Source organism: Gossypium raimondii, chromosome 12, assembly GCF_025698545.1.
Source record: "Gossypium raimondii isolate GPD5lz chromosome 12, ASM2569854v1, whole genome shotgun sequence".
NCBI classification, from domain to species: domain Eukaryota; kingdom Viridiplantae; phylum Streptophyta; class Magnoliopsida; order Malvales; family Malvaceae; genus Gossypium; species Gossypium raimondii.
In genome coordinates this window covers 30,956,602-31,028,690 of record NC_068576.1, presented here as the reverse complement: position 1 = coordinate 31,028,690, position 72,089 = coordinate 30,956,602, and the positions used below count along the sequence as shown (strand labels likewise).

The following is a 72,089-nucleotide window of genomic DNA, read 5'->3' as shown; positions in this document are numbered from 1 at the left end:
TATAAAATGTGAAATTTAATTTAATAATATAAATAGTAGATATAAATAAAATTATTACTATTTATGTTTAGTGATTTTTTGGATATTTTGATTTTTATTTGGGAGTAAAGGGTGAGAAGTAAAAGTTTAGGGAAAAATAAAAGTTTTGGGAATAAAAGTTTGAGGAAAGTAAATAGGGGAGTAAAATTTTGGAGAGAAAATATTAAAAAAATTGGAGGGGGAGGGTTTGGGATAGATGGGAGGTGAGATGGGAAGGGAATAAAAGTTTTAGGGGAAAAGTGGGAGGGAGTAAAAATTTTGGGGGAAAATAAAAGGTTTTGAGGGTTTTGGGGAGTAAAATTTTGAGAAAAAATAAATGGGAGAGTAAAATTTTGGTGGGAAATGGATTTTGGGTAGATTGGGGGGTTGGGAGGGGAGGGGAGTAAAAGTTTTGGGGGGAAAGTGGGAAGGAGTAAAAGTTTTGAGGAAAAAGTAAAAAGGTTTGGGAGTTTGGGGTGAAAATGTAAAATATTATAGTTTGATATTCGAATTATTCGAATTATTCGAGTTATTCAAATTCGAAAACTCAACTCGATTCGAACTCGAAATGCGAAAAAAAAATTCGAGTTGATTCGAATAACTCGATTAACTCGAATAGCTCGATTCGTTTAACTCGAAATTCGAATTTTTTTCGATTTTTCGAGTCGAATCGAGTTTTGCTCACCCCTAGAATAAAGTGTTGGTTGAGAAAAATCAACTCAATTGAGAGGTTAATTGAGCAGGGATGGAATTATCATTTATTGAAAGCTTAGGGAAAGAATGGTAATTAACATTATGCACTAAAACAGTTTTGGACAGCAGCAGTAGTCTAACTTTGAAAAATCACCAAAAATTGTAGAGATCGAATTAGAGAATTAATAAAATATTAAATTAAATATTATTGAGTCTAGTTTCTTATAAAAGAAAAGGTGTAAGCAATGGAATTGTAAATCATGATATATAATAGATTTTGTGAGATAATGTCAGAATGAATTCGGGTTCCCCTGTTCTGACTTTGGAAAATCATTAAACATTGTACAAAAATTATTATGAGTTATAATTTATATGGTTAGAATCCTTAATGAGTCTATTTTCAGACGAAACAAATGGAAACATCATTCGAATTCTGTACAATGAGATAATTAATTTTTAGTGAAGAGAGGTCGGAACTATCAAATAGTGAAACAGGGGAACTTTAAAGAATAAACTGTACTTATTGGCTAAACCAAAAATTTTGAAAATTTTATGATAATAAGATATGTGAGTATAGTTTTGGGTAAAATTAGCGGATCTTAATTTGGAGCTCCGTAGCTCAAGATATAAATAATTTAGTGACTGTGACTCAGTGAGACAGCTTTGAATGCACAATAAATAATAATGGAATTATAGAGAATGTTACATATGAACATGAAAAGTATTAGATTAATGAAAATGAATTGACGGTAAAAAGGATATAGCCCAAACGGGTGATCCTATTCTAATATAACCCTCCCGAAGAATATGTGGAAAATAGATTTAGCTCGGACGGGTAATCCGAATTAGGGTCTGAATTTAGCCTGGACTGGTAATTCAGATCCAAGCTCATTAGAGTAATTGTTGTTGCAGGGGATTTAGCCTGGACTGGTAATCCCGACAATACTCTATGAGTTTATATTATAGGGGATTTAGTCTGGACTGGTAATCCCGCTGTAAGGATGAGGTTCGCGGGAGTGTGCTCTCTGAAATAGAAATGTACGCACATGAATATGAATTGACGGTCCCGAATTTGTACACTAAAGTGTACATCTGAAAATCCATTGAAATTCCGGGAAATTCAAAGGGATAAATATGGAATTGATGAGCTCATCAATCATTTGTCTTTGTAATGAATTTATATGATGTTTACTTAACTAATGCAAAAGTTGAGTTTGTATGTGATAGGTATATGTTTATGCGAATTGGATCTGTGCTTGTGTTATTAAATGATAGGTGTATAATATGGTAAGTATAATTCCTGTTGCATGAACTTACTAAGCACAATGTGCTTACCCCGTTCTCTTTTTCCCTATTTTGTAGTGCTCGGGAGCTCGAAGGTTGGAGATTAGTCAGAGCTTTATCACACTATCAACCCATATCTTTTGGTATTTGAAAATGACTTATTTTGAAAGAATGACATGTATAGACTAAATACCAATATTACATAGAAATGAATGTTTGTAACTTAGCTATTGGTATGGCTAGAGTAAGTATAACTTTGAGATTTTGCAAAAAATTTCTTATGACTTCGATTTAATATCAGTTTAGTCCCGATGTATTTTGGGCTTCGGAGGCCCATCCAAGGGACATCATGACATGATTCGATAAATGAATAGTAATTAAACTCGTAATAACAGAAAAATTAATTCAGTAAAATCTGGTAATGCCTCGTATCCTATTCCGGCGACGGAAACGGGTAGGGGGTATTACATCCTGCTCCTCGTACTATGTATGATTATGCTAAGCCTACTTTGATTGGGGTTGAATTGAGTATCGTCAGATCGACTATAACTGCAAACAGTTTTGAGCTAAAGCCGAACAAAATTCAGATGGTACAGCAGTATGTTCAGTTTGATGGGTTGCAAGATAAAGATTTGAATGCTCATTTGGCTAACTTTCTAGAGATTTGTGACACATTCAAGATTAATGGTGTTTATGTTGATGTCATATGCTTACGGTTGTTCTCATTCTCTTTGAGGAGTAAAGTAAAACAGTGGTTGAATTGATTTTCACGAGGTTCTATCACGACTTGGGATCAAATTACTGAGAAGTTTTTGTTGAAATATTTTTTGCTGACTAAAAAAACTAAGTTGAGGAATGATATCTCTTCTTTTTTCCAATTTGATATTGAGACTCTTTATGATAAATGGGAGAGATTTAAGGATTTGTTAAGAAGGTGTCCTCACCATGGACTACCTTTTGTGGCTCCAAGTTCAAACTTTTTACAATGGTTTAAACCCCTTGACTAGATAGATGATTGATGCAGCAGCTGGCAGAACATTGAATAATAAAACACCTGAGGCAGCTCAAGAGATTATTGAGGAGATGACACTGAATAATTATCAGTGATAAGTTATGAAAGTAAAACATGCTAAGGTAGTTGGAGTTTTTTATATTGATGCAGTTTCTATGTTGGCAAATCAGGTAAAAGCTTTTGGTAAGAAAATTGATGGTTTGAATTTTTCTAAGCAAGTGAATCCGGTGATACAATGTGATGCAGATGAAGTGGGGATGATGTAAACTTGAAATTATATAAGATTTTTCTAGTAATTTTTACCACCTTTTTACTTCAAAATAATATTAATCTTGAGTATTTGTTAATTAATTAAGTGAATTTTGCTTAAATATTAATAATGGACATGAATTTATAAAGTTTTCTAATTTGTGTTTTTTTTATATGATTTTGTGCATAAAATTAAAGTATTTCATGTTATTTATTGATATGTTAAATTTACTTATGTAGTGGGACCATAGAGTTGAGTTTATTATAATGTTGCATGGGCATGAGCTATTATTCTCATGTGCTAGACGGCAAGACCAAGCTTAATGGGTCATCAAGATGTCACCTTGACCCAATAAAAAAAGATAATACATGTTGGTCATGTCTACAAGCTAGTTGGGTCATTAACTGTTTAGTTTAAGAGAAGAAAGGCCCAATTTGGCAACCACAATTAGGCAACCAAGAAATCAATTTTGGGACAATTATTTGAATGTCTTCACACTTGGAAGAACATTGGAAATCGACACATAAGATTTGCTTAAGAAAACGTCCACCACTTTGCATAATTCTAGCATGATTTCATGCTTGAACCAAGTAACCAAACCACCTTCTCTTCCACATATCATGGAAGGCCATAGGAGGGAGAAATCCAAAGGATTGTTTCTACTATTTTCAGTAAACTCTCCCACCTACTTCAAGTATAAATACCACACCTATCTCACCTTTTCAATCATCCCTTACTGTCGACTTGAAATAGAGTTTATTCTTTCCTATTGTGTTAAATTAATTATGTTCGTAATGTGTTTTGTGATCTTGACATCAACAATGGTAGCTTAAATCTGTTTAGCTAGGTTAATTGCATTAATTCAATGAGATTTGTTTGATTCATGTTTAAAGTGTTTGTGCCTCAGTCGATCATGTTTTCAACTAAATTTAAGTATGTATTTCAATCATGCGTGATTGGATGCATTAGAATTAGTTGAACGATCCTAACCAGACGACGACTAGTGGACGCAATAATTGAAAAGTGCATGATTAATTTAGATCTTAACCTGACTAAATTGAAGGTTCATAATAACTTTAACGAGCACTATTATCTTGAACAGTTTTTAGGTTTATATAATTAAACTGTTTCAAACCTAACCCGTCCTTGTTACTTCACATAAATACTAAGAAACCCTTAGTTTAATATGATCAGTAAAATGCATGTTTCACTAAGTAAAAGATTTTAAAAAGATTCCAAAAGGACTTAATTTAGTTTCCAAACTCATGAAAGATCGAGTTGCCATGGAATGTTTTCTGAACACTGTTAAGCATAATGAAAATGAATCAAGTTGATTGATATAGTTATCCTATCCTATTCATGTTATTGATTGTTGAAGTTGTGTTTCTGTCGCTAAATTCATTCATACATTTAGATCATTTGCATACTTAAATTAAAATTGCATTTGGGATCAACTTTGCATCTAGTTAAATTAATCTAGTTTAATCATCATCACTCAAATTATTGTGTTTTTATCACCAAATTGTTAACTTATAATTTTACAACTAATCGATTAACATACACAGTCCCTGTAGACACAACAACTCATTTACTTACTTATTATTTGAACGACTGTGTACACTTGCACAAACTGAGCGTTACAAGTGATTAATTTAGAATATTCACCCTTCAAGTCTAACATGGAGCATGACTAAGTCAACTTTATGGGTAATAATTCTAAACCTTAAAATAACCCCTATAGCAATAGTTATAATCCAGGATGGAGGAATCATCCAAATTTTTCTTGGGGTGGTCAAGGAAATCAAATATCACAACACCCTCTGGGTTTTCAGCAACCTTATCAGTAAGAAAAGAAATCAAACCTTAAGGAGAAAGAAATCAAACCTTAAGGAGAAGTTAACTAAATTTATTTCAGTGTCTGACACTTGATTTCAAAACACTGAAATAGTTTTGAAAAATTAGCAAGCATCAATTTAGGGACTTGAAAATCAGATTGGGCAGCTTGCTAAATTGGTTCCAAAAAGACAGCAAGGTAGTTTACCTAGTAACGCTGAAACTAACCTAAAGAAGCAAGTCCATGCAATCACTGTTCGAAGCATGGAAGGGTTAGTCGAACATGAAAAGAAACTGAATCTAGGAACTGTTGAAAAAATGATAGGATTGAGGAAAGCAAGAAAGAACATAAGCCGGTGGTTAGAGAATACAAACCACGAATCCCATATCCAATAACGTGGAACCAATACCGTATAAAAAGAACAATATGATAAATTTCTTAAAATTTTGAAAAATTTGCATATTAACTTACCTTTTGTTAAAGCCCTTTTGCAGATGCCAAAGTATGCAAAATTTTTAAAGAAGCTGTTAACAAATAAAAGGAAGTTAGACAGCTTGTCAACTGTGGAGTTCAATGAGGATTGCTCAACTATTCTCCAAAACAAACTATCAAACGAACTTAAAGATCCAGGGAGTTTTAATATTCCTTGCCTTATTGGTAGTTTAAAAGTTGAAAATGTTTTGGCTGATTTGAGGACTAGTATAAATGTTATGCCGTATAAAATGTCCAAACAACTTGGTCTCGAGGAACCAAAACCCACTAGGATGAATATTCAATTAGCTGACAGATCAATTAGGTTTCCTAGGGGTATTATTGAAGATGTACTTGTTAAAATCGATAAATTTATATTCCTTGTTGATTTTGTTATATTGGACATGGATGAGGATATTGAGGTACCCATGATCTTAGGTCGACCCTTTCTAGCCACTGTTAGAACTGTTAGAGTTCCTAATGAGCGAGATGATACTCGTTATTTTGTTAATGTTAGTAATCAAGTGGCTTGAAATTCTTTGCAGGAATTTACTAATGAATACATGTTCGAACAGTATCTGTCTCAAGGTGATAAAAATTAAGTGATGATTAGAGAGCGAATGGTGCAACTTGATGAATTAGATGAACGAAAAATAAAGGATAATGAGAGCCCAAGAACGGTCAAAAAAATATCTAAGCAACAGCATAATGTTCATGTAAAGAGGACGAACCAATTCAAAGTTAGGGACAAAGTGCTGCTAGACAAATCAAATCCATGAATGTTCCCTTCAGACCTTCAGTCAAAATGGTAGAACCCATTTGTGGTACAAAACGTATTTCCATACAGAACCATTGAGGTAACACACCCTGATTACGATACATTCAAGGTAAATAGTCTTCATCTTAAACTTTATTTTGGTGGTAATACTGACAACGAGAGAGATGAGCTTCGACTCCAAGATCCGCCTTAACCATTAGCTTAAAAAGAGAAATTGAGCTTAGACTCTAAATAAGCGCTTCTCGAGAGGTAACCCGAGTGTTTTTATTTATTTTACTTTCATGTTATTTCAAAAAAATATTAGTACATTTTTTTATTATTTAAAATATTTTAAAAAAATTAAAAAATATATATACATATATATAGTATATCTATTTTCATTTCTATTACTAAAAAAATTTTAAAACAAAGGTCCACACGGTCTGGGGTGGTCCACACGGCCTGGAGACATGGTCGTGTAAGACACACATCCTGGACACAGGGGCATGTCCCAGGCAATATGCATATTGTAGCTAATTTTTCTAATTTTCTTTCGACACACATTGCATCAATGAGGCACACGAGCATAGGAGAAACGAACAAGCATCAGACACTTCCTGGCGACACAACCGTGTGGGACACACGGGCATGTCCTCGGCCATGTGAGTCCTGAAGCCTATTATTTTCACGCTTTCGATTGATAGGCTATGGGCCTGTACACGATTTCTAGATACAGTCGTGGCCCAACATGGGCCCTATACATGATTGTGTAATCTATTTCAAGATAGGGTTTTGATTTTTTTACTTTTGTTTCTTCTTCAACTACCCCTAGCCGTCGCTTCCCCTGTCGTCCCAACCCTAGCCACCGTCGTCCCCTCCCTCACCACCTACCAGTCACCATTTGCCCCTTCGTCAGTCCGACCACCATGCAACCATGTCGTTTCCTTTACCCTTTCTCTCTTTTCCTTCCCCTTTTTTACCTTGTTCTCATCAGCCTCCACTCGTCAGCTTTTTTTAATTTTCCCCTATCCCCCTCATTTCATCTTCTCTCGGTCTTTTTCCCCCGCTGTTGACAAAACCCATTCTCCCTCCATTTTAAACCCCAAAATAGTCTATTTTCCCCCTAAATCAAGTGCCTTCTTCCCCTTACCCTTTCCCTTTCCCTTTCCTTCTCCTTTCTCCCTCTGTTCGGCCATTGTTCCACACGCCCTCATCACAACCACGCCCTCGTCAGATCCTCGCCATTCTTGCACCTCCTTCATCCAACAACACCACTGTTTGTGACTTCCTTTGTTGTTGTTGTTGTTGTTGTTGTTGTTATTATTATTATTATTATTATTATTATTATTATTATTATTATTATTATTATTATTATTATTATTATTTTACGTTTATGTTTATGTTTATGTTTATGTTTATGTTTATGTTTATGTTTGTTATTCTTATCATTAGTATTTTACTATTTTTGTGCTATATTACTATTAGCTTTATATTTATTAGGTGTAGTTATATTCTTATTATTAATATTGTTCTTCTGTTTTTAGTTTTTTACATGTCATTAAATTATTATTAGATTTTTTGTTAGGTCTTTTGTTTTAGATTTTAGTTTGGATTCAGTGTTTGTTGTGCGGTTTATTGGACTGGAACCATTTTGTTAATTCATACATTTGTTTCATTTTATGTTGATATTTGGTAATTATATTTTATTTCAGGTACATCATGACAAACACAATAGGTAAATCTAAGGTCATTGTTCCCGGTTCATAAAAGCGGAAGACACCGGGAGCGACCTCGTCCTCCAGTCCTGAGACATTCGTGTCTACAATTATTCCTGGTGAATACACATGAGGGTCAATATCAACACTTAAAGGAGTGACCCTTGGGTTTAGGTCGTTGCATCAACTGGAAGGCCTTATAGGCGGTACACTTAGCTAATAGAGTGCGAGAACAGATTGATACTGTAACAGCCCGATTTTGGGCTTAATCGAAATAGTGGTTTCGGGGCCACAAATCTGACGAGGAAAAATTTAATATTCTTATATTTTTATGATCTACAGATTTACGAAATGATTTCGTGAAAATTTCGTTTGAAAATTTTGACATTTGGGCACTCAATTTAGTCGAAAGGATTAAATTGTAAAAAAGTGCAAAACTTGAGTTCTAGAAGCTAGAGGTGTGTAATTGCTATGAAATTTTAAATTGGAAGTCCTTAAAAGGTAATTAGACCATTGGTTAATTTTTTGGACAAAAATGGACATGAAATAGGTGAAATAGAATATTTTAAAGTTAAGGGCATTTTAGTAATTTAGTGATTAAATGAATTAAAAAGTCAAATTAAAAGCCAATTTTTTGCTCATCTTTAACCCCTTGGTCGAATTTCACATGAGGAAGACATAGCTAGGGTTTTTCAAGCTTCCAAGCTTAATTGTAAGCCCGTTTTAGCCCCGTTTTTAATGTTCTTTACATTTTTGAGATCCTCGTAGCTCGATTTAGCTATTTCTATCATTATTTTGAGCTAGGTTTTGTGTTTAAAAATTTAAACATGGATGGCTTGCATGTGTTTTGATGTTTTATGGTAGAATATGAAAGTTTAAAGTGTAATAAACAACTTTTACTAAGTGATTTTTAGTGAAATTGCATAAAAGGACTTATTTGTAAAAGTTGTAAAATATGTGTAAAAAATAAAAAAATGTGATTTAGTGAAAATTGTGGGCTGCTATAAGAGGGAATGTGAATCGCTTAGGCTTAAGTAATGAGAAAAATGAGTACTTTTCATTTTACGAGCCTAGGGGCAAAATTGTAAATATGTAAAAAGTTAGGGGCAAAAATGTAATTTTTCCATAAGGTATTTTTGGGGTTGGATTGAAAATGTGTGTATTAAATGAGTTAAATGTGTTATTATCGATCAAGAAAGACGAGGAATTGATATTGACCTGGGAAAAGGCAAGGTTGTGGACTAAAACGCAAACGTTTGATATATTGGACCGAAGTAAGTTTGTATGTAAATAATGCATCGTTTTTACTTACGCTTTCATACTTTGATATATTTTGTGAAATGTGGCTGAATATTTGATGTATTTGACAAAATATCGACAAGTGAGAAATTTCTCGGTTGAACCTTAAAAATAGAATAGGATACAAGTGACATGTCACTAGGAACCTATGTGAAAACTATGTGAAATTGTGACTAAGTGAATCCGAGTGCTGGTCTTATAAGTTCTACCAGTGACTAGGTAATCTAGCATGTGTTGCAGATACCTGACAGCTTGTGTGAGCACCACTGAGCAGTTACGAATGACCGACAGCTTGTGTGAGCAGACGCGCGAATGTGAATAGCTCGAGAACGAGCCTATGTGTGAAAAGAGATGTGAAGTATATTTTGCTATAAGTGTAGCACTATGTGCAATATTTCGATGTATCCGTTAATATTCTGATGTGTTTAACGGGAAATGACTAAGTGTAAATGATTGTGATTATGTGATGAATGAGTGCAGGTACATGTGTATATATATTCATGAGCAATGTGCTCGATATGTGATCAAATTTTGGTAAGGTTGATGTGGAGTAAGTATGACTATGAAGACTTGTAAATATTTGATAATGACTAGCTATTGGAATGGCTAGCTATGGACATGCTTGGTGTTATGTGTGTGTAAATGAAAGTTAATACAAAGAAAATGTGAAAGAGTAAAATTAGTAATAAAATAGTTTTGGACAGCAGCCGTTGTATAACTTTAAAAAATCACCAAAAATTATTAAAATCAAATTAGAGGTTGAATAAGAGATGAAATTAAAGCTTATTGAGTCTAATTTTACATTGAAGAAACGATGTAAGCAAGAGAATTTCATATTATGAGATATTTGAATTTTCATGAGACAAGATCAGAGTGATTTCAGAATCCCCTGTGCTGACTTTGGAAACTCATTAAAAATTTTATAAAAATAATTATGGTTAGAATTTATATTTTTAAAATTATTAATGAGTCTATTTTCAATAGAAACAAACAGAAACATCATCCAAATCTTGTACGAAGAGATAATTAATTTTTAGTGAAAAAGGGTTGAAACTGTCAGATAGCAGAACATGGATGACTTTAAAGAATAAACTATACTTATTGGCTAAACCATAAATTTTTAAAATTTTATGGTAAGAAGATACGTGAGTCTAGTTTCATAGAAATTTAGCAGATCTTAATTCAGAGTTCTGTAGCTCAAGATATAAATAATTTATTGACTATGACTCGCATAGACAGCTTGATATGAACATGAGTGAATAGTGAAACTATGTGCAAATATGATTGTATTATCTTGAGAACACATTATAAGGATTGATAAAAACATGTTAATAAATTGTTTATTATTTACATACCAACTTACTATGCTATATGCTTACTCCCTTTTCTTTCCCTTGTCTTATAGTGTCACCAAGCTAGCTCGGGGTACGGAGATCGTCGGAGATCCATCCACACTATCAACACTCTTTTGGTATTTTGAAAGAAATATTATGAATTATGGCATGTATAGAGGACTTGGTTATTTTGTTATGTGTCATAATTGATTTGACCTAAAATGTTGGCCTATGTTATTTGATAGTTCATTTTGTATAAGGCCATTGATGTTGGCTATTATTGGTTAAGTTGTACGTTTATGATAATGCCAAGTTGTGTGTTGATAAATTTGGTATAAGTGTGTAAATGTTTGGATGGAAAAAGGCTTGGTAAATAGCCTAAATTTCATCCACACGGCTGGCCACATGGCCATGTGCTCAGGGCGTGTGCCCCTATTTTTCAAGAAAATTTTCAAAGTTTTCAAAAGTTCTCGGTTTGGTCTCGAACCACTTTCAAAGTATGTATTGGGTCTCGTAAGCCCATATTAGGGACTTTATGATGAAATATGAAAAGTTTTAATTTGGATAAAATTTCATGACTTGGTTTTGTATGATTGGTTATGTTTAAGTCTGGTAATGCCTCGTACCCTGTCCTGGCGTCTAACACGGGTAAAGGGTGTTACAGATACAGCTCCATGGGACGAATTTTTCACCATCGACAAGCCTACCTATTCAAAACTCACATTGGATTTATGTTCGACTTTCTCTCTATAGCATGCTCTGTCATAATGGATGAGCCACGCACTGTTTCCTTAAGACTCAGTGGTATGACACATTATCTAAGCATCTCGGGTTTCAAAACTTTCCTTTGACTCTATTTTGATGAGTTCATGAGTACCCAAGAGTTTTCGACATTATCTCAACACATCCATCACTCAAACCTTCTCTGTTGGGTTGATATTGCTGCGACTACGACACAAGGCGACTTTTTTACCTCAAGCCCTACGCTATATTCATGCCATTCTGCCGCAAACACTAACAGGTCAGAGGGAGAGTACGAGGGTTATTGGCACGTATAACGCTTATTTCCTTTGGAGTATCGCAATGTGACACCCTATCAATGTCACATATTTTGTGGCCCTCTCTTGTCGCCACCAGTCCGAACGAAGTAGAAAGGGTCCTATCCGTTTGGGCCCTTACGTGACTCGACTAGCAAGACATTTTGGACTGCTTGATACTCTAAAGTAGACTTCCTCATTCACACTGGTTGGACAAATGACCCCACAAGGATTATCTATTATGAGTCATATGAGAATGATTGAGCACCTACACAGAGTGGGTCACTGTCGATACACGTTATCTTATTCGGATCCTCAAGATGAGCACAAGCTTCCGAATGATGATCCTCCTCTACATGAAGACCCAGCTCACCCCCCTCCTCCTCCGAGCCACCCTACTGCTATGCATTCCGCTCTACTCAACAATATTTTCGAGCAGTTTGACTGCTTTGAGCAGCTACACTTTGATCAGATTGACCTTTTTGAGCGGCAACAGTTAGAGCAGATCAATCATATTGAGGCATATTTGCAATGGATATGCCAGTATTTACATATATCTCCACCCGATCATGCGCCTCACGATCCTGACACCTCACATGACGCCAATCACTAACCTGATTTAGTTTTCTGTTTTATTTATTTTTATTTTTAGTTGTACTTTTATTTTTATTGTTGTTTTTATTTTATTTGTGACACTTTTTTGTTTTATTTTATTTTTATTCTAAACTTTCTCTTTTCTTGTTTTATCGGTTGTTTTCTTTTACTTTTATTATCTCTTTATCTTTTTTTTTTGTCTATTTTCTTATTAGTTTGCTCAGAAAAATTTACTTCATTTAGAATTATTCATGATTCCGGTTTTTCCTATTCTGGCGAATTCATCCATATTCAGGGCAATTTTAGTTCTCTCTCTCCCTTATGATACTATGATTATTCTGTTTATATCTATTTGTACATTAGGACAATGTACATCTTAAGTCTGGGGAGGTTGTTTATATTTTTATGCGATAAAATACCTGAATTATTGTTTGTGTTTGAGTAATTTTCTCACACCTATTATTGAAGTTTTTTTTTTAATTTAGAGTTTGTATTAATTCTGTTTTGGGATTTATTTGTGGATTTTTGTGAATTGTGTTATTTACACAAGACAGGAGAGAGTCAAGCATGATAAGTTGTTTTGCATAAATTATTATTTTAGGCTATCTCATTAAATTGAAATATTATCTTGAAATTTTAAATTTGCAAGTTTGACATTAAAATCATATTTTTTTTGTGAGCTTTTGAGCCTATAGAGCATATATTTTATTTCGTGCTTATTTTATGTCTGGTTGTGAGTATGTCGACTTGATTTATTATTCTAGAACTTACTTCGTTATACATGTTGAGACCACATTATTAATTTGATATACTGAGATGATAGAGACACTTAGGATTTAACCTATTTAACCTTTAAATAGCTTACTGTTGTATTATTCCTTATTAAACCTCGTTGATTCTACTACATTTTTTTCTTTTAACTCGTCAACATTAACTCATAATTCATATCTATGTTGTAAATTATTCTTTTATTGACTCCTTTTGTCGAGCTTTGATTTAGTTAGTTGCTGACTATATTTCATCATTTGTATTCTTGAATTTCTTTTGCAAAAAAAAAGTGAAAAAATGAAATAAAAAAATTTGATTGAGCTTAAATAGTTAGTTTCATATTGTGTTGAAAAGCTCATTTTCATTTTTTATTATTCTTGTTAATGTAAATTCCGTTAATTCAACATTTGATTTTTTCTAGTTTGGTAACTTATCAACTCGACTCACGATTATAACTAACTTTTCTGACATTTTCCATACCCTTAATCTAAGCCTATTATAACCTTGTAAAGACCACTTGATTAGTGTGTCAGCTCATTCTATAGTGGTGGAAATTTGATTTTCAAGCAAGCTTATGGTAAGGACATTTCTCGTTTGACTATTCAGTGCATATTACTTGAACCTTAAACACTTTGAGTGCTTTGAGTGAATCTTTAGTGAGGATGTTATTCCTTGTTGAGTTTGAATTTCAGTAATTATTGAGATAGTGGAGATGCCTAATATTTTTTTTAAAGCTTAAAATTCTCTGTTTGGATTACTTGTGCTATTTAGTGTTATTTTAGTGTGAATTTTCATTGCATGATTATTTGTAAATTATCCTAAGGCATTATCGGTGGAAATAATAAATTGAGAAAAATTAACTTGAAGTGGGTTGAGAATTTTGCTTGAGGACAAGCAAATGTTTAGTGTGGGGATATTTGATAGGTGCTAAAAGTAACATGTTTTAGTCTCATTCTTAATGCGTTTTCGGGTGATTATTCAATGTTAATGATGAATTTTATGCTCCTAATCCATTAAATTCATGTTTTTATACTTTGGAGAGCATTTAAGAGTAAAAGAAGTGAAAAATAAAAAATTGGAGCAAGTTACAAAAGTCACACGGGCTGGACCATTCCACATGGCCATGTGGCAGGCTGTGTCGATTTCGCGATTTGCACGCTAAACCTGCAAAAAAACGCAATTTTTAGGTTTTTCAGGCATTCTAAGACGTATATATGGCAAAAATATGAAGGTAGGAGGGAGTCGTCATAGAATACTCAAGAAAACAACTCAAAAAACACCATTGAAGTCGATTCTGAAGCAAATTTCCATCAAGATTGAAGATTCCCTTGTGATTTATTTGGATATTATTATGAGTTTCTTTGTTTCTTCTGGTTATACTGTATTTTGGATGTTTTTATTTGCTAGCATGAACTAATTTTCTAAATACCTAGGGAGATGAACCCTGTGATGAATTCTGTCATTTGATTTCTATTTTGCAAAATCTTGTTCTCAGTTATGTGTCCTTAATTCTTGGTTTAATATTTTTATTTTGCGAAATCTTGTTCTCAGTTATGTGTCTTTAATTCTTGGTTTAATATTTTTAGATTATTGATCCATGTTTGATGTGCTTAAATAAGAGGAGGAATAGACCCTGTTTAAGAGTAGATCTAACGTGACTGAGTGGAGTTGCATGCAATCCTAAAAATAAGATGACATAAATTTACCGGATTAGAGTCAAATCTAATAGGGGAATCCATAGATCGAGTTAATGCGATAACAGGAGTTTTAATGAGAAAGAAATTTCAATTAATCAACTTAGAGTCAATTGCTCTTATTTTTGAAGAGAGCTATTAGCATAATTTAGGTATTTCTATGAATCAAGATACTAAGTGAAGAAATTGCGTAATTTAGATTAATAATGATAAATGAAATCTAGGTGAATTTTTTCCTGAGTTTTGTTTCGTTTCTTGGTTGTTTACTCGATTATTTTCCTAATTTGTTCTGTCGTGTTTTTAGTTAATTAATTTAGTTAATTTTAGTTATCAATCAATCACTCCAATTAATCGGTTAAATAATAGAAAGACGGTAATTACTAGTACTTTTAGTCTTCATGAGAACAATACATTTACTCACCATAGCTATACTATTAATTGATAAGTGCACTTGCCTTAGTCAGATTTTTAGTCTGTTTCATAGATATCATCCACTTTACAGTTTATATTCAAGATTCGTAATTACCTCCCTCAACAATATCATCTCCAATATTAATTATTTACTATGATTGTAATTATTCCAATTATATTAATTGTAACTTTAACTTAAAGAAAATAAAAAATACGAAGAGGAAAATCCACAAAGGAATAAGCCTAGACATTGTCGTTCAAAAAGTAAAAAAAAAAGCCTACGCTTTGGATTGCTTGAACCACCCAACCAAGCATCATTGCTACTTTACACAAATCATTTCCGCCCAACCTTTTTTTTATTTAATGGTGTATTTAAATTTTTAAAATGCATCAAAAAAATCTTTTAATTTTTTTCAAAAAAAGTAATTAAGACTTTTTTTTTTGTCTTTGCACACAATTAAGTACTTAAGCTTTCAAAATACATAAAAAAACCTTTAAACTTTTTCAAGAAAAGCAATTATGTCCCTGTCTTTTTTGCACTCAGTCGAGTACTTAAACGGTCAAAATACATCAAAATGACCATTTGATCATCAACTGTCACAGTTGATTGTTAAACTTAACTATCCCTAATTTATTTAGTTAAAGTCACCTCATGTCACAATCACAGCGTGACTTGTGGCAAAAAATTATAAAAAAATAAAATCAATAAAATCAATAAATTTAATAAAATTTAATAAAAATATTTAAATTTTATTAAAAATTATACAAAATTGTAAAAATCGTAAAAAATTGTAAAATGTTATAAAATCATAAAAAAATTATAAAATGCATCAAAAAGGCCATTTACCATTAACTTTAACTATTAACCATTAAAGTTAACGACCCCCAAATTTTTTCAGTTGAAGCCATCACATGTTGCAACACAACATGACATGTGCTGGAAAATGATAAAAATATAAAAATCAATAAAATTTATAAAAATTTATAAAATACTTTTTTGTACGATAATTTTATGAATTTTATATTTTTACATTTTTATAATTTTCTTACGACTTTATAAAATTTTATAATTTTTCTATATTTCTATATATTTTATAATTTTTTTCTAATTTTAATAAATTTTAAATATATTTATTAAAATTTAGTAATTTTTAACTTTTATTGATTTTTATTTTTATCATTTTTGTCACTTGTCACGACATGGTTGACACGTGGTGGATTTAACTAGAAAAATTAGAGATGTTAACTTTAACGATCAATAGTTAAAAGTTAATGATCAAAAGACATTTTTATACATTTTGTAGTTCAAGTATCCAATTGAGTGTAAAAAAAAGAACTTAATTATTTTTTGAAAAATTTAAAACATTTCAATAGATTTTGAAACTTTAACTGCTCAATTAAGTAAAAAGAAAGTAATTTAATTATTTTTAAAAATATTGAGAACTTTTTACTTTATAAAAGATGAGTTCTTAATTTAAACAACTGCCTATTAAATAACCTTTTCTTTTTAAATAATAAATGAAAAGTATGATTCGGATATCGTCTACTACCCTACTGCCTATATCATCTAATTTGTCTATTTCTTTCTTTTTTTCTTTTCTTTTTTGCTAAATTATTGCTTCACATTATCAACATGTATTCTTCTTATCACTCAAATTTATTTATACGTGGTATAAATATTAAAATTATACATAAACTTTGATTAAATGTGTCATATTATATATCAACTTTGATTTTGTATAATTTTATATTTAGAATTTTAATTTGATTCAATTTTCACAAACTATTAACCATCAATTTTAGCCAAAAGGTTGAGAAAGGTAAAACTACTACCACAATTATTAATATAACATTATTCCGTGTTTACATATTTCATACAAAAATAATTATATTTATCTAACATAAATATAAATTGATATATATATTTTTCTAAATGTGTACAATTGAGTCAAAATCAAAGTTTATATGCAGATTTGAGATTTATGTCAATCAACTTATATTTAAGCACTTTACTAAGTTGGTATTACACTTATTATAAAATTACAAAAATATTTCTTCTTTTAAATTATAATTAATATTATTATGATGACCCTCTTTTCTTTTCATACTTTTATATCATTTTTAAATAAAAGAATTATAAATTATAGATCCAAGAATCAAACATGTATTCAATATTATTTTAAAAATAAATTTATTACCACTCTACTTATATTCATAATTAGGTAAATTTTAAATGAAAATACTTTTCAACCACATTGTATATGTGAAAAATCTAGTACTTTTTTAATAAGTTGATGTCGTCCAACTGGTGCCAAGTTAGTCGTAAAGTTACTAAAACTCCTTATTTACAAAGAAATAGATATTATTTTGAGGGTAACTTTGTCTTTTAATATAAAATCTAAAAGAAAATACTTGCATATGATGTGATTTGAACCTAAAATTTTATAATATTTAATATCTCAACTTTACCATCTTAACTAAAATCACAACTTATTGTAATATGATCTTTTAGTCCAATTTTATAATTTTAATATTTTTATTTCCAAATATTATTTTGTAGATATTATTTTCAAATATTGTTAATCATACAAAATTTGTAACATGCTGTGTATTCAAATTGAAGCTAAATTATCTCAATAATAATTCTTTAAAAAATATTATTAACCAAATGTTTAGGAGGACTAATATATCAGAAAATTCCTATTTTTTAAAATAATTATGGAAATTGGCTATTTTTGTTGAAATTTATGAAAATGGATTGATTATACAAAAATTCGCCTAATTGGTGCCATTTTCAAGGGAAAATTAGAAAAGCGCATCCAGCTCAACGCTTTTTGCCCTTGACCAGTAAAATGCATCCAGGTCAACACGCTAAAGAAAAACACGTCCAAGTCAGCACGTTTCCTCCCCCCCTCAACGGTCACTTCCAACGGCTATTTCAAATAGTCGTTGCCCCCCCCCATACACACATACCTTCTCACTCATATTTCTCATAATTCTCTCTTAAATCTCTCAAATTTCTCAATCAACTCTAAAAAATCTCTCAAATTTTCTCTTAAATTTTTTTCCTAAATTATATTTTATCTAAATTCCATTTATTATTGTTTTCTATTAATATTTTCAAGAAATAATTTTTTATTAAAATTTGTTCGTGTTCAATATAATTTAGCAATAACTGGGTCTCTAATTCGTCTTGATAATAAGCACATATCCGTCAACCAATTGCAAATGGTAAGAATAAATTTTAATATTGTTTAATTTTTTTATTTCATTTTTATATTTTAACTTAATATTTTTTATAATTTTTACGTAAATAGGCAAAAGATCGAATTTTACAATGTCATATTCGTAATTTACTCAATCCTCTATCACTATTGATCAAAACATACTTGAGGGAAGCCAATTTTTGGCACGTGGCCCTTGTAGGCCGGGGGTGTAAGTTGAACCCGAAATTCATAGGAGTATTGGTGGAGAGGTGGAGACCCAAGACGCACACATTCATCTTTCATACGGCGAGTGTACTATCACTCTAGAGGACATGCATTTACAGTTGGGGTTACCATTGGATGGGTCGGTAGTCACTGTGCCTGTTCAGTCTGGTGATTGGGGAGTTGTATGTTTAGATCTTTTGGGTGCGGTTCCGGAGACGATTTACATAGGTCGGATCGAAATGGCTTGGATGCGAAAAAAATTCACTGAGTTGGTTGATGATTCGACTGAAGTCCAAAGAGAACGACCACTCGGGTGTACATCCTTCAGATCATCGGAGGTATCCTGATACCGGATAAGTCACGAAATCTTGCCCATCTAAGGTGGCTGCAACTCACCAATTTTAGAGGAGCGAGCAAACTTAGCTGCGTGTTGGTGACATTGTACTGAGAGATGTGTTGGGTGACTCAACCAGTGAAAATCAAAATTGATGGTTGCCTTTTACTACTACAATCATGGGCTCGGTTCTGATTTCTATTTTTACGTCCTTGACCAAACTACCGGTATACATTCCCACTTGTAACAAGGTAAAATTCAGTAGATATCCTCATGATTAAATTGATTTAAGTTTAGATTATTATGCTAATAAGTTATTTAAATAGGTGGAACCATGCGCTGAATCACGTGGGATTACCAATCGAGCGTTTGTTGGGAAATATGTCCATATTGTAGTAAACATGTAACTGTTTTCTATTTATTTGAAAGATGATTAAATAAATAACATTAATTTCACATTTCACTATTATTTCTTTTGTATGCAAATATTAATTCATTGATTGTCTAAAGTTCACACTGAAGATAAGTGGCATTGTAAGAATGTTTACATTGCAAGAAAGACTACTTACTTTAGTAGATAATCTAAATAAGTCTGTAATCTCATAAAATAATCAAAGTGAGCATTTGATTCAAATACTGTGAAGGATTATTACGTTGTCTACAATTCCAATTGGGGAGATGACTAATCTTGGCTATCGAAGCAGTTGACTCCACAATTAGAGACATAGATGTATTCATTGGTAGAATGATACATTGGACTAGACCTAAGATGAATTAATTCTAAATCTGTTTGTGAATTAATTCACTTGTGACATTCATGGTGTGATTTATATAAATCCTAAGTTAGTCACTAACCATGCATATGCAACTCATGTGCTTTGATATAAGCGGAGGCTTATGCTCTAAAGATGATCGAGCCCATAGTCGGTATCTTGGGTACATGATGCATGGCTTTACTAACAACAGTGGAATTCACAACTTAATTAAAGAGTTAATGATATCCTTTCATTTCATTGGCATTGTGTGGATTGATAAATATAGAACGTGGCCATGGGTTGCTTGTTCTCGAATGAGCAATTTATCACAATCATTTGTTGACAGTGATCATATTAATCATTAAAAAGACACAATGGTGATAATGAGATAAAATAGGATTGTATTGAGTGAACAGATTTAACTCAAAGGAATCAAGAATATCATATGAGGGTAACACACACATGACGAGGTCATTGGACAAAGCAGTTGGATGAATTACTTTTGTAAAGAGTATACAATAAGGAGTTTTCAATCATGGTACTTCTTGTGGACTGACTCCATGATTAAGTAATTTCAAATTATTGAAACGATGCTTCTGGACATAATTGTAATCACTAGAGCCTAATTATATATGTCCAATTGGTCCCTCTGTCAGCTCAACAAAAGTTTGATCAGACTGCATTTGAATCAGAAAAAATTCTACGACTTTGGGAACAATTTAATTGAGTCGATTTATTCAATGTAAAATTAAATTAGGTGGTCGTAAGAATTATTCAACTAGAGAATTTAATTAAAGAATTTTCTTAAAAAATTAATTTGGAAAATCTAAGTGATTTTTGGAAAAATTAATTTTGATAAAGTAAAATTAAATTATTCAAAACAATTAAAATTAATATTATATTCTTGGAAGTTAATTTTCAAGTCAGACAATTGGCCCGATGGGTAATTGGACCTAAAAATTGGACTTGAGATCATAAATTAGGCCCGGGAGCTGAAAATTGAGACCAAGACCCAAAACCTAGTCGAACCAGGCCTAGTATGTGAAACCGTACAAATGGTCCAACTGGTGGCTAGACCGGACTGATCGGGTCATCATTGACCCGGACCGAATCGACAGCAATCGAACCGGCTTGGGGTGTCGTCAAGGTGTCGCACCTACAACACCGAACACGACGATGCCGGTGGCTGCGATGGCAACGTCCCGGTGGCCGACGGCGGTTGGTCTTCGGTGGTTGAGTAATGGAAGAGTTATACTCCTACTGGGACTCTACTGGAAAATTTGATTTCAGATTAGAAATTACAAAAATAATATTATTTTAATAGTTTAATATTAAATTTAATTTAATACTTATATTAATAGTATTTAATTAATTTAATATTAAAGTGATTATCTTAATATTAAATTTAATTTAATGTTTATCTACAAGATAAATATTCTATTATTTTAATAAGATTTAATATTAAAATTAATCTAATATTGATAAATATTATATTAATTTAATATTTAAGTGATTAAGTTTAATCATAGTTGAACTCTCTAAACTCACCCTATATAAACAAAGCCTTGGGTCATTATTTACACACACATGAATTCAAGAGAAAGTTGTAGAAAGAAAATTCTTAGAAGAGATTATTTTAGAAAATTTTTAGAGATATTTTTTTGATTTACAATTTGACTCAAAAGTTTAGAGAAATTACAAAATTGCCCTACTGGTAATTTTTGTGAAAAATTTTCTTATTCGAATCTAGCCTACACTCAGCAAACGTGAGCTTAAGGATAGCGGAGAAGACTACTCAGTCGAAGCGGTCATCCTAGACGAATCAAAAAGGTATATTTTTTATTAAGTGTTTATTACTTTATATATCACCACCAAGATCTTGTTTTGGAAATTTTTAAAACTCTAGTTTTCCCTAAATTTATTTTCCGTTGTATTTTTCAAACAAGTGGTATCAGAGCCAGGTTTTGTTCTATCTATAAGTATAAACAGATAATGAAAATAAATTTCTCTTCTTCTTGACTGATTTGATTACGTAGAAAGTAGCATTCTTTAGATCTTATGCATGTTGTGAGTTATATATGGGAATGGATGCGATATTATATATTTGTCATATAAATGTTTTTTACCGAGATTGTGGTTCTTAGGAAATAGATTGTGGACTATCATCTCCATGTAGACCTATTTTTTTAAAAAAATCATAGAATTCTTGTGAGCTAGAAATAGAAATAGGACGTAAATGTAATTTTTTTCAAAAAGACTCCATGACGATAAAAAGATGTAATGGCATTTGAAGACCCAAGGAATGTCTTGTGGTGAAAAATTATGTAATTTTATTTTTCTATTTATTTTCTAAAAATAGAACCATGGAAGCCTTGGTTGACAATTTTATTTTAATTACCTATTCCATTATATATCTGCTTTATAATTGTGTTGTTTATCATATTTATATTATGTAATGTTATAATTGTGATATATATGAGATGATCCACAGTTGATCGATTAAAAATAAGAAGTGTGGTAATGAGAAAGTGCATGTCTAGGATTGGCTTTGGCTAGGAAAAGCTTGGTTTTTAAGCAATCAAATTTGACTCACCTCCCTTTCTTGGGACCCTACCTGGTGCATGGTTCGCATTCACTTCTTCGATTTTTTCCTTAAAAAAAACTGTGGAGAATCAAAATTGTTTGTTTTAAGATTGATTGATTATTATGAATGGATATTATTGCCATCGCATGCCATGCATATATTGGAAGTATGTCGTTTAGATTAGGTAAAAATGCCACTATGACTATTGTATGAACATTCTTGAAATTTGAGATAAAAAAAACCTTGCATGTTTTTAAAATATTGAGTGGGAAAAGTCCTTGAACAAGACCTATGGTTTCCATTAATAGTCCCTAAGTGATAACATGATAAATTTTTAAGCCGGTTCTTACCCTGACTGCACCCTAAGGTAAATACTGTCATGTGGGTTCACTAGATGGAATTTCCTTTTAAGGACAACTAGTCATGCATGACTTTCAGAGAGATTGTCCCAAGATGATTCAAAAATGAAAGCATGTTCATGATGAGTGTTAAGTCAACGGTTACACACTTAAGATCATCTCTTATTAAATAGTTTCCCAAGAAATGATATTTAAGTTAGAGATGATGGTCAAACGTTAAACGTTTGTTAGTTCATATGGAGTCTTGAGAATTAAGATTCACGAACTAATTGGATGTAATTCATGTTCTTACTAGTTAATCATGGGACCCCAAGGCGACATGGTTGATGGGTGTGAGAATGATCGTAGCAACGAAAAAAAAATTTCAAGGTTTAATACAATACGCATGCATCATACTGCATTATTGATATGTTGCTGAAATAAAAAAATATTTGCTTAATACAAAAATAGTAATTAATGAAATCTTTATTTTTTCAGTTCAAATATGTCTCCTACTCTTCTTATTAGTGTTATTTTTTAGAATAAATTAAATGGGGGATAACTTTCAAAAATGGAAACGGAACTTGCTGATAGTTCTTAGCTGTGAGAAACACAAATTCGTTCTTGACGAAATGTGCCCTTCTAAAGCTTAGCCCAAAGCGAGAAATCACTGAAGAGATTTTGACTCGATTACTCGATGCTATATGTTAGCAAGCATGGGTACCGTGTTGCAAAAGCAACACGAGAATTTTTGTACTGCCAAAGAGATCATGAAAATTTTAAAGGATTTGCTCGGAGGCCAAGTTGCATTGGCTCGGCAATCCGCTATTACAAATTTGATGAATTCTCAATAGAAAACTGGAACTCTAGTCAAAGAACATATGCTTAAACTTATGAGATTCTTTGCAGAAGTGGAGGAAAATGGGGCTAAACTAGATGTGAACACTCAAATTGAAATAGTGTTCAAATCCTTAACCAAGAAGTTTGCTGGTTTTGGGCTACTTACAACTTGGGGAACAATGCACTTACCTTTGAATCAACTCATGAAGGAATTACAATCCTATAAGTTGATGTTGAATGGTGGTAAGTCGGTTCAAGAGAAACCAGAGGCAAACTTAGCTGTGTACCCCTCGTCCTTTAAGGGGAAACATAAAACTAAGGGAAAGAAGAAACCAACTAAGTCTTCGGTTCCACTTCGTGTGGATAGGAAGAAGGCTAAGAAGTCAAAAGATCCTAAGAAGATCAAATATTTCTTCTGAAACAGGAAGGAGCATTTAAAATCATACTGGAAAGAGTATTTGGATTACCTAACCAAAAAGGGCAAATGTATGAAACTCTTTGTGGTTGAAGCTTGCTTAGTGGAAGAATCAATCGATAATTAGGTTATTAATTCTGGAGCTACTAACCATGCGTGTGTTTCTTTACAGGGGTTCAGTGAAATGAGAAGTCTGCGTGACAAGAGCCTTTCGTTGCGAACTGGAGATGGGAGCTATGTTTTAGCCAAAGCAGTGGGAAAAGTTATTTTACACTTTGATAATTTTAGGAAGATTGTTTTAAAGAACGTGTTTTATGTACCTCATTTTAAGAGGAAATTAATTTATGTAGCATGTTTATTTTATAATGGTTATGCCGTGACATTCAATAAAGGGATTGTTATTTCCAAAAATCGTTCTTTAATCTGTAATAGATGGATGGAAAATAATATCTACTTTATCAAACGAAATAACTACTCGATGCTTCAAACTGAAATAGTGAATAAAAAGTTTAAAACTTCTCACTCTAATGAGGTGTGCCTATGGCATTTAAGACTTGGTCATATTAACTAAGAAAGAATCATTAGACTCGAGAAAGATGATCCTTTAAGTATGCTTAAAGAAGTTAGTCTTCCACAATGTGAATTTTGCTTGGAAGGTAAAATGACTAAGAGGTCTTTTAATGCAAAAGGTAAAAGGGTCAATCAACCTTTAGAACTTGTGCACACTAATGTATGTAGTCCCATGAGCATCAGTTCTCGAGGAAGTTATGATTATTACATGAATTTTATTGAGGACTATACTCGATATGGATATGTGTATCTAATGTACTGCAAAAACAAAACATTTGATAAATTTTGAGAGTTTTGTGCGAAAGTGGAAAAACAATTAGGTTTATCCATAAAGAATCTTCGGTCTGACCGAGATGGGGAATATTTGTTCGATGAGTTCTTAAGATACCTCATAGAGAATGAGATTTTATCCTAATTAATTGTGCCAGACACTCCACAGCAGAATAGCGTAGCTAAGAGAAGGAATAGAACATTGCTTGACATGGTTCGTTCAATGTTAAACTATTCACAACTTCCTACTTCCTTTTGGGATATGCAATAAAAATGGCCTACTATATTCTGAATAATGTGTCAACCAAGTCTTCTTGTAAGACACCTTATGAACTGTGGCATGAAAAGAAACTCGTTCTAAATCACTTTAGAATATGGGGTTGTCCAACACACGTTCTAGATAAGGATGCAAAGAATTTGGATGCAGAGACAAAATTATACATGTTTACAGGACATCCAAAAGGAACTAAAGGAGGATTATTCTACAAACCAAAAGATAATACAATTAAAGTTTCTACTCATGCTAATTTCCTCGAGGAAAGCTACATGAATAACTTTAAGCCTCGAAGTAAAATGGTACTTGAGAAATTTTTGGGAGTGCTAGAACAATCACCAAGTTCAATTCTCGAGAAAGTTGTAGAAAAACCTGCAAACGATCAATAGCATAAAGGAATCTGTCGTAGTGAGAGAGTTTCTAAGAAACCAAACTTCTTCATCTATGATGGTAGTATTTATAATATGGAAGCCAATCATGAGGATGATGATCCACTCACTTATGAGGAGGTTATGTAGGACGTTGATTCCAAGCTCTGGAAACAGGCCATGAATGCCGAGATGGATTCTATGAAATCCAATATGGTGTGGGAACTTATAAACTTACTGATTGAGATTAAACCCATAAGGTGTAAGTGAATCTACAAGAAGAAGAGAAATGCGGAAGGGAAAATGGAAACACACAAAGCTAGACTTGTAGGGAATGGTTACACATAGAAAGAAGGCATCGATTATGATGAGACTTTTTCTTCTGTAGCCATGTTCAAGTTTACCCGCATACTCTTATCCATTACCGTTGCTCTCAATTATGAGATCTGCCAAATGGAGGTCAAGACAACATTATTGAATGACTATCTTGATGAGACCATTTACATGGCTCAACCCACTAGCTATGTTGTCAAAGGAGAGGAGCAGAAAGTTTGCAAACTGCTAAGATCTATTTATGGACTTAAGCAGGCGCTTATGGAATAAAATATTTGATCAAACAATCAAGATTTTTGGATTTGAGCAAAACGCTGATGAACATTGTGTTTATAAGTGTATAAAGGAAAAAAAGGTGGTCTTCCTCGTTTTGTATGTTGATGATATTCTACTTATCATAACAGTACACCAAAACAGGCTTTTAGCAGCACTTTTAGCGGCGCTTGAACAAAAAATGCTGATAAAAATCGAGCATTAGCGGTGCTTTATGGAAATCGCCACTAAAGATCGAGCATTAGCGGCATTTTTTGAAAAACTCCGCAAAAAACCAAAGCTCAACGGCGTCGTTTTCTTACCTTTATGAGCTTTAGCAGCGTTTTCAAAAAAGGGCCACCAATGCTCGGGGCTTTAGCGGCATTTTTGAAAATGCACCGCTAATGCTCGAGGTTTTAGCTGCGTTTTTGAAAAAGCAACACTAATGCTCGGTGTTTTAGCGGTGTTTTTTAAAAAGCGCCGCTAATTCTCGGGGTGTTAGCAGCGTTTTTGAAAAAGCGTCACTAATGTTAGGGCTTTAGCGGCGTTTTTGAAAAAGTGCTGCTAATGCTCGGGGTTTTAGCGGCGTTTTTTAAAAGCGCCGCTAATGCTCGAGGTTTTAGTGGCGTTTCTGAAAAAGCGCCTCTAATGCTGGGGCTTTAGCTGCGTTTTTGGAAAAGCACTGCTAATGCTGGGGGCTTTAGCGGCGTTTTTGGAAAAGCACCGCTAATGCTGGGGGCTTTAGCGGCGTTTTTGAAAAAGCGCCGCTAAATTTTTTTTATCTTAATTGGTTTATTTATATTAATTAAATAAAATTCAATTTATTTCTAATTGAATATTAAAAATCTTCAAAAAAAATAATGACACGTAGAAATAATTTGAAATAAAACACATGGAAAAATTAAAATACTATTATTTAAAATAATTTTAATTTTTTGGGTACATGATTCTTGATTGTTTTTAATTTATATATTAAAAATTTCTTATATAATCTTAAAAGAGATAGTATTAATTTTAAAATATTGAATTAATTATCACCATAGTTTAGGATTTTTGGTTTAGGGTATATGATTTATTTAAGATTTAAGACCGGTTTAGGAGTTACTATTTTAAGGTTTAGGGAGTATGGATTTAGGGATTATGGTTTAGGTATTATGGTTTAAGGGTTGGGATTTAAGGTTTAGGGGTTAGGTGTTAGGGGTTTAGGGGTTATACATTAGGGGTTAAGAGTTAGGAATTTAGGGTTTAGGGATTGAAGGGTCAGTTAGGGTTTTGGGTTTAGATTAATTATTTTTTTAATTTATATTTTAAATATGTTCTTATATAATTGTAAAAGAGATAATAATAAATTTGTTTAGGGTTTTTATTTTAGGGTATATTATTAATTTAAGATTTAAAACCGGTTTAGGAGTTCATATTTTAAGGTTTAGGGAGTATAGATTTAGAGATTATAGATTAGGGATTATGGCTTAAGGGTTGGGATTTAAGGTTTAAGGGTTAGGGGTTAGACGTTAGGGGTTAAGAGTTAGAGATTTAAGGTTTAGGAATTCAAGGGCCGGGTTAGGATTTTGGGTTTAGATTAATTATTTTTTTAATTTATATTTTAAATATGTTCTTATATAATTGTAAAAGAGATATATAGTAATAAATTAAATATATTGAAATTATGAGTATAGTTTAAATTATTTAAGAGATATATAATAGATAGACTTTAAATGTATTGAATGATTAATTTAGGGTTTAAGGTTAAGGTTTACTTGAGATTTAATTGTTAAATGATGAAATTTTATACAATCAATTAATGTTTTATATTTAAAATATTTAATCTAAACCATTTGATATATTTAAATATTAGATTTTAAAAATATTGATAAATAAATAAATAAAAATAATGATTGATATGGATAGGTAACTATCTATTTTGGATAGGACCAAATTCTAACAAATAAAAATGAAATAAAAAAACTAAAATCATTCCACATCGAACATCTAACAAAATAATTATATTTTAGTTAGGAAGAAATATCTCCAATAAAATGGAGATTAGATTGGAAAAGAATAATATAAAATCATGATTAACGTCTCAATTTTAATAAAATTTGATATGTGAGAGATTGATTGCTTACATTATATAATTCTAACTTAATAACTAATTATAGCCATTTAATCATTTGTTTTCTTATTAAAATATAAGGTATTTATTTTGTTTACATTGAGAGTACTTGGTTTTTTTTATAAAAATTCAATTTATTAAAAATAGTAAAATAAATGTTTTATAAAATCACTTAACTAATAATTTTTAGCAGACAAAATAAAGAATTTTTAGCAGAGCAAAAAGGCATCGTTTTGTTTAAAATGAAATGATTTTTTACGGCTCTTTTATGAAAAACGCCGCAAAAGGTAATCAATAGCGGCATTTTTATTAAAAAAAAGCCGCAAAAATCATTTTACTTTAAAAAACATGGCGTCGTTTTATCCCCAAAATTTCCCCCCTAAAACCCCTAATTTCCCCCCTAAAATCGGTATACTCAAAACACCCTTTAGGTTTTTTAGATTTATTTGTTTGATTCATTAATGTTTGATTGCAGATTAGTAGGGATTCAATGTGGATTTCTGTTAATGTTTTTGATTCCGTTCTATTTGTCAATTTCCATTGTAGGATTTATGTTACTTGTGCTATTTCAGACATCTTTTAAACTGATTTTGTATGAAATTCTCTCTCTCGCTTCATGATTGCTAGGATTTTCATTCTTGGAATTTTTGTAAGTGTTTCTGTATTAGGTTTTAAGAAGCCGAACTAATAGCCTTGCTTAGCAGCAAGCACTATATACCAACGCCAACTGAAGATGGAGACGAAGAACCAGAACCCTTTTCAACTTGATGTGGGAAATCTCCTCGCTTTTAACCCTTTTCACAACTTTCCTTCCCTCCCCACTTCTAGGTTTGCCCCTTTTGTTCCTTCATAATAATTATTGTTTTTGTAGTAGTTTGCCTCAGTTTGATTTTTTAGATGATCTATTATATGGATATTTTTCTTCTTTCTCTTTGGGGTATTTTTTTTATTAGAATCATGAGAAATTTCTTAGGGGCAAAGGTGATTTGGAGCTTTAAAATAAATTGAATAGCCATGCACTATGATACTTATTTCCTTCAAACTTGGTTAAGATAGTTTTTTTTCTTCAAAGCATGAACTGCAGATTTTTGTTTTGCTTATTTGATCTGTAAAAGATGTGGAATTTTGTTCCTTTTTGGTTTTACCCATTCTTTGAATATATGTAGAAATTGACATTGCTATTTTCTAAAGTAAAGATTTTTTGCTCCTTTTTTTGGCCAATATCTTAATCATATTCGACACATACTATTAGTCTTATTCCAACCTGCAATTCCCATTCTTTGATGGCATTTTAGCAGTTTAAATGTTAGCCTATGATTTTACATATCATGCTTATGAGTGTCGATGGTTGCTGGAATTAAACTTCGATCTCTTTTCTATAAGCATCATTTTCATCCAAACTTTCTAGTTCTTCATGAGAAGATGAGAAGCTTGATGAACACGGGGACGCTTATGAAACAAAGGATAATAGTGATATGTACTTGCACAAAGATGGGAAAGATCGTGAAATAAATGTAAAGATCTTAATTTATTTCCTTTTTTCGTTGTTACGATTCTGTCTTCTTTTCTAGTGGATTGTTCGGGAGTCCTGAAAAATCATTTGGGCAGATCTTATCTTGAGGCAATTGCTGTGTTTGCAACATAGACACCCTGATTTTGTGCATTTGAGATTCCTTGAATAGGTTTTATGCACCCTTGAAGGCATAAGAATAGGTGGTAAAAGAAAATGTTTAGACTTGGAATCTTTTTATAGATAGATAATGATGTCTTGTAGATAGGGGTGAGCATTCGATCGAATCGAAAATTTTTGAGTTAATCGAGTTTTCGAATCTCATTTTATCATCCTAACTTTATTGAAGTTTTTTCGAATCGAGTCGAGTGAGATGGAATTCGAATCGAATCGAATCGAATATATTTGTTCGAGTTAAATTTTAAAAAATAATTTTGGGTCCTTGTAACCATTGTCACCCATCGTAATAAAATTTGTCCACCTTAATCTAATTTTTTATATACTGGTTAGCTTCTTTGCTTGCTTAGTTGTTTCAATTATCTTGATTCTTGTCACTATGTATTTTAGAATTAAAAAATATATTAAATGTAAAAATATGATTTTTAATAAAAGTTATTTTAAAAATAAAATGTGAAATTGATACCAATATAAAATTTTAACACGAATATTTTATGGCATAATTAATAATTCAATTTTAATATAAATATTCAATATGACTAAACAATTCAATAATATAAATAATATAAAATGTGAAATTTAATTTAATAATATAAATAGTAGATATAAATAAAATTATTACTATTTATGTTTAGTGATTTTTTGGATATTTTGATTTTTTTATTTGGGAATAAATGGTGAGAAGTAAAAGTTTAGGGAAAAATAAAAGTTTTGGGGAATAAAAGTTTGAGGAAAGTAAATAGGGGAGTAAAATTTTGGAGAGAAAATATTAAAAAAATTGGAGGGAGGGTTTGGGATAGATGGGAGGTGAGATGGGAAGGAATAAAAGTTTTAGGGAAAAGTGGGAGGAGTAAAAATTTTGGGGAAAATAAAAGGTTTTGAGGGTTTTGGGAGTAAAATTTTGAGAAAAATAAATGGGAGAAAAATTTTGGTGGAAATGCATTTTTGGTAAATTGGGGTTGGGAGGAGGGTAAAAGTTTTGGGGAAAGTAAGAAGGAGTAAAAGTTCGAGGAAAAGTAAAAGGTTTGGGAGTTTGGGGTAAAATGTAAAATATTATAATTTGATATTGAATTATTGAATTATTCGAGTTATTCAATTGAAAACTCAACTCGATTCGAACTCGAAATTGAAAAAAATTGAGTTGATTGAATAACTCGATTAACTCGAATAACTCGATTCGTTTAACTCGAAATTCGAATTTTTTTTAATTTTTTCGAGTCGAATCGAATTTTACTCGCCCTTACTTGTAGATTTGCTAAATAAAGAATTAATCCTTATTTTGGAGTTTGGGCTTCTTGCTTCTTAGTTTCGTTCTCTTTTCTACTGTTATAATGGTGGTTTTAATATTCTTATGCGTCAATTTTTTTATACAATTGTAATAGACAGAGCTATATTTTTAGAATTTCTTTCTGGCCAAACTATTGCTCTCTTTCTGTAAGTGAAAAATTGGAAAAGGTTATATAATTTAAAGATTAGTTATCCATGTGAGTCTGTATAAAAAATTTATACATGTAAGTCAAACTTTAAGAGATTATGAAATCAGTAAAATATTTGGTGAAGAAAGGAAAATCGTAACAAATGTAACAAAATCATAGTTGATCCCAAGATGTTAAACTTTTATAAGTAGGCATCAACTCTTCGCTGAGTTTCTCTTGAGTTGCATACTTAAACTCTCCCTTACAGCAGTTTTGGATAACTCTTACTTTCTCCCTACTCCATGGCCTTTGGTAAAGCTTTGTAAAAGAAAATTATTTAATGGGTGCTCGAAGTCAAAGAAAATTATTTAAGGTAGCTGAGATCCAACCAACTCTAGCCTTAAAAAACAGAAAGAAAAAAGAACAGAAGAGATTTTTTGACCCTGTTCTGGTTAGCTGTTATGATAATGTCAATTACCATTTATTAAAGTTCCTTTTCCATTTGTGCATTTTAACTTTTTGACCATATGATTGTAGATTCGCATGGAAACTAGATCTAGGGTTAAGGATTCTATTCCTGCTTGGATCAAGTTCTCTGTTCAAGCACCTGGTGAAATCCCATACAGTGGAATATACTATGATCCACCAGAAGAGGTATATTTAGTGTGGTTTGCTTGGAAATATTAAATGACTTAATTCTTTTCAAACTATGAGCTGCTGAAATAATTGGAGCCTGGGTAAAATCAGGAGTACTAACTAATGTTTGTAATACTTTAAAAATGAATGCAGGGGCGTGAAGATGCACCAGCATGCATGAAAAAACGAGTTTAAAGAGAAATAATTTCTTATACTTCTTTGAATAATTATGCAAGGAGGTTGTTTTTTATGAACGTAGTGTTGGTGTTAAGAATCAACTCCCTTAAAAAATTCTATAACTAACCGATTTTGGTTGGTTCACTTTCGTATGTGAAATCAGTTTTTAAGTTATGCTATTGCATGTGCATGTTTAATCACTGCCAGATTCAAGCAGTTATATGTATCTAATTTCAAATTTTTGTTACTCTCTTGTGTGACTAACGGAATTTATATTGTGACAGGAAAAGTACGTATTCAAACACCCCCATACAAAAAGACCAAAATCACTTAGAATTTATGAATCACATGCTGGAATGATTAGCATGGTATGCATCTCTCTTTTCCCTTGCATGAATTGTAAATCCAGTCTTCTGTCAGATTGCTTAACAGTTCTAATTTATTGTTACCTGCTATCATGCCATATTTTTTGTACTGTTTCTTCCAAAATTTTGAAGTTTACAAAACATGGCTGCAAAACATGCAGTTGTAAGTCAAGTTTTTTTGTGTGATTTTATGCATTTTTTTGTTTATTTGCTCTAACTTATTTGTTTTTTTTCTTTGCAGGATGCTGCTACAGGCAGTGTTAGTAGGAATCTAGATAATCCATTGTTAGTTGTGCCTCTTAAACCCTCTGTTGCGGAGTTTCCAGTCGCCAAGAAGGAGCAAAGTGATCGATTGAGTAATTTGGCTGGAGCTGGTTACCAAGCTTTTGAAGATGCTATTTTAAATAAACTGACAAAGGTATGACCTTGCTGCCATATATCGTACAGCCGATTCTGTGAGCTAAATTTTGTCTAGTAATTAGATTTAGAATATTTAACTTGATGTGCCATTTCTTCCTGGTCCAGAATCTCAAACTTTGGCCTTTTTTCCCCATTGTTGAGTAGGTCGGGAGTCATGAATGAAGTTTGAGATACACATTAGCCGTTAAATCTGGTTGATTTTTGCTACTGTAAAGTATTTATGGAATGGAAAGAAAGCTATGCATTATTATCTGTTAGATTTTAATCTAGTTGTTCCACATTTTTAAGATGTTATTAGAATTGCTTCTGCCAAGCATTAGTGTTCTTAGAACTCTGTTATATCTTGTTAAATGCATCTTTTCCTACTTTTGTAATTTGAATTTTCACCATGTGTTTTTATATTTGATCACTTTTCCTCGACATTTATTATTGACCAGACTGTCGAAAAACAACAAAAATGATGACAAAAAGGTCTTAGGAGCAGATTGCAAATGCATCAGTGGCATTTTATCCACAGATGTTTTGCCAACATGTCCTAAATTTACTAGTTCGGGATTGAATTTTAGCTTTCTGAAGTATACCTTTTAAGAAGAGAGATGAACCATTCGGGTTAAAGACATAAGTTCTTATGTATGTAAATTCTATATTCGTTTATTAATGCTCAATACTTCAAACTATTTGATCTGTAATTTTCATAAGTAGAAAATTCTTCTTACAATCTATGCAATAACATTTGTTTTCTTATTGTAAGAATATTTTTAACATTGTAACTTTTAACATTATTGTAAGAATATTTTGAATTATACTTCAGTTATCAATTTATATCATATATCTTTCGTTGAATTTGAAATATCATTTAGATTTGTTGTTTTTGGTTGGATTTCATGCTACAGGAAGGGTTTTATACGGATGAAAATTGAATGTTACAAATCTAAAAAAGTTAGTGGCGTTTTTTCATAAACGCCGCTAAAGAAACGGTACTTTTAGCGTCGTTTGTGATAAAAGCGCCGCTAAAGGTATTGTTTTTTAGCGACGTTTATGAAAAAAGCGTCGCTAAAGGTCATGCTCTTTAGCGGCGTTTGGGGTAAAGCGCTGCTAAAGGTCATGTTCTTTAGCGGCATTTGTGGGTAAAGCGTCGCTAAAGGCCATGTTCTTTAGCAGCATTTTTTATAAAAGCGCCACTAAAGGTCATGTTCTATAGCGGCGTTTTTCAAATAAACGCCGCTAAATTTTGCGGCGTTATTTATAGAGGCTTTTTTGCAAGCGCCGCAAATAGTTTTAGCGGCGCTTAAAAAAAGCCCGCTAAAAGCCTGTTTTGCTATAGTGTGAGAATTGTTGAACTAGAGAATTTGATTAAAGAATTTTCTTAAAAAAATAATTTGAAAATTCTAGGTAATTTTTGGAAAAATTAATTTTGACTAAATAAAACTAAATTAATCAAATCAATTAAAATTAATATGATATGTTTGGAAGTTAATTTTCAAGTCAGACAATTAGCCCAATGGGTAATTGAACTTGAAAATTGGACCTGAGATCGTAAATTGGGCTCAGGAGCTCAAAACCAAGACCAAGACCTAAAAATTGGTTGAACCGAGCCCGGTATGTGAAACCGGGCCGACGGTCCAATCGGTGGCTAAACTGGACCAGTCGAGTCATCATTGACTCAGACCGAACTAGCAGCAATCGAACCGGCTCTGAGTGCTGTAAGTGTGTCTCACCTGCATCACCGGACACGGCGATGCCAGTGGCTGCGACGGTGGTGTCCTAATGGTCGGCGGCGATTGATCATTGTTGATTGAGCAGTGGAAGAGTTACACTCATATTGGGACTCTACCAGAGAATTTGATTTAGAACTAGTAGCAATCGAACCGGCTCAGGGTGCTGTAAGGGTGTCGCACCTGCATCACCGGACACGGCGATGCTAGTGGCTGGGACGGTGGTGTCCCAGTGGCCGGTGACAATTGGTCATTGTTGATTGAGTAGTGAAAGAGTTATACTCCTATTGGGACTCTACCAGAGAATTTGATTTAGAATTAACTATTCCAAAAATAATATTATTTTAATGGTTTAATATTAAATTAAATTTCATACTTATATTAATAGTATTTTATTAATTTAATATTAAAGTGATTCTCTTAATATTAAATTTAATTTAATGTTTATCTTGTCGATAAACATTCTATTATTTAATAAGATTTAATATTAATTTTAATCTAATATTTATCAAGATAAATGAATATTAGATTAAATTTAATATTAAAGTGATTAAGTTTAATCATAGTTGAACTTTCTAAACTCTCCTTATATAAACAGAGCCTTGGGTCATTATTTACACACACTTGAATTTAAGATAAAGTTGTAGAAAGAAAATTCTTTGAAAAGATTATTCCAAAATATTTCTAAAGATGTTTTTTTTATTTACAACTTGGCCCAAAAGTTTAGAGAAATTGTAAAATTACCCCACTGGTAATTTTTGTGAAAAATCTTCTGATTTGAAGCGAGTCCACACTCGGCAAACATGAGCTTGAGGATAGCAGAGAAGACTACTCGGTCGAAGCGCTCATCCTAGACGAATCGAAAAGGTACAATTTTGATTAAGTGTTTATTATTTTAGATATCACAACCAATATTTTTTTTTGGAAAAATTTTAAAACTCTAGTTTGTCCCTAAATTTATTTTCTGTTGCATTTTCCAAACTCATTTTTCTAGTAGTTTCAAGATATACAACTTCTATTAAACCAACAATTGGAAGCGGAGGTATGTATTTATTTAATTTTGAACTATATACAAATAACGTAGTCGATTTCGTATTTAGTAATATGTATAACTAATATTTTTATCAAGTTAATATAGTTTGAATGGACACCATACAAAGATCCGACAATTAGAGCAATAATCCCCAAGGAATTCTTTATGAATCCCAACGTTTGACACGTTAAGGTCCCATTGGTAGTGTACGCTACCGTCAAGATGCACGAGACTGATAGAGTGTTGTGACAGTTCAGATTCTAACAGTCGATTCCAATGGCACCTCAAGAGCTTGATGATCTGCATCGTATCGACTTACGGCGACCGGATAAGATTGGCCAGTATTCCACTCACAATTTATCAACATGTGGAATAATTTGTACGATTTTTTACCTACTCGCGAACCTATTATTGTTCCAGAGTTAGCATGCAATCCGGAGTACTTGTCATGGTTTAGGATCCATGGCAACCATATTTGTACTAGGAAGAGGCGAGGCCTCGGTATCCCCATACGAGTAGGCCATGACGAGGCTCTTTAAACCCAAAGGGTGGCAAGGCAAGCCCATCATCAGCGCCCATGCAAGAACTAGCCCTGACGACCTCAGCACCGATGCCCACACATCCCCCTATTCAGTATGTACGATATTATCCTGGTGTGTATCCTAACCCTTATATTTTCACACAAGCATAATATATTGCACCATATTTTTCTACTTTTAGCCCTATGTTAGGTTAGACTATTGGTCATCCATCCCCGATGTTTTACACATCAAGGTCATCTTATTTCCCGATGACGCCGATGCCTATGACGATGTATAGGCCATTTATGCATGAGGCATCGACGGAGAGTCCACTCGTTATCCCATCGACTTATGGGACTCAGCATAGTTATGCTCATTCACAGTTTGTGACGCAAACACCTCGGAGATCTTTTTTCTATAAAGGTAGGTCATTTTTCCAACCACCTATTTAGAGATCGGAGGATGCACGATGGCAACTGAGAATGCACGGATCGCAATCAACCGAATGCGAAGAAGTAGAGCAACCGAGACCACAACCCCGCCCAGAAGCTGAACCAAGAAGAAATCCAAAGCGTAACCATTGACTACCTTGATGTGGCATAGATTCTGACCAACATATGCATTGATTAATTTTATATTGTATCATTTAAGAAAAATGAAGTTATTTTAAATATTTTTATACACAGTCCAATTTTTATACTATTCATCTTTAATCAAAATGAAAATTTACTTTGATGCTTTTCACATACCATAGCAATAAGATTCGATTTGATAAGAAATATGTCATGTCTTTGTTGAAAATAATTGAGAACCCAACTCGACCGTTTAAAAATTTCGAAGCGATGCGACTTGGTTACTTAACGAGTAGGAACAACCACGACTTGATTACTTAACACGTGTTTACATATTATAATGGAATTGATAAATGTTTTCTAGTTTGCTTATTCATTTCGATGTAGACATAATAGCATTGCATGTCTCGGGTTCTTACACCACCCGCATAACCTCAATCGATTTGACCTGTCCCGAATATCCATGTTGTCACGTATTCGACTCGACGTGGGTCGACGTGGGATCCAAACAGAGATTAATACAAGTTGTAATTGCATGACCACATGGAAAACAAAGTGCATCAAATCTCCCACTGTCGCAAGTCTTATTTCTCAGGTGTACACGGTATTGTCCCCCGGCAATACCTTGGTCCAGTCTATCAAACTCCATTACCCGAAACCATAAGTCATTGCGCGAGTGACAAGCTGCATCCGTGCAGTTGGCTCGTGCCTTACCCTTTTTAATATGTTCTAGTATTGTTAGGCATTATACATGGCCTCCCTGTAATTGCCCAGCATAACTTGTCACTCGCTTTGGGAATAGTTCCACCAAATGAAAGTATGTCTCTTTGACAACCTAGGTTATCGGAAAATAATATATTCCTTTTAAAATGAAATTGATGTATTCCGTCAGGTTTGAGGTCATATGGCCATATCGTAAACCCCTGTCGTAGGATTGTGTCCACTGATCAAAGGGTATATTAGAGAGGTACCATGCCTCTGTTGAGTTAGTTGACCGTAAGATTTCCAACATCTTATGAAAACGGTCCTTAATGATCTCATACCCTGTCAATAGAAGTTGATAATGATGATTACATACCAAATAAGATAAAAAAAACAAGTGGAATATTACAAACCAAATAATATTGGTGGTGATTACATACTCATGTTGGCCACTTGTGATCGCTTAGTGGTAGAGAGATATTTCTGGTAGTAGTTGGACGCAGCGTGCCTTAGATAGTACTGATAGTGTATACAGTCCCAGAGGCTTCCCTGTTATTCAATTGCCTATAGTATTTCAGTTTCCTGATCTAAGATGACACATATATCAGGTTTGGGGCAGACATCTCAGAAAGAAATCTCATTCATTTGCTGTCTCTTCCGGTGTTATTACAATCGCAATTGGAAGGATCTTCTGATTACTATCTTATGCCATAGCCAATAATAGTCGATGGGTATATTTACCATACATAAAGGAATCGTCTATTTGTACCAACGGCTTGCATTATTGGAATGCCTCAAAGCATTACTTGAAGGTTCAAAACAGATGATGGAACACTCGGTATTTACGGAGCAAGCGATCGTTGTGGTATGCGGGCTCCGTTTCAAGATCGCAACCCAAGACGTACCTCTTCAGCACCTGACACCACTACCATACCTTGCTGTATGACACGTCCCACCCACTGTGCATCTTCTTCAAGGCCTTCTGTTTTGCTATCCGTGCCTTGCAGTACGAAGGAGTGTAGTTGAAGTGGTTATTAATATTTGCAATTAAAACAAACATAGTAGTCCTCGAATCCGCTTTAACCATCAATAGTATTATGCCCGCGATCATATCTAAATCCAACTTTAGATGATCCTGTGAAACACTTGTAACCTTACAAATACATTAAATTAAGTGGAATTGTACTTAAAACCCTAATTAATAAAACCTTAATAACCCAGTGATACTATACCAGAGGCAACACACGTATGCAGACCGGTAAACTTTTTTATCGTCCATAACCTTATCTTTTTCTTAACAAAAACTATGATTTTCCATGCCCATCTACCGTCTCTAATTGCACATTTAGATTTAACCACGTGGAAGTTAACCCCGTTCTTGATGATGTATCACTTCAATGTAGTGAGAAAACCATCTTTATTGGAAAAATCCCAGCCCACTTTGAAATCACCTAAATCCAATGAAAGACTTGAATGGCTAGGCCTCCTATGTGGTAATTCTGCAAACTCCAACCCATCCTCTACCGATATATCAAAATTATGCATGTGGGTTAGAGGCGAGTACGCCGTGAATCGTGGATCTTCTTCTTCTTCATCTTCACCTTCACCCCATTTATCGTCTTTCAGTTCAATTGAAACAGGCTTTGGTTTAGAAAATAATGCAACTTATGAATCGTCGACACTAGGCTTCCGGGGTGGGCTCACATCGAATTTATTACCATCTTCATTCTCAGACCCACCAACATCTGCCATGTTGGAGGTCCCCTCTCCGGTGGATGTCGTAGGAAGTACATCATCCCTTCTCGTGTACATGTTGGAATGTCCAAAATCACATGTCGATTGCCAACCACTGGAAGTTGCTGCAATTCTCCAGTAAGTATTCCCAGTGTTGAACATCGACCCACCGAGGTTCATGTCCCATCCACTAACTGAGTGTCGTGCAGGGGTTGTGTATTCCGTTCTACCACTAAAACTCGAGAATTCAGTGTTTTTCCTCTCATGATTGAAATGTGAGACCGAGATGGATGAATGTCTTCCTATTGATAATTCTAGGATATCATAATGGGAACTTTCTAACAAAGTGGTTGGACTATTGACATTTTCAACCGTTTTCGCCTCTCGAATAGAAAGAGATGTTGAAGTTGCAAGTCCTTCATCTGGCCTTGAAAATTCTACATATAACTCAAGAAATGGTGATCCACTGTCGGTGTACGTCTGCACCATCAACTCCAAGTCCCGAGCACCTTTGATATCGAATGCGTCATATCTCACGAGATCGACCGAAGCACAAAATTGATACTTAATAGACAATACTCTTACTGTCGTAGATCCGACGATTTTTTTGCCTAATTCTTTTCTGAAGTTCTGGAAACTCTATGCTCAGGTTAAAGTAAGTCGCGTTGTGTTCTCCAATAAAAAAAACCACACCGTTCTTGGTGTCACAGACCTCACCGTCATAATAAATGATAGCACTAATTCGTCTACTCATTTTTAACCAAATTATTTGTCGAGAGAAATTTGAAACAAAAACATTATGCAAAAATATAATGCTTCAAATAAATATTAACACGAAAAATCAATGCTTATGCTTACTACGAAATTCTATTTTTTTGAACTTCTTTAAATTCTATTGCTCCAACTTACGCCACCAGAGGTTGAAATATGAGTCATTTATAGCCTAAGGGATAACATCCCACTCGTTTCTGTAAAAATGGCCCAGATAGTGGGGGTTGAAATTTGTAAAGAAAAAAAACTCCAAGCAGAACGCACTATCAACAACAATACTGAAAAGGGCGTCCAGCTGAAAGCGTTTTCAGTACTTATGTTGATAGTGCATCCTGCTTGGAGCGTTTTTTCTCTACAAACCTCAACCCCCACTATCCGGGGCACTTTTCAGAAACATCTTAGATATTTCGAGATTTCCGGGATATTTTTTCAGAACTCATCTCGTTAAATTTTTTTCCAAAACTTCTAAACTCTAATTTATGAACACTAAAAATCCTAAACTCTAAACAAACCCAAAACCCTAATAATAATCATTTTTCCTAAAACACTAATTAATAAACACTTAAAAAATTAAATAAAACACTAAAACCTTAATTTAATAAACAATAACCCTAATTTAATAAACACTAAACCCTAATTAAACAATTGAAACCCTAAAAAACACGGGGGAAATGCATTGACCAAGACGCAGAGGCAAATGTAAGGGGATGGCAAGGGCCCTGACCCCCCTAAAATGTAAAATTGCTATTTAGGCCTTTAAATTTTTTTAAAATTTTAAATTAATAAAGGTAAAATTACACTTTGGCCCCCTTAAAATTATAAAAATTCAATTTAATCCTTTAAAAATTATAAAGATATAGACCATAAAAAAATAAAATTTGATTCGCCCTCTAAAAAATTGTTCTAGCTTCGCCCCTATTAGGACGCGTTTTACTGGTCAAGGGAAAAAAAGCGCTAAACTAGATGCACTTTTCTAATTATCCCCTAAAAACAGCACCAACTGAGTGTGTTTTTGTATAATCGACTCATTTCCATAAATTTAAACAAAAATGACTCATTTCCGTAATTTTTTTTAAAAAATTGGGGATTTTCTAGTAAATCACCCGTTTATGAGGTATTAATTTATTTAAGTACATGAAAGGACGTTGCTTTTCCAACTGAAATTTTGTCCAATCAAAGACCAACTTTTGGTACTACTTGTATGCTTTTTAATTTGATATAGACAACATTCTGATTCCAAATCGTGTTCAAGTAAAAATGTTATCAACTTTCCCCGATATGACATAAAAAAATGTGCTTCATGCTAGGTTAATTTAAATATTTGGTGAAAATAAAATACAGAAGGTTTAATAGATTATTTTAAATTTTTTAGGTGAATTATTAAAATAGTAATTTTTATTTATCTTATGTTACATTTTAATCACTTATATTTAAAATGCTATGTTTTAATCACTTACGTCAACGTGTTGTAACATTTTAGTCACTGAGCCGTTAATTGTTATTAACCGTGTAATGGTAGGCTGATATGGTATGTTAAATCATCATTTCAAACAAAAATTTTAGGTTAAATTATACAATTGGTCCTCATATTTTTTTTTGTTTTGTGCAATCTAATTTTTTTCTTTTATGTTCTTTTAACTTTTTTTTTTACATTCTCTTCTGCTTCTCCCTCTCTTTGAATGATCTTCCCAATTTAAATTGTTCAAAGAATTAAAGTATAAGGACTAGTTTTAATAAATGAAAAACATAGAAAAACTACGCTAAAAGAAATTGAGAAGAGAGAAAGACAGAGGGAGAAGGAGAAGAGAATGGAAAAAAAAAAAGAAAGTTCAAATAGCATAAAAGAAAAAAATAAATAGCTTGAAACAAAAAAAATATGGGGATCGATTGTATAATTTAACCTCAAATTTTCATTTCAAATGATGATTTAATGTGTCACGTCAGCTTACCGTTACACCGTTAACAACAACTAATGCTCAGTGACTAAAATGTTGTAACACGATAATATAAGTGACTAAAACGTAATATTTCAAACATAAGTGACTAAAATATAACCTAAGATAAATAAAAGTATACTTAATTTTTTTTATTAATATTAATATTTTACCCTACTTTGCACGAAAGTATGTATCTTTACATCAAAACTGGATAATGTAGTATATTATATCATTTAGATTCAGCAAAATTAGCATAATTTTAATAGGAAAGTTAAGATTTAAGTTGATTTTAGATTATTTAAAAAATAAATCGTTTTTATTGATAAAATACTCACGGAATACAATACCTGACACGCTTTAGGAAAAGCACTTTTTATAAAATGTATTTTATGTTAAATGATGTGTCATTTGCTTGTTAACTAAATGTGTGATATTTTATTTATGTATCTTTGGTTAAAATATTTTCTCGAGCATTTTTTATTTTTAATTCATGTTGTTTTATTTTTATTTTTAATTCATGTTTTTAATTACTCATTTTTATTTATATAGAAAATGATAGTTATATAATTATGTGATGAAAATATATATTTTAGTATATATCATTATGTTAAATAAAAATATATTTTATTCTTTAAAAACATCATCTAATTATTTTGATATATTTTTCTTTGTATATTTTTACTTTTAATTCACATTTTAATTAATAATTTTATTTATATAGATAAAATAATAAATATGTAATTATATGATGAAATATATATATTTCAATATATATATCATTATATTTGTTGAAAAATATGAAACTAGTAATTTGGTGCTAGAGGGAGAAGTGCCCACTCCCTTGCCCACAAAATTTATATAGAGACAATTTTCATATTTAAGGTGTCGGCAATTTGTTGAACTAATTATTTGAGCTATGTTGATTATATCACTTGGGAAATCATATATTGATGATTGAATTAAATTAGATTATCTTTATCTGTCGATTGAGTCTTAGCTCAATTGGTATGGGCATTGTTGCCAATGCAAGAGGACTTGGGTTTGAGTGTGCTAAAACAACTTCAAATCCTAACTCCATATTAGAATGAAAAAAAGAATCATTATACCCTAACCGTCCATAAAAGAAACAAAACAGAGTCAATTGTTCATATTTAAAATTGACATAAGAGCAAATTCTGGACAAAAAATAGAAGCTTCTTCTTTCTCCTCAGAGGTCGTCTCACATCCAATTGAACCCTTACTCGCAAATAATTTCGTACTCCCTTCCTCATATTTGAACCATCATACTCTTCGGGAGTACTTCATGAATTTGTACCCAAAAATTAGCAAAGATTAGTGGCACCTTCAATGGATCCTTTTCATCCCTCAAATGGTGCAACATTAACAGATGATTATTAAAAGCCCACGGGGACCCCTTAAGTACCCTCTCCAGATCCATTTTGTAGTAAAATCTAAACAAAAATCTTTTCTCCCCTAGATCCAAGATCTGAACCCCTTTTATCGGATGCAATAAATTTGCCATTGTACTCCTTATTGCTAGAAAGTGTATAACGCTTGTTGTTAAAAAACACCCCGCTAAACAAAATTCAACTTCCTCTATACCCGAATCAAGTTCCTTTTGAATATGCATAATTTCCTCTTCCTCATCATCCAAAGACAACACAGCCAAATCTCTTTCCATTGAAATATATCTACCACTAAACTAGTGAATTGGCGAAGATAATAAAATCAGAACCCCTTGTAACAGCCTGTTTTCAATGAAATCGGAACAGTGGTTTTGGGACCACAAATTCAAGTCAGAAAGAAAAATTATTTTAATATTATTGCATGGTTTGCATTATGATAGAAATAATGTATGAAAATTTCGTTAAGAAAATTTTACCGATTACATGTTTGATTAGGAGGAAAGGACCAAATTACATAAAATGTAAAAGTTGAGTGCTAGTAGCTATAGGTAGCAAATAGCTATGAAATTCAAAACTTGAGGTCCTTATATGACAATTAGACTATTAAATGGAGTTAGTGATAAGTATGATGATTCATCCATGGAAAATTAAATAAAGAAATGGACTAAATTGAAATAAAAAGATGAAAAGATGATAATTAATTAAATAACAAAATATCATCTTTCCCCAAATTATTTTCATGGAAACCCTAGCTAAGAGAAAAGAATTCAAGCAAGCTTACTTGGCTTAATTAGGTAAGTAATCTTGTCCCATTTTTAGTAATTTTATATTTTCGAGATCGTATTAACCTAATCTAGCTATTTTGGGGATTAATTTGCAAAGTTATCAAAGTATTAAAGTTTTGCAATGGATGAATATGCATGAATTATAAATTTTATGGTAGAATTGGAAAGGTTGTTGATAGATAAACAAATTTTGTAAAATTCATGGAAATATTCTAATTTTGTGAAATACATGGATATTATTGTTATATGAAAAATTTGGCTAGGCTTGGAATAAGGATTAAATTGCATGAATTTCATTTTCCGAGCCTAGGGGAAAATCATAATTGATCAAAAGTATAAGGGAAAAATAGTAATTTTGCCTAAGATGTGAACTAGATTAAATTGAATGTGAATTGTATTAAATTGAGTTAAATTTACTCGTATAGATCCGGATAGATCTAGTACGGAATTGGTTCTAAGAAAACAAAAAGTATCGAATTAGTACCCTACAAACACGAACATTATCAAGGTAAGTTCGTGTAACTAAATTGTATATTTATATAATTGTATTTAATGTAGTGTATGTGAATTGTATAATTGCTATTTATATGAAATTGATTACATATCCGACAAAGCCCGATAAATATTAAGTCTCGTTTGAATAGATGAAATTTCGATGGATACAGGGTTTTCGTATTGGTCGTGGTCCTATATATGTTGCGGACACACCACAGCTTGAAAGAGCATCTTGTTATTAGCCCTTTCGAGCTTCCCGTTATACAGTTCCTGCGGGCTTCCCGCTAATAGCTCTTCGGAGCATTTCGATCGGTTGTGATCCTGCATGTGTTGTGGACACACCGCAACTCTTATGAGCGTCCCATTTTATGGCTCTTCGTGAGCTTCCCGATTAAAGGCTCTTTATGAGCTTCCCGATATGGCTCGCTTGAACTTCCCGATTAATGGCTTTTCAGAGCTACCCGTTATTGGCTCGTATGAGCTTCCTGATTATGGCTCTTATGAGCTCCCCGTTATACAACCTGGATAAACTTTTTGTTACATGGCTCATATAAGCTTCTCGTTATATGGCTCGAGAGAGAGCTTCCCGTTTATGTGCTCGTATGAACAATCCCGAATATGAATTGACGAAGTATAGACTTGTACACTTTATGTGTACTACCGGGTATCCATTGATATTTTAAATGATTCAACGGGTAAACTCTAATACGAGAAAATAAATGAATTTAAAGTGAATTGTTAGTTGTATATACATGAAATACATGGAAATTTGGTATTGATGAGCACATCCTTATGCTTATTATTCATATGAAATACATGACTAACGTGATTAGTGATAGGCTTTTAGCCAAATTATTTGGATGCCATTTATATGTTTATTTTAAAAAAAATGAATCGTAAGTTAATTTCTCGTTATACGAACTTACTAAGCATTATATGCTTACTTTGTTTTATTTTCTCTAGTTTATAGTATTTGGAAGCTCGTAAAGGTTAGAAGCTGGTCGGAGCATCACCACACTATCACTCAGCTCATTTTGGTATAACTAGAAAACTAATTTAAGTTATAATTGCATGTATAGGTTATTTAGCCAATGTTGGCATGATAATGTTTTGGTTATAACTAGCCATTGGAATGACTAGTGTTAAACATATCTTATTGTAATTATATAAGGACTTATCATGTTTGATGTGCATTAAAATGGTTGAATGGTGGAAGTTACATAAGTATGTTAAGGGTTGCATGAATTGGTGAAATATACTCATATATTTATATGGCCAATTAGGTAAGATTGAATACTTGGAAATATGGGATGTTATGACATGTATTGAGCTTGAAATTGGCTTGAATTGAAGGTCTTATTGTGACTTGTAATGGTGCAAAATTGGTTGGTTAGGTTGACGCCAAGTTGGGTGTGAAATGTGGCCTTGGAAATGACCTATTTTTGTCCACACGGGTAGAGACACGGGCATGTGTCTCAGCCGTGTGTGACACACGATCATACACATGGGAGTGTGGTTTGGCCGTGTGTCCCCTGCATCTTTAAAATTAAGAAACAGAATGCCCGGGTATTTCCACACGGGTAGAGACACAGATGTATGTCTTAGCCGTGTGTCACGGGCGTGTGTTTTGGCTGTGTGACCCTTGCCCCTAATTAATGTAAATTAAGTTGTTCACACGGCCTAGCACACGGGCGTGTGGCTTGGCCGTGTGACCCAAGTCAATAAGCAACCTAAATTGGACACGGGTTGGGACACGACCGTGTGCCCCTATTTCGAATGCCCACATGGCCTAAGACACAAGCGTGCACGACCTGACCACACGGGTGTGTGTCCCCTACACCTAGGAAAATTTTTGAAATTTTGCGAAAAATTCTCTGAGTTCCCGGTTTAGTCCCGACCTATTTTAAATGCATACTTTGGGCCTCGAGGGCCCATTTAAGAAACAATATGATTGATTTCAGATATGAATAGTAAATAATATGAATTAATTGTATTTGATCTGTAAACTCCGATAATGCTTCGTAACCCTGTTCCGGTGACGGATATGGATTAAGCCTGTTACAACCCTTGATACAAATAGCGCAGTCAAGATCCTTCAAGAGAACCATAAAACTAACATAAATCTAAAAACAAGAACCTGCCAGCAGCGGCAGACAGAAACATGTTAAAAAACAGACTTATTGTATGTTATTTTTAAACATACATTTGTTTCTATATTTGTTTCTATATTCACATACAAAGTTTGATGTTAAAATACCCTAAACTTGAGTCTAAAGTAAGTATATCGAAGCTTCCTGCACATCCATCTTATATATTTTAGTAATGGGCAAACATGTTCATTATTCTTCCAAGAAGATTCAAATTCTTTTTTATTTTAAATTTCCAATACTGCCCTTAGAGAATCTCAGTATATCAAATATTAATAAGCTCACATATTCTTTTTGTTACCCGTCCCTACCCCCGAATTTCTCAATGGAATAGCCGTTACCATCCCACCACCAAAAGCATAAAATCGAAACAAAAAACTTTAAAATACCTTTCCACGCTCCTTGTGAGGCGGTTACACGCACGCGTCAACTCCTTCGCCTGAATTTCCCGCCCACGCTCTCACCAAGCGCTTAAACCTAACTTCCCACTAAAGACAAAAACAAATTCCGCCGGGAAATATGACGTGAGTTATCAAGACAAGGAAGGGAAGAAGGATGTGCGTAGGTTAAGAGGGAGTGGTGCGTAGGATAAGAAGCCACCTGGTGCGCACATTAGCGATAGTGGAAAGATGGGCAATTCTTTTTAATAATTAATAAATTTGTTTTTTTAATATAATGTAAAAATTGTTAATGGTGTTGCTGTCGACTCAGTGTAGTGTGTAAGATCACGATAACACACAGACAAATGCAAAATGATAATTAGAAAAAGAAATTTATACGAAAGAATACAAAATATTATTAGTAGAAAAAAAGAATATTTTAAAAAGAAAATATAAAAGATTGGTGGAACAGTTTGAATGGGGTGTATTAAGGTGTGGTGCTCTCAGTAGGATTGATGTTGGGAGTGATGAGACTGAGGGCGATTTAGATACAAGAAGGAGCCATTGCTTGTTGAATTTCAACTTTTTTTTTTTGTGCTGTTTTTGGACCTATAATTTTAGCGGGAAACTCTTTCTAACGACCCTTCAAACGAGAAGGTTGGTTTTCCCTTTTTCTTCTTCTTCTCTCTTTTTTGAAAAATTTTGGTGGGTGTTTGGTTTCCGGGAGAGTTGGGGGAGAAAAATAACACAAAAATATAACATTCAAAAACTGGTTAAGTTGTTTAAACAAAGGGTGTTTTCAAGTATTGTGTTTTTCCTTTGAATTAAACATTTTTTCGGTTTAATTGGAGTTTTCTCTGTTATTTTTGTTTTTATGTAAGATGTAAATTAAGAGAAGTATTGAAATTTTTTGGGGTTAAGGAAATGGGTTTTTATTCATTTACTTTTTTGGCTAATTTCTTTGGTTTTGGGTTTAGCGTTTAATTGTTAGCCATGCATCTTTTATTTCTCTTTTCTCTATCTTGGATGATTTTTTTTTGGTGGAACTTTTGTTCAGAGGTGAAAAAATAGATGGGATAAATATTGATTATTAATCATGTTTCCTTTCAGATTTGATTTTCGGAGTTTGCTTCTTTTTTCTTCTTTTTTCCATCTGTTGCTATTGAATGACTCAAATAGAAGCTCTCAATTCTTCCTTATCCGTATTCATATGCTTATGCATAATTTTATTTAAATGTTTTGGGTTTTCTTTGAATTCTCCTTTGTTTTATTCAACCTGTTGCGATTTTGCTAGGATCTACAATTGTTTCACTGCTATGCAATCTACTTTTGAAGCAGAAGAAACTATTTTTTCTGCAAGTTTTGTTATTTGTTTTGTGCATATTAAGAAAGGTCCTATGGAAGAAAATCTTTCTAGTTTTGATGGTAATGAAGAATTTTAGGACTAGGAACAGGAGTAGCAATAGGTCCACCATGAACATAAGAGACAAGTGAACAGTGAGCTCCAATAATGAAAACAGTTGACAGCTTAAGACTGAGCTGGGTAGAGGAGAATCATAATTGGTTTTCAATCTTTTCTCACACTTGGATACAAATAATCTGTGTTTTCTGAGAAGAAAGCACTAAATTCAAGTTGATTTTGCGTAATTGATTGCTCTTTAGTGGAATCATAAACAGGCCGGGGAAGCACAAAAAGATGTCATTGTCCATCCTTTACCAACTATTCTCTATTATCTATGACCTTGCACAGCAATCAGTGCTGTTGCCGATCCTACTATGCAGCATAGATTTATCTTCCTTAACTGTTAGGCTTCTATATGTCCAAATAAAAGGGTCTAATTGCCGATGCACAGTATTAAGTATCTTCAAAGGTTATTATGACTGAATTAGACTGGGGAGGGAGTGGGAACTTTAACTTGATGATAGAACATGTAATGCAAAGGGGGAAACGGAAAGAAAGATTATAGGAGCTTGCAGCAGTGTCCTGATTGTTGAAGCTGTGATACTTGCTTAGGAGCTTTTAAATGATTCTTTTGAATTGAAGTTGAAGCTGAAAATCAAAGTTTAGATTGGGGCGATATTTTTCTTTCTATTTGTTGGTAGCATTTACTTCTTTTTCATTCATTCTTACAGATAGGAACCACATTTTAGTTGTTTACACTTGCGTTCATGCCATGTTTGTTTGAGTGCCATGATGGGAGTTAGGGTTTCAGTGTTATTTTCTTTATACGATGTTGAATTCTTTAAATAAACTTCAATGGTGCCATTGAAGAGGTCACTAAGACTGGTTACACTCTCGTTGATGGTTCCATTATGGGGACCATTTTTAACAAGATTTGCTTACAATTTTAATCTTGAAAATCTACCATTTCTCTTCCAATTTTTTGTGCATGGATGAGTTCTATATTTTAGTCGAAGCTTTTTATTTCCCTAATTCTAGTAGGACTAATGCAATAGTTACTTTTGATTTAAATCACGAATTTTTTTTTCCTTCTAATTTTTCTTTCATGAAATTCTTTTATTTGCTTTCTCAAAGAGATAATTGATTCTAGTGAGCTTGTTGTCAGTATGATATTTAGGAAATAAAATATGTTTTTGAACATGCTTTTTCTTCTTTAGTTAAACCTCTTGATTTATCAAAGGGTGATTCTCAATTGAAAATGCCATTTATTTGATTGGGGTTGTCCTAAAATATGCAGCATCTTTGTGATTAGCTTTTATAATTATATTCTTTGTTGCCTGTTCGTTTTGTGCTTCTCCCCAAGCTTATACATACCTATGTCTTGTTTCTATCCAGACTTTAAGCTCTCAATGCCTATAATATCAATCTAACTTGTACAAAAGCTGCCACCATTATCAATTCCAGAAGCATGGACTTTCCATCCACCCAGTTTGTGCCTTCAAGAATGATGGGTACCTATGAGCCTATCCACCAGATTGGCATGTGGGGGGAAAATTTCAAGAGTATTGGCAATCCCAGTATATCTGCATCAGTGATTGTTGAAGTGGATAATAAGCTAGAAAACGAGGTGCAAATTTTTGAGGCATTATTATTTGCTTGGTAGTAAATCGCGTTTTATCTTATTTTGGAGACAAGTAACCATTTTTACTTGAAATTTTCAGTCTGAGACTGCTTCACATGAAATGCCAGCACCTTCTTGCAAGCATGACCAAGAAGCAAGCAAACCTTTTGATAAGGTACCAGTGAATTGCATGTGATGCTAATTGTTTGTTTCTTTTTGGATGTTAATGGATATAAAGTTTACAATATGCTCCAAGTCCCTGTACTCATTGTATATTTGGAATTTAGTCCCTCTACTTTTATTTTCACTTTTCAGATTTCAAAATTTAGGTTCAACAGTTAACACCGTAAAAATTCTTCTGTTAAATTTACTCGTATGACATGTTGAATTTAATAGAAGAATTCTAAGGATGTTAACAATTGAACTTGTATTCTTAAATCTGAAAAGTAGAGACAAATTTCTTTAAATAAAAGAAAGAGGATGAAATTCCAAATGCATGAAGAGTACACAGATCTGAAGCATATTTTAACCAGATATAAATATTGTTCTGTATCATGCTGAGCAATATCAGATAGACTGTATCTATTGGTTTGTTGAAAAAGTTTCCTACAAAATTTTAAAAGATGGTATTACTTTCAGTTCTAAATTTCTAGGCTCAATTCTTTTTGATCATTTCTGCCACCCTTGCACTTTTTTATCTTGTAAACAAAGAAGCTCTTATTTTGCTGCTTTGAATTGTATTTTGTTCATTCTCGCTCCTATTTCCCGTTGTTTAGAAGACTTGTAGTTCTGAAATGTGGTCATTGCATTGCGTAAAAGCTTTTATTTTTATTTTTCTTCTTTTTTAAGATGAGTCTAGGAGATGCAATTATGGTATTTTCTGCCAAATATTTCGTGCATGTCAATGGCAGATGTTTTCTGATTTTATAATGTTAGCAAGGAGACCTTTTTCTTTTTTCAACTAGCTAATGAGGCCTTCTCTTTTGTTAATTTCTTGTCTTGTCAATGATGATCCAGTCCTTGAATTAACTTGCACAGTATCTCAACAAATCTAATTTAATGGAAAAATATATGTTCCCCAAACCTGTTTCATTCAGTAGCTGCTAAATTCATAGAATATGTCGTATTAATTGTTGTTTGTATATGATCTGTTTACCTTAAATAGGGGTCTAATCTGCTTTGTGCATAATACCTTTAATATCTATAGATACAAAGACGTCTTGCACAAAATCGTGAGGCTGCTCGTAAAAGCCGTTTGCGGAAAAAGGTAAGTGGATGTTGGTTTGCACTGAAACAGATGGGCTGAAGGCAACATTCGAACTTCTGTAATAACTTGATTTGGAATTGCCTTTCAGGCATATGTTCAACAGTTGGAAAGTAGTCGTTTAAAGTTGATTCAATTGGAGAAAGAGCTTGAACAAGCAAGAGAACAGGTTTGAAGAAGATTAATATTGTTGCTATTTTTGTTTTTTTTGTCATTTTAGAATTGTTTAAAGCTACTTAAGCAATAAAACTTTTGCAGCAGGGTCTTTATATTGGTGGAGGGTTAGAAGCTGGTCATCTTGGATTTTCCGGAGTAGTAAACCCAGGTTTGTTTGTCAAAATACTGGCAGTTATCTCTATTCTTTTGTATCTTTTGCTCCAAATATTCCTTTGTCTTGTTGAAATTCTATAAGATGCTTTAGTTGTTTCGATATCTGATGTTTCAAAACTACTATTTATACATATTGATAAACGGTGAATTACATTTCATCCACCACTAAATTTTGGTTTTGAACATTATTGAAAGAGTCGATTAAATACATTGTCAAGTTAACAATTAAGTTGTAAGATGTTAATCATGTTTGTTATGTAGCATACCTTGGGAACAAATGTTAGTTGTTCTCGAATCAGAGGATTTGGCCTCTGCAACCTTGAGAGAGTCTTGGGCCCTTCAAACCTCATCTAATCCCATGTTGGGTTCATAGGACCATTTGTTAATGGAAGTAGTGGATCAGGTCTTATCTCTATGCTAAGTGGCGATTCTTCACATAATATTCTCTCAAGTGCTTCCATGTCTTCCCGGAAAATCTTGTGAGAGAACGATGGTACCTTAAGCAGAATAGAAACTTTTTGAAAGCTAAAGTATGGCATTGCTCAAAAGTAAAGCAAACCTTATACACAAACTAAAAGCATCACTTACTCGAGGAAGTAGTGAAGATGGGGTAAAATGGGATAGGACAAAACCTAAGTCTATGAGCCAAATGACCTGCAATACATACCAATTAGGCTAGTTGTTAAAAAGGAAAGTAGATTAATTTAAGATATGCTAGTTGTAAGATTATTGTAATTTTAGAATAATTAATTTGTATAGATTAAGAAATGATTAAATTACTCCTAGATTGTTGGGTTGCTATTACCTATATATAGGTGTTGTATCACAATTGTAAATATATAAGAATAATATTCTTTTCTTATTTCCCATATAGTTTCTATTTGGTATCAGAGCTGGAAATTTTTTCCTAACTTCTATAGAAACCCTAAAAATTTTTTCAGTAGTTCTTAGCCATGTCTGAAACTTCATCAAACTCTACTTTCTCATCTGCCCAACCAAAATCTACTGGAAATCATGATTCCAACTCTGAGTTGCATTCTATTCAAATCACCAATATCAATTTAAATAGTGATAATTTTTTGTGTTGGTCTCAATCTGTCTGAATGTATATTCTGGGGCGAGGAAAGATTGGCTACCTGACAGGAGATAAGGAAGCACTAGCAAAGGAGAACCCCTGTTATGCTCTTTGGGACCCTGAAATTCCATAATTAAGACATGGCTTGTAAATTTAATGGAGATCGATATCGGTTCCAACTATATGTGCTATTCTACAACCAAAGAACTCTGGGATAATGTTAATTAGATGTATTTTAATTTTGGAAATCAGTCCCAAATTTATGAGTTAACTATAAAACTTGGAGAGATTCGTCAAGGAGAGGACAAGATCACCAAGTATTTCAATTAATTGAAAAGACTATGGAAAGATTTGGATTTGTTTAATAATTATGAATGGAAGTCTCTAGAAGATTGCAAAAACTATAAAAAGATGGCAGAAGATCATCACATTTAGAAATTTCTTGCTGGATTAAATGTTGAATTTGATAAAGTAAGGGGGAGAATTATAGGTTGATAGCCTCTACCTCCCATAGGTGAAGTATTTGCAGAAGTTAGAAGAGAAGAAAGTCGCTGAAACATGATGCTTGGAAAAAGGGAGACTACTGTACCACTTGAGAATTCAGCCCTAATGACTTCTGATGCCAATAAAGCCCAGCTGAGGCAGCAAGGACAAAAGTCTTAAGTGGTGTGATTTTTTGCTTCAGCCCTAATGACTTATGATGCCAATAAAGCCCAGCTGAGGCAGCAAGGACAAAAGTCTTAAGTGGTGTGATTTCTGCAAAAAAATCATGCCATACTCGAGAAACCTGTTGGAAAATTCATGGCAAACCGGAAAATTGGAAGAGTAACAGATCCAGCGATAAACCTAATAATGTTTTTTCCTCTACAAGTGAAGCTGAGATAGGTTCGTTTAATAAAGAGCAACTAGATCAAGTTCTAAAACTGCTAAAATCAAATTCCTCATCCAGTATTCCTAGTGGTTCTCTCGCTCAAACAGGTAGCAACTCTAATGCTCTATCTTGTAGCCAAATTCTTTACCATGGATCATTGATTCAGGAGCTTCTGATCACATGACCTCTCTGTCACACTTGTTTGATACCTATTCACCCTATTCTATGAAAGAAAAAGTTAGAGTTGCAGATGGTAATTTTTTGTCTATTGCAGGAAAAGGAAAAATAAAATTTCAAAAAGTATACATCTTGAATCTGTTTTGTTTGTTCCTAATTTTTCCTGCAATCTATTATCAAATAGCAAATTAACTAAAAATTCTAATTGCTATGTTGTTTTCTTTGATTCTCACGGTGAGGTTCGGGATCGGAACTCGGGGAGGATGATTGGCAGTGTTAGGATGATCGACGACCTATATTATTTTGATGATTATTGTTCTGCGAATAAAACAGCTCAAGGCTTGAGTGGTATTAGTTCAAGTTCTGTTCGTGACCAAATTATGCTTTGGCATCATAGATTAGGACATCCTAGTTTTTCTTATCTAAAATACTTGTTTCCATATCTGTTTAAAAACTTGAATTTTTCTTCTTTTCAATGTGAGAGTTGTGTTTTATCTAAAAGTCATCTTGCAACTTATCTTACAAAACCATATCATGCATCAAAACTGTTTTACCTAATTCATAGTGATGTGTGGGGACCTTCCAAGGTTACCACCATGTTTGGAAAAAAATGATTTATAACTTTTATTGATGATCATACTTGTCTATGTTTGGTCTACTTGATATGAAAAATCAGAACTAAAGAATGTGTTTCAAGAATTTTATAAAATGGTTGAAAACCAATTTCAGTCTAAAATCAGCATTCTTTGTTCTGATAATGGAACTGAATATTTCAATGTTTATTTGGGAATTTTTTTAAAAGATAAATGCATTTTACATCAGTCACTTGTTGTGATACTCCTCAACAGAATGAAATTGCAGAAAGAAAAAATAAACATTTACTTGAAGTGGCTCGTGCCATTATGTTTTCTATGCTCGTTCCAAAATATTTGTGGGGAGAAGCTATTTTGACTACACCATATCTTATCAATAGGCCGCATACTCGTGTTCTAAAATATGTCACGCCTGTAGATCATTTTAAAAGGTTTTTTCCTGAGTGTAGAATCTATTCAAATCTATCATTAAAAATTTTTGGGTGCACTTTTTTTGTTCACATACCTAACAGGTTTTGCTCTAAACTTGATCCGAGAGTAGAAAAATGTGTTTTCATTGGGTATGCTCCGAACAAGAAAGGTTATAAGTGTTACAATCCAGTAGCTAAATTTTTTTTTGTAAGCATGGATGTCACATTTTTTGAAAACCAGCTTTAATTTCCTACAAAATTTTTTTAGCAAGAAAGAGAGGTGAAAATTTTTTGAAAAAGTTCTACACTCTTGCCAAATCCTGTTTTTAATGATTTATCATCATCTCTAGAAAAAGTAACTCAAGATGTTAGCCATAAGGAACATCCTAATCAATTACATGAGTCACGAACAGGGGGAGAAATACTAAAAAAGGATAAAATCACTCTTGAACTTGAGCTCTTGGTTTATTCACGGAAAAAGACTTAGAAAAAGGGTAATGAGTTGCCGATCAATCTACCACGAAACCATTCAAAATCCTTGGGGGAAAGTTCTACACCTGATTCTGGTAATCTCGATCCTATTTTGACTTCTCAACCTTTTTCTGTTTCTGTCTCTAATTCTGATTCATCTCTTTCCAACAAACCTTTTGATCTTGACATCTCTATAGCCCTTAGAAAGGGAACTCGAACTTGTACCCAACATCCTATTAGTAATTATTTATCCTGCAATAGGCTTTCAACTCGTCATAGAGCATTTGTTAGTAAATTGTCTAACGTGCTTGTTCCGAGAACTATTAAGGAGGTTTTAAATGATCCGAATTGGAAGTTAACAGTTATGGAGGAAATGAATGCTTTGAAGTAGAACGGTACTTGGGAGATAGTAAATTTACCCAAAAATAAACAAATTGTGGGATGTAAATGGATATTCAACATGAAATTCAATGCTGATGGAAATATAGAAAGGTATAAGGCAAGACTCGTCGCTAAAGGGTTCACTCAAACCTTTGGCATTGATCATCAAGAAACTTTTGCTCCCGTTGCAAAACTCAATTCAATTTGAGTTTTATAGTCCTTGGCTGTGAATCAAAATTGGCCCTTACACCAGTTGGATATTAAGAATGCTTTTTTAAATGGGGGTTTAGAAGAAGAAGTCTAAATGAGTTTACCTCTGGGTTCTGATAAAGGGTTAGGAGAAAATAAAGTCTGTAGGTTAAGAAAATCTTTATATGGGCTCAAATAGTCACTTAGAGCTTGGTTTGAACGGTTTGGAAGGACGGTAAAAGCTCTTGGTTATTGTCAAATTTAAGCAGATCATATCATGTTTTACAAGTATTCAAATATAGGAAAAATAGCTATTTTGATTGTGTATGTGGATGACATAATCTTGACAGGTGATGATCATATTGAACAGAAGTTAAAGAAAGGATTGGCTGAACAATTTGAGATAAAAGACCTAGGAGCACTCAAATATTTCCTTGGGATGGAGTTCTCTCGATCTAAAGAAGGTATTTTTGTTTCTCAATGCAAATATACTCTGGACTTGCTTAAAGAGATAGGTTTGCTTGGATGTAAAGCAGCTGAAACCCCATTTGAACCCAACCTGAAATTGGAGCATGTTGAAGGTGAAAATGTGGTGAATGTTGATAAGTTTCAAAGACTCGTTGGGAGGTTACTTTACTTATCCCATACATGTCCAGATATTACATTTGCTGTAAGTAAAGTAAGTCAGTTCATACACTCACCAGGACAAGATCATTTTGAAGCTATATACAAAATTCTAAGATATCTAAATGGGACTCTTGGTAAGGGGTTATTGTTTAAAAGACATGAACATTTGTTGGTAGAAGTCTACACTGATGCAGATTGGGTTGGAAACACTATTGATCGAAAGTCTACATCAGGTTATTGTACTTTCATTGGAGGAAATTTAATCACTTGGAGAAGTAAAAAGCAAAATGTGGTAGCTAGCAGTAGTGCCAAAGCTGAATTTAGAGCAGTTGCCCATGGTATTTGTGAAGTTTTGTGGATTAAAACCCCTGCAACCTTAGTGAAACCTGTAGGATGACACTTCAAAAGAAACATGACCTGGCCATTTCTTGGCTTTGGAGAAAAAGGTATTCAAACTTTCTCTCAAATTGCAGCTAACTTGATTTCCTCACAAGTAAAAGGATCTCAACAGTTAAACATCTTCCATTGGACATTACAAGTTTTCCTAGAGAAGTTACATGTTGTTAATGAAAGACCTTAACTTCTTTTAAGAATTGAGTTTCTACTTAGCTGAAGATCATACATCGTATTGTATGAATAAGCTATCAAAAGCTTCACTCTTTTGATTGAAACTGAGCTAAATTCTTTATTTATATGCTGTAGAAACACATTAGTCTTCGATATTAACAGTGTTATTGTTAGACCACCTTGAAAATTTTTTTGTAGTATATGAAGGTTCATTGACAACTCTCTCATGTACTGAATGCAATCTTTCAATGATATGTTCTTCGATGCCCTTTTCTTCTGGTTTCAAGTTAATGTTCATTCTTTAATGTTTTCAATGATTAGCCTGTCTAAGGATTCTGCAGGGATTGCTGCGTTTGAGATGGAGTACAAACATTGGATGCAAGTACAAAACAGACAATTAGGTGAACTGAGAACTGCTTTGAATGCCCAGATAAGTGATATTGAGCTTCGCATAGTTGTAGAAAATGGCATGAGCCACTATTTTGAACTTTTCCGCATGAAATCAACCGTTGCCAAGGCAGATGTTTTCTATGTGATGTCTGGTACGTGGAAAACATCAGCAGAGAGATTTTTCTCATGGATTGGTGGATTTCGGCCTTCAGAACTTCTTAAGGTGATGCATAATATAGTTTAATTAACTGTAGATCATAGCATTCCTGTTTAAGGGGAGGAGAACCTATATTAGAGGACCTAACTGCAAATTATTCCTGCAGGGTGGCATTGATGAAAACTTAGATGAATGACTATCTATATGGATGTATGTGCAAATAATTCCTATGGATGTGTGCTTGCATTTTGTCTGAATTTTGGGTGTTTTTCTCTTTCAGTTTATAGGTTTTGCCTTTCTCTGTTCTTAATCCTTTGCAATTGCTCTCTTCTAGGGTTTTCCAGGATTTCTGCATCAAAAACTAAATATTTAGTATCTTGGATCACTGAATTTGACCAGTAGTTACCCTTATGTTGGTTCTGCTTGGTCTTTTCACCCACATGATTACAGAACAATTGAGGTCATTGGTTAATCAATTCTGCTTTAAACAATGTTAAACTTGGATGTCAGTGTTGGATACAAGAATGTGTCCAACATGAGTATGTTCAGTTCTTTTTAAAAGTTTTTCATGTATTTAGAGGATCATATCCTTTATCCATCTAAGCATCACATATGGGTACTTAAATAAAGAGTCGAAGCAACATAAGCTGTAATAAACTAACTCTGTAATCCCATATTACTTGATGGACATAATTTTCTTGTATTTTTCATTGGAATTCTGGTCCAAGCTCTATCACTAAATATGGAATCTTTTTATTTATTTTTTTATTTTTGTGATCATATGTTGATTACAGGTGCTCGTGGCTCAGCTAGACCCCTTGACAGACCAGCAAATTTTTGAAGTTTGTAACCTGAAACAATCATGTCAGCAAGCTGAAGATGCCCTTTCGCAAGGCATGGAGAAACTCCAGGAGACTGTATCTGCGACTTTAGCAGCTGGTCAACTGGGCCAAGGTACATACTTTCCTCAGGTGGCTATGGCAATGGAGAAGTTAGAAGCTCTAGTCTGCTTTGTGAACCAGGTAATGATTGCATCATCCATGGTCTCATGGGCTTAATACAAACTATTTTAGTTTTTCCTCGCATTTGCTCTTATCTTAGTTATTTTACCTGTGACTGCCACTTGTATTTCACATACATTAAAGATATGAGTAGGGGAAGTCTGAATTTAAGATCCTCCAAATATGAAAAGAATTAAATACACATATTTGATACGTACACGTGTTTTGAATCTCATAATGAATGTAAGTCCATGGTCTACATCATCGTTGTTTCTTTTGTATTGTGAAATGATGTTTAAATATAGGCTGCACCAACTATGATGGGTAATATTGGTTAAATTGTATCCTTGGAATTTTCTCCGTATGTTTTTCATGAAACCTAGGGTTTCCTAGACCTTAAGGTGCAAACTGCCAGTCTTGGTCAATGAATTTTTTGTTGTGAACTATGTTGCCAGATACAGATATGAGTCCAACATGGTTATATTAAACTTTTTGGAAGTTTTTCATATGCTTGGAGGATCGTACCCCATATTCATGTTTACTAGAATCCTGTTTAGGAGAATTTTTTGAATTCGAATCCACATGACAAAATCTTGTTAATGTTTTGGATATGAAAAAGAGGAAATCTGGGTGATGTTTTGAAGCTTCAACTAATGTCTAATATTTTTCTATGTGCAGGCTGACCACCTACGGCAAGAAACTCTACAACAGATGTCTCACATCCTAACAACTCGACAGGCAGCTAGAGGCTTGCTTGCTTTGGGAGAATACATCCAACGTCTTCAAGATTTGAGTACACTATGGGCTACCCATCCTCGTGAACCTGCCTAGCCTTACAGTAGAAGATATTGGATGATCACTGCAAGAACTGTTCGTCCTGCAAACAGACATGCCTTTTGGTAAATGCCATTATAAAGATAAGTAGCATCGATTTATGCAGTCCACATTTTTTTGAAGCAGCTTATCAGAAAACTGAGGTCTGAGATGTTGAACATATGAATAGTTAATTTTACTTGGGGAAGGTTGAGATCAAATCGATTTTCAATGCTTTATTGTACATTATGTATAATCTTAAAAGTGTGTATATACATAGGTTCTACATTTGAGTCATATATAGCAGTTGAAACTTCTATGCAAAATTTATTGTTCTTTCTGTATCATGGACATGGCCAATGCTAATTGTCAAAAGTTGCACATGCATTGGATCATTCATTGGATGTTAATAAAGTTTCACTTAATATTAATTCAATGCTTCTTAACATACTTACAATCTGAAAAGCACAAAATATGTTGTTTTCATTGTAGTGGCTGCGATCTATATTGCTCTGCCCATTCAGTTTTTATAAGTTTTGTTGTATCTAACACATATTTAGACTTGGGTATGCAACTATGATCCTCCAACATGGAAAAAATAAATTGAAATACCAGTATCAAACACAGACTTGTATAAAAAACTTATAACCGAGAAAGATAGGTTGATATTTCTGATGGACAAATTTAAAATTGTTGATACAAAAGAGATTCATCCTAAAAATAAGAATGCAGAGGTTCAGACCCCATACGCAATGTTTTAAACTACAAAGGACTACTTTAATATACCTAAAAGCCTAGATGGCCAAAAAGAAGGAGAATTCTTAATGCTCAGGAATCGAGTAAATTGGCTATTCAATGCAATTCAAAATGGTAAGGTTGTTTGAACCGGGTCGATTGGATCGAGAACTGTTCAAGGTATTGATTTAGAGAAGGGCATTAAATCGATTGATCCAGGAATTGGTGTAGGTTGGTTGAACCAAGCTATGGAACCAGATTTTTATTTTTATGATTTTTAATGATTTATTCAATTGAACCAAACGGGTTGATTGTGGTACCCCACACCTGGCCCAAACGATGGACTCGGAAACCGGTACTGGTTGGTTGAACCAAAATTTTAATATTTTTTTATAATTTTTAATGATTTATTTAATCAAACCAGACAGACCAGTTGTGGCACCCCACACCCAGCCCAAATAGTGGACTCGAATGCAGAACATCACATTCTGTTGCCGGAGCAACTTAGATTCCAATCTTACATTTCTTTACAATATGAAAATAATTTTTTTTAATTTATAAATCCATCAAAAATAGACAAGTTACGAGAGCTTTAAAAATATTTTTGAAACATCTCCTGGTTCAAGTCGTGCCTACTAAAGTTATCATGAATCTTTGGAAAAGTTATGAAAACTTGTGTTGAAACAATCAGTGGAGTCATGATGTTGAAACAATCAGTGGATTCATGACGTTGAAACATGAGAAGTCACGACGTCATTGACTGTTTGGCAACATCATGACATAAAGAGAACAATGTCATGGCATTAAAAAACAAAGTCATGACGTCGATGTTTGGTGGTCACGATGACACTTGCTGTGTACCCTTAAAACATGCCATTTGGTTCAATAAGTCATACAAAATGGCTCCTAGCATATGCCTAGAAATTATTGCACTGCATGAAGCATCAATGTTAATTTGCTTACCCTTCTTTAATTTCTTATGCCTAGACATGAATTTTTTTTATGTATTTGGCATATTTTAGGATTTTATTGATTAATTCTAGGAGTGGATAATTAACATTAAAGGATTTAAATAAGTTTTAAAAACTTACAAATTTTACTTCATCCCTTTTTTACTTGTCCTACAACCTCGATGAGAATGGTATCTACTTCATGACAGGATCAAAATTTTTTCGCGATTAATGGCACAACTACTGATTCGGCTACCTTTTCAATTAGCTCATCAGGCTTATTTTCGTAAATGGGATCATCCACATTATCTTTTAAATTATAGTTTTTTTGATGGGTTCACTCGAGTTTATAAGGGTTTTACCTAAATGGAGTCTAATTGCATTCACATGTTCTTTCCCATCCCTTTGAGGACTGTCTTCCGTATTACTTGGGATGTTTTTTCCTACTTGTCTTCATATTCCATTCATCAAGCTTGCTATCTGACGTACTTGTTCCTTCAATTTAGCAATGTCAGCACGAGTTTGGGCACACTCAGACCTTATTGATTGCATTTCCCTGTTTATTCTATCTAGGCTTTAATCACATAAAGTGTGGTCACTCATCATTGATCATTCCTTAGCTCCTAGCATGTGCGGGGTTGATAAGGTTGATTTGATCGATTTTGCACTAGATTTCCACCTCATTGATTACCTCCCCACTTCAAATTGGAATGGTCCTTCTAATTGGGATTATAGGTATTCAAATAAGGGTTTCCATCCCTATTACCCAAATAATTTACATCTTTCAGTTGGCTCTCATAGTATTTCCCATAACTTCGGGCCAAGTCATTCATGGGTGGTTTGACGGTGCTACTGTTCTAATATTTACTAGTATCTATCCTCCTCGTGAACCACTTTAATTGTTGATGATTTTGGGTCGTATAAGAATCTCTCATTTGGCCACATATACGAGTTCATGGTCATGTCATCAATTAGCTGATAGGCTCGCTCGTATTTTTTTTCATGAACACTCATCAAGATATGCCATCTAAACCAGACTTCAAATTCCCATCCAAACTGTCATAAAAAATTTGCATCTGAAGCCATTCTTGCATCCCATGATGGGGGCACATCCTCAGCAATGATTTATAGCATTCCCATGCCTCACATAGGTTTTCGCCTTCAACTTGTTGGACGTTGGCAATATCACATCTTAATTGGATGGTTCTACTTTTGGGGAAGAATTTGTGTAAGAAGCTCCCTAAAAGTTTGTCCCATGTAGTGATACAACCTGGAGCTTGTGATTCAAGCCAATCATATGCGTTTCATATAATGAAAAGGGGAAAAATCGAAGACAATAGCATCAATTGGTGACCCCATTATATTTAAAGGTGTGGCAGATGTAACACCCCTTACCCGAGACCGTTGCCGAAGTTGAGCATGGGGCGTTACTTGACTTAACTTTGGTAAAATTACAATTTTTCCCTTAAACTTTTACATATTTACACTTTTTCCCCAAAACTCAGAAATTAAACTTCATCCCCTATTCTTATGTTTTATAACATGATGAACATTTTTCCCTTCTATGGTAACATCAAATTCCCATTCTAACACTTATGAACATTAGGTATTTTTACCGATTATGTCATTTTACTCGTTTTCACTTAAAATCGCTTAGCAAAAATCGTTTAACATAATTTAAAACTTCATATTCTACCATAAAACATCAAAATAAACACATTTTACCTATGGGTATTTTTCCAAATATGAACCTTAGGTTAAATTATTGCTAGAATAAGCTAAATCAAGTTACCAGGACTCCAAAAACGTAAATAACATTAAAAACGGGGCTTGGAATCACTTACTATAGAGCTTGCAAGCCTGAAAACCCTAACTATGGCTTCCCCTCTTGCTAATTTCAGCCAAATGAAGAATATGAGCACAATTTGCCATCTTTTTCCCTTTTAATTCATTTTAATTACCAAATTACCAAAATACCCCTAATTTAAAAATTTCCTATTTCACTTATCTCATGTCCATTTTTGTCCATAACTTAATCAATGGTCTAATTACCATATAAAGACCTTCAATTTGAAATTTCATAACAATTGGACACCTCTAACATGTAGAACTCAACTTTTGCACTTTTTTACAATTTAGTCCTTTTGACTAAATTGAGCTCCCAAAGGTCGAAAATTTTGAAGAAATTTTCATGAAATCATTCCGTGAAATTGTAGGCCATAAAAATATAGTAAAAATAAATTTTTTGTCATCAGATTTGTGGTCCCGAAACCACTGTTTCGACTAGGCCCAAAATCGGTTACATTTCTCCCCCTTTTAGGGATTTTCATCCCTGAAAATCTTACCTGTGAAGAGATTTGGGTACTGTTTCCGCATAGCCTCTTCGGGCTCCCATGTAGCCTCATCAACCCCATGCCTATTCCATAACACTTTCACAAGTGCAACACTCTTGTTCCTTAGTTGCTTGATCTCTCTATCTAGAATTTTTACCGGTTCTTCAACATAAGTCATGTCTAGTTGAATCTCAACCTCTGTCGGTGAGATCACATATGATGGATCGGAACGGTAACGACGTAGCATAGACACATGGAATACATTATGAATCTTCTCTAACTCAGTTGGCAAAGCTAACCGATATGCTAAGGCCCAATTCTTTCAGTCACCTCGAACGGTCCAATGAAACGTGAACTTAGTTTGCCTTTCTTGCCAAATCTAAAAATTTTCTTCCACGGGGATACTTTCAAAAATACTTTGTCACCAACTTGATACTCGATCTCTTTTCTTTTTAAATTTGCATAAGACTTCTGTCTGTCTGAAGCTGCTTTTAAACAATCTCTGATAACTTTTACTTTCTCTTCCGTTTCTTCGACTAACTCAACCCTGTAAATATGATTTTCCTTAAGCTCTGTCTAATACAAAGGTGTACGACACTTACGTCCATACAAAGCTTTATAAGGAGCCATCTTCAAACTCGACTGATAACTATTATTATAGGCAAACTCTACCAACGGCAAATATTTCTCCCAACTTCCTTGAAATTCTAAAACACAACATCTGAGCATATCTTCAAGTAGCTGAATAACTCTCTATGACTAACCATCGGTTTGAGGATGGAAAGTTGTACTGAAGTTTAACTTTGTACCCAAAGCTTCTTAATTTCCTCCAAAATCGTGAATTAAATCTCGGATCTCTGTCTGAGATAATCGATAACAGTACCCCATGTAGTCTGACTATCTCTGAAACATACAATTCAGCCAACTTGTCAAGTGAATAATCCATACGAATCAGGATCAAATGAGCTGACTTCGTTAACTTATTAATCACAACCCATACTGCATCTTTCTTTTTCAGTGTCAACGGCAACCCTGCTACAAAATCCATGGTAACTCGGTCCCATTTCCACTCAGGAACTAACACAGGCTGCAATAAACCTGAAGGTACCTGATGTTCGGCCTTTACCTATTGACAGATCAAGCATCTAGAAACAAGTTCTGAAATATCTCTTTTCATTCCTGCCCACCAGTACATTTTCTTTAAATCGTTATACATCTTTGTACTACCTGGATGAATAGACAGAGAACTACTATGTGCTTCTTGTAAGATCTTCCGAATAAGCTCATCATTCTTTGGTACACATACTCTGTCTCTGAACATCAAATAGCCATCAGAACCGATCTGAAAATCAGACTCTACACTCGACTCGCATTGAGCTCTTTTAGCTTGCAACTCACTGTTATTTTTCTGAGCTTCATAGATTTCTTCGAGAAACATCGGTTTAGCCATCAACTCAGCTAAAATGGAACCATCATCAGATAAAACCAAACTGGTATTCAAAGCTCTCAATGCAAATAAAGATTTTCTACTCAAGGCATCAGCAACAACATTTGCCTTACCCGGGTGGCAATCGATCACAAACTCAAAATCTTTAATCAACCCTAGCCATCTTCTTTGCCTCTAGTTCTAATCTTTCTGAGTCATCAAGTACTTCAAGCTTTTATGGTCAGTAAATATTCAGCATTTCTCACCGTACAAGTAATGTCTCCAGATCTTCAACGCAAATACAATGGCAACCAGCTCTAAGTCGTGCGTCGGATAGTTCTTCTCATGTGGCTTTAACTGTCTGGAAGCATATGTGATGACTTTATCTTCTTGAATAAGTACACAACCCAATCCGTTCAAGGATGCATCATTGTAAATCAAAAATTCTTTACTCGGTTCTGGTTGTACTAAAATAGGAGCTTCAGTCAACAATGCCTTTAACTTGTCAAAACTCTGCTGACACTTTTTAGTCCATTCAAACTTGACATCTTTCTGCAACAACCTTGTCAATGGGAAAGCTATCATGGAAAATCCCTTTACAAATCGTTTGTAATAACCAGCTAATCCAAGAAAGCTTCTAACCTTTGATACATTTCTAGGAGGCTTCTAATTAACAATTGTTGAAATTTTACTCGGATCAACTTTAATACCATCACCTGGGACAATGTGTCCAAGGAATCCAACTTTCCGAAGCCAGAACTCACTTTTACTAAACTTGGCATAAAGCTTATTATCTCTCAAAATCTGTAAAACAGTTCTCAAATGCTTGGCATGTTCAATCTCATCATGAGAATAAATTAGAATATCATCAATGAACACAACTACAAAATTTTCCAAGTAAGGTCTGAAAATTTGGTTCATTAAGTCCATGAAAATAGTAGGAGCATTAGTCAAGCCAAATGGCATCACAAGAAACTCATAGTGACCATACCTAGTCCGGAAAGCAGTCTTCGGAACATCTGATTCTTTAACCCTCAACTGATAATAACCAGATCTCAAATCTATCTTGGAAAAACACAGTAGCTCCCTTCAATTGGTCAAACAGATCATCAATTCTAGGCAGTGGATATTTGTTCTTTATAGTTACTTTGTTAAGCTGCCGATAATCTATGCATAATCTCATTGAACCGTCTTTCTTTTCACAAAAAGCACTAGTGCACCCCACGGAGAACAACTAGGCTTTGCAAAACCTTTATCAGTTAATTCCTGCAACTGAGCTTTCAATTCTTTCAATTCCAACGGGGCCATTCTATAAGGAGCAATAGAAATAGGAGTTATACCTGGAATCAACTCAATACCAAATTCAATTTCTCTAATAGGAGGCAAACATGACAATTCTTCCGGAAACACATTTAAATACTCACGTACCACTGGCACTGATTCAATTTTCAACTCTGGATCTCTAGTGTTCAATACAAAAGCAAGATAAGCTTTACACCCTTTTCTCAAACATTTCTGAGCAGACATTACAGAAATCATAGCAAGAGAACCATCTAATTCATCTGAATCAACCCAGATAATATCACCATTTTCACATTTCAACTCAATGTATTTCTTTCCGCAATTCACTATCACATCATGGCAGTAAACCAATCCATACCAAGAATCACATCAAACTCATCAAATGGTAATAGCATGAGATCGACCGAAAAACAATGACCTCTAATCATCAAAGGGAAACTCTTACATACTTTGTCTACTAACACATACTGGCCTAATGGATTTGATACTTTAATTACAAATTCAGTAGATTCTATAAGCATGTTCATACTAGGCATCAATCTCATACAAACATAGGAATGGGTCGAACCCAGATCAATCAAAGTAATAACATTAATATAATAGAGAGAAAATGTACCCGTAATCACATCAGGGGAGGATGCCTCTTCACGAGCACGGATAGCGTATGTCCTTGCAAGTGCTCTAACATCTGGTCTAGTAGCTGAGTCTCTGGGCGTACCCCTGTTACTTGCTCCAACTCCCAGATTCCTCCGTGGTCTGCCTCTAGTAGGAGCATTTCCCAATCTCACACTCGGTATTACTTTTTTTTTAACTGTTTCGGGACAATCCTGAATATAGTGATCTGGTGCACCACATCTAAAGCAAGCATTTTCATTTGCTCTACACTCTTTAGGATGACGTCTACCGCATTAGGCACATTCTGGCCTAGGTGGTCAAGTACTACTCGTACTTACAACTATAGTAGTCTGAGCTCTTGGACCCTCAAATCTTCTGCCTCTGTTTTGGCTAGAATACCTGGCTGAAAAATTTGATCCACTAGAGAGCTCTCTAGGCCTCTTGAATGTAGATTGAAATGATCTACTCATTTTCCTTTTCTTCGTGTCTTGCACTTCAATTTCAACTTTGCCCTTCTCTTTTTCTTTTAACAAATCTTCTGCCTTACAGGCTTTTTCAACCAGAACAACAAACTCTCTAATTTCTAAAACACCCACTGACAGTCGAATATTATCATTGAGCCCATCCTCATATCTCTTGCACATATTGGCTTTGGTGGACACAAACTCTCGAGCATATTTACTAAGTCTAACAAATTCACGTTCATACTCGGTCACAGTCATCTTACCTTGTTTTAACTCAAGAAACTTTTTTCTTTTTTAATTTATAAACCTCTGACTGATATACTTTTTACCGAACTCCTTTTGAAAGAAATCCCAAGTAATTCTCTCACTTGGTACCACTAACACAAGAGTCTTCCACTAATGATAGGTCGAATCTCTAAGAAGTGAGACAACACAATTCATTCATTCTTTAGGTGTATTGGATAATTCATCAAAAACCTTGATAGTATTCTCGAGCCAAAATTTAGCTTTCTTTGCATCATCATCTTTAGTAGCCCGAAACTCTTCAGCCCCTTGTTTTCTGATCTTATCAACTGGTGGTCTTTCTCTTATAATTATACCTGCGGCTGGGGAAGCTACATGGGGAACCTGAGAATCATGAGGGGGTGGAGGTCTAACAACCAGATTCATACGAATGAACTTGGAAAACCAATCATTCATAGCTTGGAAGAAGGCTTCTCGAGCCCCTCCTCCCTAACTAACTGATACGGGCCTTTCACTACTATCAGGTGGCACCGTCCCTTCTGCGAGAGTGGGCGCATTACTCTCGACATCATCTACTCCAGCTCGTTCGGGATCCATAACTATAAAAGAAAACATTTTAAAATCGTCAAGAGTCGTCACACTATCAAAATATAAGTATGACATGTATAGCTAGACTCTTATTCACACTGAATGTTCTGAGAACCGACTAAACCTGCTCTGATACCAACAAATGTAACACCCTTACCCGAGACTATTTTCGGAGTTGAGCATGGGGCGTTACTTGACTTAACTTTGGCAAAATTACAATTTTGCCCCTAAACTTTTACATATTTATAATTTTTCCCCAAAGCTCAGAAATTAAACTTCATCCCATATTCTTATGTTTTATAACATGCTGAACATTTTTCCCTTCTATGGTAACATCAAATTCCCATTCTAACACTTACTTATGAACATTAGGTATTTTTACCGATTATGTCGTTTTACTCGTTTTCACTTAAAATCGCTTGGCAAAAATCATTTAACATAATTTAAGACTTCATATTCTACCATAAAAAATCAAAATAAACACATTTCACCTATGGGTATTTTTCCAAATATGAACCCTGGGTTAAATTATTGCTAGAATAAGTTAAATCAAGTTACCGGGACTCTAAAAACGTAAATAACATTAAAAACGGGGGTTGGAATCACTTACTATGGATCTTTGAAGCTTGAAAACCCTAACTATGGCTTCCCCCTTGCTAATTTCAGCCAAATGAAGAAGATGAGGACAATTTGCCATCTTTTTTCCTTTTAATTCATTTTAATTACCAAATTACCAAAATACCCAACTTAAAAATTTCCTATTTCACTTATCTCATGTCCATTTTTGTCCATAACTTAACCAATGGTCTAATTACCATATAAATACCTCCAATTTAAAATTTCATAATAATTGGACACCTCTAACATGTAGAACTCAACTTTTCCACTTTTTACAATTTAGTCTTTTTGACTAAATTGAATGCCCAAACGTCGAAATATTTGAACGAAATTTTCACGAAATCATTCCATGAAATTGTAGGTCATAAAAATATAGTAAAAATAATTTTTTTCTCATTGGATTTGTGGTCCCAAAACCACTGTTCCTACTAGGCCCAAAATCGAGATGTTACAGTAGAGTTGGAGGAACCACTTTAAATGCTGATTTTGGTCCTCAGCCATATTGCCCCGAAATTGGAGAGTGTTTTGAAACATCTGGATGGTTCCCGACTTCATTTCAAAGTTATTGACATTAATAGTTGGTCTGTCAATACTGCCTCACACCGCATCTAATGTAGGTAATGCATATTCGCACAATGTTCTTTCCTATTGAGCCATCAGTGGCTCTCTTCTGATCTAAGCTACTGGTTCAATCAAATCATCGTATAACGTGTTTTCTCATGGTAAATTGGCTACCACTGGTGGATTATATTGCATATGTTGTCGGTTTCATCTCAAAATTCTCTTTGGCTCAGGATTTGGCTCGATTGGAATGGTTTCGTACCGAGTCATACATTAAAATCAGAGAAACAATTATCAAATTAATAACCAAAATCAAATTAAAAATAACAAGAATAAAAATTGTATCTATAACTAGCAATTTTCCTACTTATCTTATTAAATGCATAAATTAAAATTTTGTTTAATGTCAAGACCTCTGTCTTGAGAATATTCGATTGATGTGCAAGTATAAACAATCGTTGAAAAATAATAAAGTGGTAAGTAAGATTTATCGTATCCACATGGACTATTTAAGCAAACCAAGAATTGTAAAATGAATCCTAAGCAAATTAGTTGGTGATGAGATAAATTGAATGTAATGAATTTCCTAATTAAATTAAAGACTAACCTAAGTATGCTCAAAATTAAAACAAAACATATAAGAATCGAGTATGCAAGTTTTTAAGAGTTAATCACAATATCATGCATGTGTTATAATAATTTTCCTTTTTAACTTAAAATTATTTAAACAAGGTTAAAAGATGTTAAGGAGATTCCATAGCATACTGATAATTTACTAACCCTGATTTTACAAGTGCTTGACTTCTCTCAAAGACCTAAGCTTAACCTTTTTAGTCTCTTTGCATATTTCTATGTCAAGTCCAACTTCAAGATCACCTTTCTAGGCATCGTCTAAGAAATCACACTTATTAAATTATTAAGTTTTTCTAGCATATGTTTATGTTCAATCAACTTAGTATTTTAATAAGTAGGATTCAAATTATGTGAGGTAATGATAATATTTCTATCTTGAAACAATTTAATCACACTAATCACATTAATAAAGTTCTTTCGATATTATGACTAATTTGACCTAATTTTATCATGAAAAGATCAAACATGCACAATTCAAATATTGTGTCAATTAATTACAATTTGGTTCTGATTTAATAATTAATTCAATTTCATCCCTACATTTATAATGCACGAATAACATGTTCATGATTTTATCATAATTAAATAATCTAGGCTACGAAATTTAAATCATTCTAACACCAACAAAATTAAGTAATCATGATTATATTAAAAGTAGAAAACTTAGTTGCAATCATGTTTCTTGAATTGAACAAAAAAAAAAAGATTGAAAGGAAAGGAAATGATAAGTCATTTTCGGTTGTTCTTTGAGGGACAACTCACTTTGCTCTTCCTTCGTTCTTTTCTTCTTTCCATGAAAACCAAGCTTAAAAGCTCTTAATATGGTCGAATGGGGCTGCTCTCAAATCCTTGCAAACACTCCTTGAAGAATGGAAAATGGGAAGTGAAAGAAGAAAGAAAAGAGGGAAGAGATGGTAAGTGAGGGATGAATGAAATGGAGAGAAAATGCCTCTCTATTTATACTAGTAAGGAGACTCTTGAGTTTACTATTTTTAGCATGATAATCCCCCTTATTTCTCTCATGAATGACTGACCCCTTTTGTTAAGGAGGAGGGTGGATGGTTTTGCTAAATTTTGCTACTTCATACTTGATTCATGGGAAGAAGTTGAACGGTCTCATGAGAAAATTGTTGTGGCTCATTTGTGATATTTTACTAAGTCTTAGGTGGCTAAAATAAATACTCTTATGGACGGTTGGACTCCCTTTGGCCGAATTGGGCTCTTTCCTCCCTTACTGGACGGTTTGGGCTTCATATTTGGTAGCAAGCTTGTCCATTTTAGTGACCCATTTGGGAGTTGGTTCAAATTTAATTTGAAAGTCAAATAAGTGAATTTATGACATCCCATGCTGATTAGCCATCAACCCACGTCTGCATGGCCTTTGCTGCAGGAATGCTACAACATCGAGCATCTAATAGGTGAGCTTCAAAACTAACTTTTCTTCTATTGCACCAAATTGTGTTAAATTAGAAAAATATGTAAAATTAACATATAAATAAGTAAGATTAAAAATTTATCTTTAATTTTTTCCTACTTTATAAATTTGGGATAAAAAAATTCTATCAAAATACTCAAAAACTTGCATGAATTACTAGTTAGAGGTTGTTGTACATGTCTATATAATTTAAAGTTATAAGACCTGCAAACTTAATTCATTGCTTGTCCCGAGTGATGATATATGTTAATTTACATTAGAACTTAAGGAGTCACTTTTTCAAAAATCCCTTCAAACGAAATCAATCCTCATCATAGTCATGTGTGTAGCAAAATTATGCTCAAAAATAAAAACTTTGTAAACATGCAACTGTAGTACATATATCACTCAATTATCTTCGAATATTAATATGCTAACAAAAATATGAACTACATACCTTCCCTAAACAAATTTGTGCTAAGTATTTTCAAATCAAATTTTATTTCCCTTGATTAAGCTAAGTAGCAATCCTAAAGCTTAATTATGCCTTCATATGTTGAACTCGTCCCGAGTAATTCATTACTTTTGGAATCCCAAGAACTTGATCTAGCAACCTAGGGACTATTTCGTAAAATTGTTAAACATTTTCTATTATTCCATTGATGAGTTTGAAGTGTTTTTGAAGTCTAATGGTAGATTATTAAGCTTAGTTGTTAAATAAGACTATTTTGTAAAGTGATTTTTAGTAATTTTATTGTTAAAGGATTAAATTGTTAAAATAGTAAAACTTCTTAAAATTATTGTGAAATTGTGATAAATGTGGAATGAATAGGGACTATATAGAATTCAGCTAGCATGAGTTTTGAATAAATGTGGTTTAGAGACTTAACTGTAAAAAGTGTAAATTTAGGGGTAAATTTGT

At 33.5% G+C, this 72,089-nt stretch overlaps 2 protein-coding genes and 1 non-coding gene across 10 annotated transcripts; 2 read left to right on the top strand and 1 right to left on the bottom strand.

Moving 5' to 3' along the window:
- Positions 1–2,840: 2,840 nt before the first annotated feature.
- LOC128035647 (small nucleolar RNA R71) lies at positions 2,841–2,947 on the bottom strand. The gene has a single exon (XR_008192199.1). It is a non-coding gene; the product is annotated as a small nucleolar RNA R71 (small nucleolar RNA).
- Positions 2,948–28,551: 25,604 nt separating this feature from the next.
- LOC105763677 (1,4-alpha-glucan-branching enzyme 2-2, chloroplastic/amyloplastic) lies at positions 28,552–33,591 on the top strand. Of its 3 annotated transcripts, XM_012581984.2 has the most exons (6): positions 28,552–28,876; positions 29,457–29,562; positions 31,688–31,804; positions 32,248–32,331; positions 32,570–32,746; positions 33,186–33,591. In XM_012581984.2, the coding sequence occupies exons 2-6, from the start codon at positions 29,524–29,526 to the stop codon at positions 33,207–33,209; spliced, it is 441 nt and encodes a 146-aa protein (XP_012437438.1). In that variant the 5' UTR covers positions 28,552–28,876; positions 29,457–29,523; the 3' UTR covers positions 33,210–33,591. The 3 variants fall into 3 exon arrangements, with proteins under 3 accessions (XP_012437438.1, XP_052481720.1, XP_052481719.1); XM_052625760.1 differs by lacking the exon at positions 28,552–28,876 and having other exon boundaries at positions 29,036–29,562; XM_052625759.1 differs by lacking the exons at positions 28,552–28,876; positions 29,457–29,562 and adding an exon at positions 31,347–31,601.
- Positions 33,592–47,395: 13,804 nt separating this feature from the next.
- Positions 47,396–59,721, top strand: LOC105763676 (transcription factor TGA1). 6 transcript variants are annotated; one of them, XM_052625523.1, is made up of 10 exons: positions 47,396–47,603; positions 49,813–49,975; positions 50,070–50,144; positions 51,177–51,236; positions 51,325–51,402; positions 51,492–51,558; positions 56,081–56,194; positions 57,266–57,537; positions 58,266–58,493; positions 59,151–59,721. In XM_052625523.1, the coding sequence occupies exons 2-10, from the start codon at positions 49,817–49,819 to the stop codon at positions 59,301–59,303; spliced, it is 1,206 nt and encodes a 401-aa protein (XP_052481483.1). In that variant the 5' UTR covers positions 47,396–47,603; positions 49,813–49,816; the 3' UTR covers positions 59,304–59,721. The 6 variants fall into 6 exon arrangements, with proteins under 6 accessions (XP_052481483.1, XP_012437433.1, XP_012437430.1 ...); XM_012581979.2 differs by having other exon boundaries at positions 47,398–47,603; positions 49,744–49,975; positions 51,495–51,558; XM_012581976.2 differs by having other exon boundaries at positions 47,398–47,603; positions 49,744–49,975.
- The last annotated feature ends 12,368 nt before the right edge of the window (positions 59,722–72,089 follow it).

What these genes read in the sequence shown, in the direction of transcription:
- LOC105763677 (XM_052625759.1), top strand. Translation starts at nt 31,491, where the DNA reads ATGGGTGCTCGAAGTCAAAGAAAATTATTTAAGGTAGCTGAGATCCAA. An exon ending in GATTTTTTGACCCTGTTCTG is followed by an intron (nt 31,602 to 31,687) that starts GTTAGCTGTTAT and finishes ATATGATTGTAG; the next exon opens with ATTCGCATGGAAACTAGATC. An exon ending in ACTATGATCCACCAGAAGAG is followed by an intron (nt 31,805 to 32,247) that starts GTATATTTAGTG and finishes ATATTGTGACAG; the next exon opens with GAAAAGTACGTATTCAAACA.
- LOC105763676 (XM_052625523.1), top strand. Translation starts at nt 49,817, where the DNA reads ATGGACTTTCCATCCACCCAGTTTGTGCCTTCAAGAATGATGGGTACC. An exon ending in ATAATAAGCTAGAAAACGAG is followed by an intron (nt 49,976 to 50,069) that starts GTGCAAATTTTT and finishes TGAAATTTTCAG; the next exon opens with TCTGAGACTGCTTCACATGA. An exon ending in TTGAACAAGCAAGAGAACAG is followed by an intron (nt 51,403 to 51,491) that starts GTTTGAAGAAGA and finishes AAACTTTTGCAG; the next exon opens with CAGGGTCTTTATATTGGTGG.